Source organism: Kogia breviceps, chromosome 7 (genome assembly GCF_026419965.1).
Source record: "Kogia breviceps isolate mKogBre1 chromosome 7, mKogBre1 haplotype 1, whole genome shotgun sequence".
NCBI classification, from domain to species: Eukaryota; Metazoa; Chordata; class Mammalia; order Artiodactyla; family Physeteridae; genus Kogia; species Kogia breviceps.
Window position 1 is genome coordinate 107,276,065 of NC_081316.1, and position 69,103 is coordinate 107,345,167.

General features: G+C 54.9%; 2 protein-coding genes across 51 annotated transcripts; one reads left to right on the forward strand and one right to left on the reverse strand.

The window, feature by feature from the left end:
* Positions 1 to 516: 516 nt before the first annotated feature.
* On the forward strand, positions 517 to 45,723 carry PHLDB1 (pleckstrin homology like domain family B member 1). Of its 50 annotated transcripts, none has more exons than XM_067039037.1 (27): positions 517 to 610; positions 5,917 to 5,997; positions 6,651 to 6,774; positions 7,684 to 7,854; positions 15,118 to 15,243; positions 16,975 to 18,320; positions 20,814 to 21,095; positions 21,642 to 21,782; positions 21,903 to 22,040; positions 22,556 to 22,678; positions 24,642 to 24,770; positions 25,132 to 25,287; positions 27,575 to 27,685; positions 27,858 to 27,947; positions 30,267 to 30,440; positions 30,921 to 31,061; positions 32,454 to 32,594; positions 32,758 to 32,860; positions 33,353 to 33,397; positions 34,056 to 34,350; positions 34,444 to 34,534; positions 35,908 to 36,054; positions 37,914 to 38,030; positions 38,296 to 38,398; positions 43,233 to 43,318; positions 43,468 to 43,500; positions 44,282 to 45,723. In XM_067039037.1, the coding sequence occupies exons 2-27, from the start codon at positions 5,938 to 5,940 to the stop codon at positions 44,420 to 44,422; spliced, it is 4,614 nt and encodes a 1,537-aa protein (XP_066895138.1). In that variant the 5' UTR covers positions 517 to 610; positions 5,917 to 5,937; the 3' UTR covers positions 44,423 to 45,723. The 50 variants fall into 50 exon arrangements, with proteins under 50 accessions (XP_066895138.1, XP_066895146.1, XP_066895152.1 ...); XM_067039058.1 differs by having other exon boundaries at positions 523 to 610; positions 16,972 to 18,320; XM_067039033.1 differs by lacking the exon at positions 517 to 610 and adding an exon at positions 2,429 to 2,828 and having other exon boundaries at positions 16,972 to 18,320.
* A 227-nt stretch (positions 45,724 to 45,950) lies between these two features.
* Positions 45,951 to 49,328, reverse strand: TREH (trehalase). The gene is given in 8 exon segments (XM_059070284.2): positions 45,951 to 46,157; positions 46,404 to 46,464; positions 46,704 to 46,809; positions 47,163 to 47,189; positions 47,192 to 47,249; positions 47,518 to 47,602; positions 47,604 to 47,738; positions 49,228 to 49,328. Coding segments are annotated over 8 exon segments (726 nt in total). The 3' UTR covers positions 45,951 to 46,004.
* Between the last annotated feature and the right edge of the window lie 19,775 nt (positions 49,329 to 69,103).

Sequence of the window (69,103 nt, forward strand, 5' to 3'; positions counted from 1 at the left end):
GGGCTTGGAGTAGGATGAGGAGAAGGGGCAACAGAGAGGAGACCTGGATACCCTCAGCAGATATTTGGAGGTGATGAGAATATGTTGTAGGGCTGTGACCATGAAGTTCATTGGGAGCTCATGGAGGATTCAGGCATCTAAAGTGAAAAAAAAAGAGGTGGGGGAGGGTTTAGAGAAAAACTGTCAAAAACACCCTCTCAGAAGAGCCTTAAAGCCTAGGGTGGAAGGTAGTCTAGGAGAGTCCGAAGGGGAGGGTGAGTGGGGACAGGGGTGTGTACGTGGTGGTGGTAGTGGAGAGCCCAGCTGCAGAGAGATGAACAAAGCGGGCGCTGTGCAGGCCGGGGGGGTGGGGGTGGGGAGGTGCTGCTATGGGAAAGGGTGGGTGGGGGGATCTTGGGCTCTAGTCCCACAAGGGCGTCTCCTCTGGCTGGCCAGGCGGACGGGACGGGGGACGGGGGCGGGGACTTGCAGGGGGGGGGTAGGGAGGCGGGACCCGCTCGCTCTCCTCCTACTCAGCGGGCTCCCAGGGAAAAGCAAGAGTGTCCTTCTGAGCCTGGGGGCACGGCGGCCGAGCCAGGCGAAGGAACCGGTGTTCCACTCTTCCCCCGAGGTAAGAACGCTCTCCCCCACTACGCCTGCGGGTCCTGCTCGCTGCGCGGCTGGGACTGGATAAGAGGAAGTCCCAGGGACCTGGAGAGAGCCCTCAGATCAGCTCTGGGCTGGAAGAGCCCGGAAGAAACGGGTAGGGGAGGAGGGGGGGCCACAGGTGAGTGCGTGGGGGCGCGAGAGGCTTTGTGCGGAGTGGGCTCCGCTCCTTTCCCGAGAGCTGCTTGCTCCTGCCCTCCCGAGCCGCCGCCCGCGCCGCCGCCAGAGGGGGCCCTTGCGCGCTCCCCCCGGAGGGAACGCGGATCCTTGTCCCAAGACCCTCCTTCGGGCACCCAGACGTCTGGGCGACACTCGCGGGGTCTCGTCCGCCTGCTCCCCACACCTTCCATCTCTCGCCGACAGAAGGACTGAGAGCCCTGCACCAGGAGCTGGGGTGTTCCCCGGGGCATCTCAGCTCCAGTCCCGGGCCGGGCCGCCTTGGCGGACAGGAAAGGGCTGCGGAGTCCGGCTTGGAGGCAGTGGTGTCCGGGAGGGACTCTGGGGGGGGTTCAGGCGATGGGTGGCACATCTGAGGCTTCCCAGGCCCTCTCCAAGGCCCCGCGTCTTTAGGGGTCTGGGAGGCCAGAGGGGGGAAGCTGGGGGCAATGAGTCTCCGCTCGTGCCACGCCCGCGCGGTCCAGATTCGAATCCCTTGCGGAGTTCCCTGGTGCCGGGGCTGAGCCACGTCCTCCGGGCTCCTCTGGGATGCGGAAGCGCGGGCGCCCGGGGGCAGCGGGGGGCTGAGGCAGCTGGGTTGGCTGAGGCGCCCGCGGACGCTTCCGCCGAGACGGGCAAGAGGAGAGCCTGGGCCGGGAGACCGAGCGGTCCGACGGGGGACCCAGGGCGCCGGGGCGGGGCTGCATACTGGGCCCGTTAGCTCAGCCGTCCCGGAGGCTGACTCATCGAACCGGTCACACACAAAGCCAACGTCCCCACCATGTCAGGCATCCCACGCGCAGACACACTCGGCGCCCCACCCGGCATCACCCACGCACCCTTCCCGCAGCACACGCCACGCGGACAGCTGCGTCTCTCCGCCGTGACACGTGTGGGACCCAGCGCACACCTAGGACTCCACACACACAATCCAAGCACCCGCAGCCCTCCCAGGAAGCCCACATTCACACCTGCGGCCCCTCGCGCTCACGCCCTTTCCCGGGCCCACGCACCCCGACACACGCGGCCCCGCCGTTCACACACACCCATCACACAGTCCTCACACAGGCCGACTGTTACACACGCACCCCCCCACACACACACACAAATGCTACACACGCGGCCCCCCTCCCGCCGCCGCCCGCGGGGAGCCGGCGGTGTCTGGGGGCCGCCTGTTTCCCCCGCCGGGCAAACAAGCGGCCCCTTCTCCCCGCCCGGCCAAAGAAAGGCCGCTTGTCCGGCGTCAGCGGCGGGCGGGGCCGCCCGGGAGGCGGCCCAACACTGAGGCCTTGTCCCACCTGGCGGCCTTGGGGAGGGAGGCGAGGGGCAGCGGGGAGCCCTCCGTGCGGAAACCCAGCTCAGTCCCCCGGCCTCGGAGAGCTGCCCTTTTCCGGCACCCCACCTCCACCCCGCACACAAGTAAAATCACACCCCCGAACTACACTCTCGCCTTGTCCCGCCGCCTCCTCCAGCCCCGGATGCCCGCCTACGGTCTCTCCCCACTCCTGGGTCCCCCGGCCTGCCCTCCGGCCCCCTCTTTTACTCCAGGGCCCCGCCTCCCGCCCCCCCCCGGTCTCCCCCTCTACGGCCCTGAGTACCTTCGACTGCTCCCCCGGTCCGTCACCCGCTTTCCTTGAGGACTCCAATGCCCTCAGTCTTCCCTCCCCAGCCCTCCTTTTCCCTCATCCCTCAGTCTTCCTCTAAATCCCTTCGTCTTCCCACCCGCCCCGTCCCTCCGCAGACCCCTCGTTTTCCTTCTCCCGAAGTTCCCTGCGTCCCTGGCTTTCCCCCACGCCCTCCCCGGCCGTCGCCCGAATCCGGCGCCCCGCCCGCTGGGTTCCCAGCCTCAGTTTCCTTCCCTTCGCGGCTCCTTCCTCCGCCGGCGGCCCTTCCTCGAGGGCGGATGTGCGCCGGGCGGGCGAAGGCGGAGGCGGCGGCTCGAGAGGATCCCAACTCTGCCCCGGAGGCCTCGGGCCACAGCCATGCGACGCCCGGGGCGAGGCCTGGGCTGGCCGCCGGGGCCACAGGTGAGGCCGGAGCGGAAGCACCCGTGCGGGGGCTCTGCCGGGACCGCTTTCGCTCCGGGGCCGGCCTCGGACCTTTCTTCTGGGGCCTAATTTGGAGTCTGGACTTCCTCCAGTGCGTGTCGGTTCCAGACCTTTCCGGCCGCTCCCTGGGCCCCCACCGCCCTGGTTAAGGTGCCGAGACCCCCGAAGCGGTGACTCTGGGCGCCCCATGAGGCGCAGAGAGCTGGGGACCGGGTAGGGCTGCTGATTCCCCGTGGCCTGGATGCCCGGGCGCTCGCGCTGGGCCGAGAGGGGCCAGAGCGGGGTCACCTGCCGGCCCTCCAGACACCCAGGCCTCTGCCACCCTGAGCCCGAGGAGGAGCTTGGGCATCTCTGCTCGCGGAGCAGGAGGGCTACTGAGAGCCGAGGCTGACCGCGGCGCTTCCCCCATTCCCTCCTCCCCGAGAGCTGGACTCGCACCGCAGGGGCCTTTTTTTGGCAGCGGGCGGGGCGGGGTTTCCCAGAGCTGCCGCGGAGGCCGGGCTGGGCGAGCGGGGTGGGTAATTACAGCCCCGGGTAGTGGGCAGCCCGGTGGGACGGGAGCAGGTCGGCCGGTGGGAGGCGCCCCGGAGCAGCCCGCTTGGCACTCCCAGCCGGGGGTGGGGTGGGAGGAGAGGGCGCCCGCGCCCCCCACGCCCCCACCCCCGACCCGTTCCCCACGCCCCACCCCCCCCACCCCCCACCCCCCACCCCCCACCCCCACCCCCACCCCGTGTCTGCTCTCCCCGGCTGCTGCGCAGCCCCTGGGTCAGAGCGCCGCCCGCGTGCTGGGACGCGCTGGTCTGGTGTACCTTTCCACTTCACCTGGATTAGGTTTCGGACCTGAGGCCACAGCCCCGCGCCTCCCAATCTCTACATCTTTTCTTATCTTCTCTGTCTCTCCCTACACCTCTCTCCTTATCTCTCCTTCTTTCACTTCCTTATTCCCTTCTCCCCTCCAATCACTCTTGTTCCCCATCAGCCTCATTCCTTTATAATCTTTATCTGCACTTGAAATCCTTGGTGTAAATAAATGAGCACACCCACTGCTACCTCACAGAGTGATAATGACAACTTGACAGATGAAGAAACTGAAGCCCAGATAGGTGAAGTGACTTGTTCAAGATCATGAAGCTCATACTGTTAACTGGCATGTTTATAGTGCTTTGCACTTCACAGAGTGTCATTTCATCTAATACTGAATCTCCAGACAATCATCTTTAAACAAAAAAAAAAAACTAATAGTTTCATTGAAGTATGATGTTCATACCATTAAATTAACTTAATTTAAATGTACATTCAGTGGTTTTTAGTACATTTACATATCTGTGCAACCATCATCACAAATAAGTTTTAGAGCATTTCTATCACCACTGCCCCCAAATCTGCCCATTTATAGTCAGTCACTCCCCATTCCACCCCTAGCCCCAGGCAAGCAGTGATCCAAACAATCTTTCTTTTTTCTTTAAATCATTATTCCAGTTTTACAGAGAATGATCTGACACTCAGAGAAGTTAAGTAACTTGTCCAAGATCTCTCAGCTAATAAATAATGAAGTCAGGATTAAAATTTAAGGCTCTTGTACCGCAGTCTAAAGCTCTTTCCACTAAGTGATGATGCCTTTCCTTCACCATTATTTATCATTTTGTTCTTCTTACCCCCTCTTTTATATAAACTCTCCATCCCCAACCCACTCTCTTGCCTCTCCTCCCTCAGAGAATGCTGAGGGATTTCCCTGAGTACAGCAGTCTCTGTCCCTGGAAATTCTTCCCCCTGGCCAGATCTCCTGGGGAGGTGCCAGGCCAGCTTGAGCTTTGGTGTAGGTTAATAGCCTTTGCCTTCCCTCTTCCCAGGCAGACTTGGGGCGGGCCCCAGGCCCTGTTCCAGCCTCTCTTCCGCCAGCTTGGGTGGAAATGGTGACGGAGACGATGCAGTCCAGGTCCGGAAGGGTGGAAGCTGGGAGGGTAAAATTAGTAACTCTATGGCTAAGGCCTTTGGGCCCCACTGCCAGGGTCAGACATTACTTGGAATGCTGGCTCCTCCCCCCACTTCTTCTCCAAGTCCCTTGGAAGATGGCTGGAAGAGAAAGTGGAGGGGCACCCTGCCTTCCTATGTCTCCCTCCCTACCTTCAGTTACACTCTTTTCAACTTCCCCAGAAACTTTGTTCAGCAGCAGATGAACCTTAGCAGGTTGGCCAAGGATGGGCATGTAGACACATATTAGTACACAAAGGTCCTTCCTCAGAGTTTGCAGGTACCAAAACTGTGAGCCAGGGAGAAAGGGATGGGTGAAGGAGAGTTCAAGTTCTGGCTCTGGAATCTATCAGTATTTTACCTCTGGTTCTAAGGACCTCAACTTCCTACAGCACCAAATCAGGTGAAGATGCCCAGAGTCCTGTATTCATTCCCAGTGTTAGTCACCATGGAGGGTTTTTCTTATTTTGCTGATTCTTTGGGGTTAAGATTGCTTTCTGGGGAAGAGAGGGTGCAGGAATTGAGACAAAGAGATGGCAGGAATAGTTGCGTTTTCCCCGTGTGTCTCCTTTAAGAAAACATCCTTCTGAGACCCCTGGGAAAAGAAATAAAGGGAGAAGAAGGAGAGGGAAAGGCTGTGGGAGGGAGCTCCTGCTCAGCCCTGCCACCCACCTGGGGCCCCCTGTCTACCAGTGTCCCTGGAGGGACTTCCTTGGACCTGCTTCTCCTGCTAAGGTAGATTTCCCCCACCCTGCTTACGGCTCCAGTTGTGTGAGGGTCCTCAGCTGCCAAGGCCTGAGTCCAGAGGCATGAAAGTACAGCAGTACAGGTTGGTCCCTATAGGACTTTTGGGGTTTCCTGTGTGTGGCAAGGACCAGGACCGGTGTGGTGTGGTATTCACGCCACAGCTGAAGATCCGGCATCGCCTTCGCCCAGGAAGCTCCTGAGCTGCCTCAACTTCTCCCTCAGCAGGAGCATGCTGGAAACCACGGTGACATGGGCCTGCCCCTTCCCTGAGAACCTTGCTACAGAGCCTACTCCTTGCCCTTGTCTTCCCTGGCCTCCCCACCTCACCTGTTTTCTGCTGTGTCTGCAGGAGCTCTGGAGCCCCAGGATAATGGACACTATCAATAGGAACCAAGTGGGCCCTGGATGCAAGACCCCAGCTATGGTGCAGGTGTGTGTGGTTGGGGGTGGTACAAGCGGGCTGTTGGTGAGGATGTGCCGACTCCTCTACCTACCTGTGGTCCCAGCCCAAGGATGACAGCGCTACTACCTCTGCTCTTCTCCAGGTCCCAAGCCTATTAACAGCTAAGTCTTTAGCTGAATTAGGTTAATTGGTTCACCCAGAAAATACCCTTTGAAAGTCAGGAAGTGTTTTACAGATTGACCCTGAGCTGTATCTCTCGCCTCGATCCAGGCCCTGCCCTCTCTTGTAATTTAGTTTAAAAGTGGCAAGCAATGGCCAAGTGGATTGCCACAGACAGGTCTACAGGGACAAGTCTTGACTGGTCCCCTCTACCAGTACCCCCTCCTCTTACCAAGTACCTCCCCACTCCCCTTACTATCTCCTGTGTCTGTCCTAACAGACAAAAGGGGCAGTTAAACCAAGACTTGAGATAAATCCAGTGGGACGAGTTAGTGGCCTAGATTCAGATCTAGTTACAATTTAGTGGAATACTCCTCTGTGCAAGATTTTGCACTACACCTTCAGAGCCCTTTGGAGAGGGCAGGTGCTGGAGAGAGTGCTGGTGTGACGACGGGGACTAGGGTGGTAAGGTGCCGGCCAGGAGTCTCATGATGCTCATCCCCCACCTCCACTACCTGCAGAAAGGACCCTTGGACCTGATCGAAACAGGCAAAGGGCTGAAAGTGCAAACGGACAAACCCCATCTGGTGAGCCTGGGCAGTGGGCGGCTCAGCACAGCCATCACTCTTCTGCCGCTGGAGGAAGGTGAGTCTGGGGGGCATCTGACCTGCCACCCCTCCATCCCCATAGACATTCCTGCCCTGGGATGCTGGCATGTGCTGGGGCCCTCTTGATACCTGCTGACAGTGTTCACCTACCCCACCAGTTTGCTTCCCTTATCTCTGCCTGCCCAGACTAATTCTGGCTCCATGACTGGGATTAAAGATCAGCTTAGAAATCAGGAGATCACTGAAACAGGAGAGCACATGGCTCTTGGCAACCACTGTGGCCAAGAAGAAAGGGGGCCCCCTCCACAGCAATGCCTGGCATGGGAGAAGGTGCTGGTGGAGATGGAGAGATGGCAGTGGGGGCAGACCTCCTAGTTAGGCCCTGGCACAGCCCCTTCCACCTTGCAGCTTCTGCCCTTCCTCTCTACTCTCTAGGTTGCACTTGTTGCCTGGGTGATACTACATTCCCCACATTCTCCAAATACCGGTCCCAGGGGCTCTGCCAGGGGGAGCGGCTGTGCCTGTGGAAGCCTGGGGAGAGTTGAACTGAAGAGAGGGGCGTGAGGGAGGGCAAGGGTCGCAGGTGGCAGAAGGGAGGGAGAGAAGAAGGAGGCAGAGAGAGTTTGAGGAAAAGATGGGGGAGAATGGGGAAGGAGAAAAAGGTCTTAGGGAGGGAGCACTGGGGGGACAAAGGGAAGGTCTGCAGAAAAGTCCCACTTCCCTACTCTATCTGTGGATCCTCTGTGCCCTTCGGACCTTCATCTCTGGGTCTGAGAAGAGCTTCTACCCCTTACTGTCTCGACCAGGCTCAGGGGCCCCAAAGGGTGGCCAGTGATTCTCCCTGGAGTAGGAGGTGGCAGTAGATTTCCAGCGTGGCCCTCCTTGCCCCATCTCTGCCAGCTCAGCCTGGACTACCCCTCTGACTCAGTTTGCCTCCTGTCTTCAGGGAGGACAGTGATCGGCTCTGCAGCCAGGGACATCTCACTGCAGGGTCCAGGCCTGGCTCCAGAGCACTGCTACATCGAGAACCTGCGGGGCACCCTCACCCTCTACCCCTGCGGCAATGCCTGCACTATTGATGGGCTCCTGGTCCGGCAGCCCACCCGACTCACTCAGGGTAAGTTCTAACAGCCCCGAACCTAGGGAGCTGTTTAAAAGCTTGTGCATGACAGGTGCAGGGGAAGCCTGCTGTGTTGGTTGCCATGGTAACCGCCTGAGTGGCCGAGTTGGGGCTGGGGTGATCAGGTGCATTTTGAAACCCCTCCAGCATCCAGACTTGTCTTCAACCTGCTTTTCTCTGGTCACCCCCACCCTGCCACCGTGGGGAGAGAAGAGGGCCTGCTTCCTGCTCTCCGAGGGCATGGGGAGTGGTGCAGTGGTCGCTTATGATCATTAGGGAAGAGCAGTTGGAGCAGCAGCGAGGGGAAAAATGGCATGGTTCCAGGATGCCGAGAGGGAGTTGTTCTGAAAAGCTGTTGAAGCTGGGGAGCTGTTGAGGACAATGGCGATGGGACAAGGGCAAAATCTGAGGACACGCTCACTCCTGTTAAAACACTGTTGACAGTAGCTTTTGGGTCATGAATATGGTTACCACCCTGTTTCCCAAAGCAACAGGCCATTCCGTTGTGTAAGGGAGCTCTAAAAACTGGGCCTCCGGTTACTATGGTGACCAGGCAGGTAACGGGTTGGCCAGGTAGCACTCTGATAAACCCTGGACATCAGTGTATACAGTGAAGCACCATATTAGGGGGATGACAAAAGTGGATTTGGGTGGGGGGTAGAAGATGGAGCTCTGGACTGAGCCTGGCTCTAAGTAGGAGGACCCATATCCTGGCAGTGTTTTCTTGGGACTCTTACCTCTTACTGGCTGGAAGCTCCTTTGCAGTGGAAATCCCACTCACTCCACTGTTTCCCTCTCTCCTTCTCTTCACACCTCTCGGGGTCTCTCCCTTCAGGGCTGACCCAGGAGACCCAACCTTCCTGCCTTTGGGAGTGTCGCGGGGACAACTGACTCCAGGGAGACAGGTCTGCCAGGAGCAGCAGCAAGCAGGCCCTCATCTCCTCTAGGGCTTTTCTGACTCCAGATAAGAGGAGGAACCCCCATAAATTGAGGCTTTGGCTGTGATGCCATCTGGGTCCTGACCATACTCTTCCATCTCAAACAGAGCATCTTCCCCAAGATTTGGGTATGTGGAAGTGAGACAGTAGAACAGCAAGGAGAGGCAGAGGCAGAGTTCAAAGAAGGCTGGAGAAAGAGCCCAGCCCCAAATCCCTCACGTTCATGAGCAAGAACTTTCTTTCCCTGTGCGTTGTGAGCAGGGTGGAGGAACCTATGCTCTGTAGACCTCTCTTGCCTGGTCTTCCCAGGGCAGCATTTAGCTCCCTGAGAAGAGGGAGGGCCTGGGCCAAGATGGAATTCTTAGGCATTTCCTGTGGCCCAAGTGACCCCCAACTCTTGCCCAGCCAAAAGCCCACCCTACCAACTATGTACCCTCCCACTCTCTCCTGACCCTAAACCCCCTTCCCTTTCTCTCCCTTCCACCCCCATAGCTGCCTTGTCTAGGCTCGCCTGTCTCAGAAGCTTGGCAGCCTGGGGAGGGGTAGGCAGAGGCACAAAGGAACGGGTGTTCTTCTCCCCAGCACTACCCCTCCCCTGGGCTCCAGGAGCTGAGGGTTTCCTTGTCTCATCTCTGGAGCAAGGCACCAAGCCCAGCCCTGCCTGGCCCCACTCCGGACATTCTTGGGAGTACGTTTCCCTGGAAACTGGGTGGCTCGGGGGTGCATGTGCTATCTCTATGTGTCTGTGTAACTGGAGTGTGTTTATGTATCTCCGGATGTGTTTGTGACTCTGGGCTTGTGTATCTTTGTGTTTGTGTCTTTCCTTGTGTTTATGGATCAGAGTGTTCAAGCTGGGGCCAGGGGTGAACTCAGGGCTGATGGTAACGAAGTGTCCGTGTGTGCGCCTGTGAGGATATGAGAACTCACTGGCCACGTGCCTATCTGTGGGCATATATGCAAGAGGATCATTTTCCCTGTCTTGTTCCCCCGATCCAGGCTTGTAGGGGGGACCCTCCTCTTTGAAAAACAGAGGGCTACCCTAGAAATAACAAGGAGCCCTCTCTGACTGGGCCGGGCCTTGGATGCATCATTCTGGGCACTGGGCCCAGCCATAGGCAATTGGAGAGGCACACGTCATCACGAGCAGGGTGGCAGTGACAGGCTCTTCCAGCAGGAATATGCCTGGCCAGGGGGTGGGGGGAAGCAGGCAGAAAACAGATGCTGACCTTTAGCTAGAGCTATGGACATGGGGGCCAGGAAGATCCTGCTTTCAGTCCTATCCCCGGGTATCCTGGGACATCCCACACTGCCCTCTCTCTACAGAACAAGAGGTGGAGCTAGGAAGAGGACCAAGGAAATGAGGAGGAATATCAATCTGGGTCTAGGCTGTCCCGCCCCGAGACCACATCGCCAGACCACATGAAAGATCTGGGAGGGGACCAAGTAGGGAAGGGCCCGGAAAGCCATGAAGCTCAGGGACCAGGCTGTCTAGACAGAAGGTCCTCATCCTCTCCCAGCATTCACTGCCAGCCCTTCGTCCGAGTCTCCTTCACTCCCCAGGCGAGTCTCCTTCACTCCCCAGACGCCTCCTTGGTGGGCAGGGGCTTCTGTGAGGGCCAGCACGGGAGGCTCCCTGGAATGTGGCTGGTGAGCCAGGATTCCTGAGTTACCCAGCTGCCTCCCTCTGGGATCCAGGACACTGAGCCTCTTCCTCTTCCACCCAGCTGTCAGTTATTCCTTCTGTAAAATGGGAGTGACGCCTCCAACTGTCCTCTGTTATAAGACTGATAAAGATCTTGACTAATAAAGCTCAAAGGAAGGAGAGAAAAAGCAAATGCTCCTAGCTCCTCACTTCTTTGTGTCTGCCTCCTGCCCCATTTCTCCCTGGCGGTATCCTCTGTGTCCGTCTGGGTTTGTCCAGCTGGCCGTCACAGTTTCCAGACCGATGAATCACATTTCCTGAGGAGGTTTTTTTTTTAAAACCCTCCCCCTATTTTGCATTTCACCCTATATGGTTTTCCTTTTTCCTTCAGAAGGGGAATAAGCTATATGTGAGTATGTTAGCGCGTGTGTGTGTGTGTGTGTGTGTGTGTGTGTGTGTGTGTGTGTCTAGTATGGCTGGGTGGGTAGGAGCTCAGTGAGGGTGGAAAAATTGTTGGACTGTTTCTCTAAGGAGGTTGACTTTTGACTTCAGAGTATCTCTGGGGACTGAGTGAAAGGCTATCTGTGCCTGAGTGAGGGTATAACCAAGAGAGGGGCTGGTGCCTGAGGGGTGTTGTGTTTGAGAATAAATGTGTATGAGAGACAGGACATGTTTAACTGGGGTGTCTGTGTGACTCAGAGTATGCACAACCGAGTGGTGTCTGTATGACTGGGCAGGTGTTGGTGTGTACCTGGGAGAAAGTGTGTGGGGCTATGTGAGCTCTGAGCATACAGAAGACGTCTGAGAGAACAGTGTGTCCCTTAAGGTTCTGGTGTCCAGAGGCCAGTCCCTGGAATGAGAGGAACTTTCTGGGACCCAGGCTGGGTGGTAGGTACTTGCCTGGCCCAGAACCTCAGCCTGGTCCTGGGGGCTCCAGAGGCGGCTGGCACTGTGTTTCCAGATGGGAAGGGTGCCTCCTTGGGGTGGGAGAGCTCTTTACGGGGCTGGAGCTAGCACGACTGGTGGTTGTGGTCGGAAGGAGGTGGATTGGCTCCTGGAGCCCCAGGGAAGTGGGCTGGCTTGGAAGAGGCAGTGCCTTGGTCCAGTGTGGGTCATGGGGCGAGGTGAACTGCTGGGGGTAAGAGGGGCAAAGGAGGAGGTGTGTAGGGTGGAGATAGGGGCTGGGCTCAGTGCTGCTCACATTGCACAGAGCACCGCCTTGGCCTGCACTTGTCACGGTGGCAGACTGAGGGCCAGAGCTGGACTCAGTGACTTGGCTGGATTCCCAGGAGTTTCACTCTTCTCTCTAATATATGGAGCCATGGACTGTCAGAGCTTAACCTCTGCTGTCATCAAGCCAGCCTCCTCACTCTGTTGATAAGGAACCTGAGGCCAGAGGGTGTGACTGGCCCAAAGTGACCAGCCAGTCAGGGGCTGGGCCGGCCCCCTCCTAGGCCTCTGGTGACTTCTGGCCACAGAGGGGTCTCAGTGAGACGCCAATTCTCCTCACTTCTGCCTCCTGGCTCTTCACCCTCTGGCCTCTGTATCTACCTCTCACCTTTCCTGCTCTCTGTCATCTCCCTGGAACCTTTCCTCCCTGCCCCACTTCTACTCCTGACCTGGGCTTCGGACTTCTGAGCTGGCTCCCTCCCTGCATCACCCCCTGCCCCCCACCACCGTCCCGCCCCGCCCTCGCCATCCCTCTCCCCTCTCCTCTCCTCTCCTCTCCTCCATCACTTCCTCTTCCCCTCCTCCTCTCCTTTGTCCCTCCCTCCCGGGCTCCCTTCCCCCCGCCGCCAGTGGCCGGCCCGCCTCTACCCGGGCATTGGTGGCTGCTCGCTGCCTCACTGCTGCTCGCTCGGAGCCCGGAGCCGGCGGCGCGGGAGGTCGGCCCGCCTCTTCAAAGGCCTGGGGCGGGCCGGGGACCTGGAAGGCTCGAGCTAGCAGGGGCGAGCGGTCCGGAGGTCCGGATTCGGTGGTGAGTCCTCAGCCCCCGGCCCCGGCAGCCGGGCGGAGCAGCTCGGGCTGGGAGGGGCGTGGAGGGGGTGGGGAAGCCTGCGAGGAGGTGGGTCGCGTCCCTGGCCCCGCTTGGGAGCTTGAGGCCGTGAGGTTCGATCGTGTGTGTGAGCCCTGAACATATCTAAGTGGGGCGCCTGGGCTCGGGGCCACTCCTCAGCGGGGCAGACTTCATTTTCCCCAGCACTAGGCGGTCCCCTCCGTGGGACCTGCCTCTTGACGGGGTTGAGGGGTCCTGGTTAGGATGAGTGGAGCCTGTGTTACGGCTCAGAGGGGTCTCGGATGGAAGGAGCCAAGGCCCCTCCTCCCATCTTCCCTTCGCCCCAGCCTCCTTTTGGCCAGTTCATTCTATTTGTGTGGCCAGCAGGGCAGTGACTGTCGCTCCGAGTGTGAGGCTGTCTGCCTATATCTGTGTGTCTGTGTGTTTCTGAGTGTGTATTTGTGTGAGCCGGGATGAGAGTGTGTTTGTGTGTAGTGTTTCCCCCCTGCATCTCTCAGAGATAGTATCCACCCTCTCCTTTGCCCCGTTTGTTTTTTTCCCTCCAGATGTGCAGCTCCTCCACCCACCTGCACACAGCTGGGCCCTGAGCCCCTTTGGGGACGAGGGGTACAAACACAACTTTGCCTGGATGAGAAGGGGTTCTTGGGTTTCGTGAGTGGGCTGACCTTTGGAGGTGTGGGGCAGGAGTGGGCAGAGAGGAGGTTTCTTCCCAGAAATAGGCTTGCCAGGCCCCTGGGGGCATGGTACCGGAGTTGGGGCCATGCCTGGGGCCCCTGAGTGCAAATAGAAAGTTAATTTGGGCAGGAACTGAGCTGCGATCAGTCCCGCTGCCCTCCTGCCCGCTCTATTAATACAGATCCAGCTCTGCTGCCTGGCATCACCTATTTATAGCCCCAGAGGCAGCATAGCCACACCCCTTGTATAGAGGAGGGTGAGGGGCAGAGGAAGGGGCAGGGAACTCACAGCTATAGGGGCCAGGGCTGGGGATCTGTAGGTGCCCACAGCCTCCTTGGGTGGGCCTGGCACTGATGGGCTGGAATCCACCCAGACTCCCCACCTCCTTCCCAGTCTGGACTATGTGGTCAGGCTCCTGATCTGCCCTGCCCCCCCCTCCCTGCCTGCCCCCCATCAACCTAGGGTTGAGTGGGTCTGTCTAGACCCTGCAAACTCATCATTAATTAGCTTGTTAAATGGCTGAAAGGAGGGGGCGGGGAATGGCAGGGTTCTTTCTGAAACAGCTGTGGTTGTAATTAGGTGGACAGTGTGGCTGGCTATTATTTATTCCGGTTATGATTACTCTGTGATCAGCTCCTCTGATTGGTGGCTTGGCAGGGAAGGCTCCCTCCGTTTCTAACCATCCATCAGCCTTTAGAATTGTTGGTGCCTTCCTGAGAGGGACTGTGGGTTTGCCGAAGAAGTGGGTGGTTTTGTCTACTATGTTGTCTGCTATGGGCTTCTCAGTCTGCTAGCCCCCCATCCGTGGCAATGCCCAGGGCCCCTCAACAGGCTCCTGAGCTCCTCAGTGGGAGGCCAAGGTACCCACGTGGCCTGGGATGCCCCATGCCCTTGTGGCCTGCCTGAGCTGAACTGTCTCAGCATCCAGGAATGTAGACTTCCCTGCCAGTCTTAGCTCAGACTGGCATGAAGCTTGGGATGCCAAGTGGCACCAGACTGGGTAGAGAGGAGCCTGGGGCCAGGGGCATGGACAAATTGGAAGAGTGGGTGGTAGAGTCCACCAGGTCTCTGGCTTCTCCCAACAGAGCATCTTGTGCAGAAGCCCTCTAGCACCTGGTGTGGCCGGGAGGAGGAGTTCTGCCAGACAGGCTTAGGTGCGGGTGGGCGCACCTGTCACCGTGCACACTCCCGGTGCCCCTGGCTACATTTTCTGGCTCCCACATGCCCTGCCCCCTCCATGCACTCACACTTCCTGGGCAGGACTGGGCTTGTGTCTACTGCCTGGGAATGTGCTTGGTTGAGGCTGGGCCCACTGGCCTAGGCTTGGTTGCACTCCACGGGAGACCAGGGAGCAGGACGATGTCAGGCCAAAGAATGCTTTGACAGAGAGAAAGAGGGTAGCAGTCGCTCCGGACTGTCAGAAACGGTGGCAGCTCTCTTAAGGAAGCGAATTCTGGTCCCCGCAGGGGCATCTGACTGATCCATGGTGTTTCCCTGTCCCCTATCTCAGAGCTTTTTTGTGATCCTGGAAGTTGCTGCCTCTCAAACTGACCCTTCCACCCAAGTGGCAGATAGATGGATCATGATGGGAGGCATATGGGTGTCTGTGTTCTCTGGAGAGCCTTCTCCACTTACAGAGCACTGGCATACACTGTCTTTCTAACTCTGCAAGGTCAGTGGTTTTGTCCTCATTTTTCTGATGAGAGAACTAGACTCAAGGAGGTGAAGTGACTTTACCTGAAGATCTCACAGGTAGTATGAAGAAAATTTAGGACTAGGACTTACAAACCAGAGCTCTTTCCCCTCGGCCCTGTGCTGTGGAGCTGGGCTGGGGCTTCCGGCACGGGGGGAGTCAGGTGTGGACCAAGTGGATGTCGTTGAGTGCAGGTGGGGATGACTCTTCGGAGCCTGGGGTGAGCCTGCTGGTGCTGCGGGGTGAGGGCTGCCTCAGCTCTGCCTGCCCTTCCGAGCGTTTGGTTTCTCTGCAGGCTGCATGTTGTGCCTGGGTCAGTCCACCTTCCTCCGCTTTAACCACCCGGCTGAAGCCAAGTGGATGAAGAGCATGATTCCGGCAGGGGGCCGGGCCCCTGGACCCCCCTACAGTCCTGGCCCGGGTAGGTACCCACTTGGGGCACGTGGCTAGTTTGGTGGCACCCCATGGACAGTCCTCCTCCTTGCCCACTCCAGCCGCACTTGTAGCGTCAGGGCAGGACAATACCCATGATCTGGGCTTGCTGCCACCTGCCATGGGCCACTGGTGGAGAGTGCCAGGCAGTCTGACCACTGGAAGAGATCCAAGAAGTGCTGCTTGGCTGGAATTGGGGAATCATGTGCCTGAGGGATGGGAGGCTCTGCCGGCCTGTGTCCCACTGCCCTGGAAGGTGCCACCTCGGTGTCTGGGACCCTGACCCTCCATGTCACTGCCAGGGAGCCTCACCCTTGAGGGTGGCCTGTGGGGGCAGAAGGAAACATCCAACTGAGCTGCTGAAAGCTCTGGGGCGGAGAGCGGGGTCGGTCCCACCTGCTTGTGATCATGTCTGTGGGCCCTGCCCCACCCCCAGGCCATGCCATGCCAGCTGATGACTCAGTGGGGCAGCTGCAGTTTGTGTGTGAATTATTGATCCCCAGAGGAGAGTTGGTGATTGTCCCAGGGAGCCAGCACAGCCCCCCTCAGCCCAGCTGCCTAGGGGGCTGGGTGCAGATCAGGAGGCTGCCTATGGGCCTGCCACCCCAGACTTTGCACGGGTATTCAGATGGCTGTGGGATGACAGGTGTCAATGTGCTACTGGGACAGGTGGACATGTGTGTCAGGTGCACCTAGCGGGGTGGCATCAGTGGCTTCAATGGATCATCTGGGGATCTGAGGAAAGATGGGTGGTCCCTGGGATCACCATTATCCACGGCAACCCCTCTGCCTTTGGTCCCACACAGTCCCCATAATTTTGGACCCAGACTCAGTCTTGCAAAGCCTTTTTCTTCTTCTCCTTTCTAGGCCCTTGGAGGCTCAGAAGCTTGGGTTCCCAGTCCACTCCCTGGGTAGCTTTACCCTGCTCCCACCCTGGCCTTGTCATGCCATTCCCTCAGCTGTTTGGGGCAGTGGTTCCAGAGACTCCTGGTTGGTTGACAAGGGCTGGGGCAGGGCAAAGGCAGGCTCTTGCTGGCATGGCTTAATAGGCTAATTGGAGGCACTGAGCTGCACCTAGTTGCTGCCCAGCCTGGCTTCCAGGAACTGGCCTTTAGGGCCAGGCCCCTCCCTTGCCTCTGACTGGATAAAGTGGTGCTGCACACACCCCTCACCCAGCCCTGGAGGCTTTGTGTGTGTGTTTTCCTGGGTCTTGGCTGCTGGGGAGCCGACTTAAGGGAGGCCCTTATGTCCTATTAGACTGCGACCCCCCACCCCCAGAATTTCTGGCCCGCTCCTCAGCATGCCTCCATGCCCTTTGCAGAATGTCCAGCTGCCCTTCCTGAAGTAGAGCTTGAGGAGGTTGAGGAAACCAAGGCAGGGAGGAACTTAGTCTTAGGGTGAGTAGGCAACAATGAGGCCTAGAAGTGCCTGGCCCTGTTGCCAACTCTGTCCTAAGTCATAAAATGTTAGAGCCAGGAGAGCCCTCTTCCTTTACAGAAGGCAAAACCAAGGGCAAGTGACTTGGGGAAGTTGCACAGCAGGTTAGTGGTGGAGCTGGCACTGGGACCCAGATCAGATCTCCTGGTTGCTTCTCCAGAGCCTTTCCAGCCCTATTCTGCTGGCAGGGCATGGGAGTGCTTGCTCTTGTGCATATGCAGCTCCCTAGGGCCTAGGAGATGAAGACCAGGTCCTGAGGCCTCTTTGCGTTTTCCTTCAGCAGAATCAGAAAGCTTGGTGAACGGGAACCACACCCCACAGCCTGCAACCCAGGGACCCTCAGCCTGTGGCAGCCACAGTTCCCTGGTGAGCTCTATTGAGAAGGACCTGCAGGAGATCATGGACTCACTGGTGCTCGAGGAGCCTGGAGCTGCTGGCAAGAAGCCTGCCGCCACTTCCCCACTGTCACCGATGGCCAATGGTGGCCGCTACCTGCTGTCCCCCGCGACCAGCCCCGGCGCCATGTCTGTGGGCTCCAGCTATGAGAACACCTCTCCAGCCTTCTCTCCGCTCTCCTCACCAGCCAGCAGTGGAAGCTGTGCCAGCCACTCCCCCAGTGGGCAGGAGCCAGCCCCTTCCATGCCGCCGCTGGTGCCTGCCCGGTCCTCTAGCTACCATTTGGCCCTGCAGCCCTCACAGTCCAGACCCAGTGGTGCTCGCCCCTCTGAGAGCCCCCGGCTGGGCAGGAAGGGGGGTCACGAGAGGCCGCCCAGCCCTGGCCTCCGAGGTCTGCGGACAGACAGCCCTGCAGCCACTGTCTTGGCAGTGGCCTGCAGAGCCACTGAGAGCCCCCGGCCGGGGGGGCAGTTGCCCCTGGTGGCGATTGGCCTGAGTGAATACCCGGCTTCTGGTGCCCGTGGCCAACCCACCAGCATTCCTGGCAGCCCCAAGTTCCAGCCACCAGTCCCTGCTCCTCGAAACAAGATTGGCACGCTCCAGGACCGCCCTCCCAGCCCTTTCCGGGAGCTGCCAGGCACTGAGCGGGTGTTGACAACCAGCCCCTCCCGCCAGCTGGTGGGCCGAACATTTTCAGATGGGTCTGCTACCCGCACCCTGCAGCCCCCCGAGAGTCCCCGCCTAGGCCGGCGGGGCCTGGACAGTATGAGAGAACTGCCTCCCTTGAGCCCATCTCTGTCCCGAAGGGCCCTCTCCCCCATGCCCGCCCGGACCACCCCAGATCCCAAACTAACCAGGGAAGTGGCAGAGAGTCCCCGACCCCGGCGCTGGGCAGCCCACGGGGCTTCACCAGAGGACTTCTCCGTGACGCTGGGGGCGCGGGGCCGTAGGACACGGAGCCCCTCACCCACACTCGGGGAGTCCCTGGCACCCCGCAAGGGCAGCTTCAGTGGCAGGCTGAGCCCGGCTTATAGTCTGGGCTCTTTGACTGGGGCTTCACCCCACCAGAGCCCCCGTGCCCAGAGGAAGCTCTCCAGCGGGGACTTGCGAGTGCCTGTCACTCGGGAGCGGAAAAATAGCATCACAGAAATCAGTGACAATGAGGATGACCTCCTGGAGTACCACCGGCGGCAGCGCCAAGAGCGGCTTCGGGAGCAGGAGATGGAGAGGCTGGTGAGCGGATGCCAGGGAGGCTGCTGGCATCCATGACAGGGGCTCTGCCAGGGTGTGGGTGGGCCAGCTGGCAGGGAGGGAGGGGCCCGTGGACAGGGCCTGGGCTTCCCAAGCTTCTCCACTTCCGGGATGCACCGTAGTGACCAGTATCTCAAGGCTCTGGTGCCCTGAACAAGAACTTTCTTTGAAGTCTCTAAGGTCTTATTTCAAATTCATGCTCACTTTGCATTTATTCTATAACACAATGTTTGTTTTCATGTATAAAAGAAGTTTCACATTATGTATCTGAATACAATGAAGCTCTAGGAAAACATGCCGCATTTATGATGAAGCTTTGTACGTCTCAGTTTGAGAAGCAGGTCTTAATGATTAGAAGGCTGAAGCCCGGAGAGGGGAATGGGTTTGTGCAAGGTCACACAGCAAGTTCTGGCAGAGCTGGAATTGGATCCCACGTCTTCTGTCTTTCCAAGGCTTATTCTTTAGAAAAGCCTCTGGTCCTTCTTTCTTGCTTCTCTTTGGCCTCTATAAATGGGTGGGAGTTGCTCATCCTGGCCCATGCTGGATCGTCTGGAAATGGGGGTGGCAGGGGAGAAGAAGAGAACAGGATGGGCAGCCCCTGGCTGATCCAGGTCAGTCTGCTCTGTGTGATAGTAATTCTGTGTGCTGGTTGTGTGTGTGTGTGTGTGTGTGTGTGTGTGTGTGTGTGTGTGTGTGCGCGCGCATGCGCACATGTGTGGGTGCCTTTGGGGGCTGGGTGTGGTTCTGGGCAGCTGTCCTGGAGATGGCATCTGAGCTGGGTGGGGGCTGGGATTCCCCAGATAGAGCAGGGAGCTTGAGGGGCGCTGGCTGGTGTGTCCATGCTGGATCACATGCACAGGAAAATAGATTCTGCCCTCTTTCCCTTGCGAGCAGCAGAACGGGGTTCCTGGGGGCCCAGGGACACTGGGATTGGTTTGAGGAGGAGAATCAGAACTGAGGAGGTTTGCCTGGTAGCCCTTTCAGAAGAGGTTGGGACAGCTTTGGGTGAGGTGAGGGTGTGGGACCGCGTGTCTGTGTCGGGTCCAGGAGGGATGAGGCAGGACCCCCAGTCTTCTAAGTTACTATATCTTCTGTTTTTGCCTGGCCTAGACAAGAGTGCCTGCCCCCTGCCGGGGTCTCATCCTGGAGAGGGGGCAGTGAACCTGGCACAGGCAGAATGGTGGGGCCAGTCCCCCTCAACTCCATTCAGCCTTCCCACCCCCTCCCCTGCCCCACCCCACGTGCCTCCCCAGCCCTTACCTGCCCCACCTGCCACTTTAAATCTTGGAGACTGCCTGCCCTGCCCCTCCCACCTCCACTGGGCTGCTTATCTTGGTCCTGGGACACGGGCGGGGGCACTGGCCCAGCCTCCTGGGTGCTGAGACTCTGTTCCTGGTTTTCTTGCTATGGAGCTGGGTAAGCAGCAGGAGGGAAGCTGGGTAAGTGTCTGGGGGGTCCTGGCCAAACTGGTGAGAGACACCAGAGGTTGAGGGACCCCAGAGAGAGTCTGGGGGAAGCCCCAAGTCTGGAGTGCTATGAGTGGGAGAGGGGGCACAGACAGGGAGCATGCCTCTGCTATCCCTCCTTCACCTTCTTAGGCCCCTGGGAGGTATCTGGGTGGGCTGTGTGGGGAGGGGGCGGATGCAGCAGCTGGGCCACGGAGCACTGACACCTGGGCCCAGGCATTCAAGTGCTGGCAGCAGCCCAGCCTGCTGGGAAGGAGCTGAGGGCTGCCAGAGGGTGATGAGCTGAGATGGGGATGAGGAGGGCTGTGGCCCAGGCCTCTCGGGCGGGGTGTATACACGCTAAGCACATCTTTGTGTGAAGCTGTGTCAGCTCCCTGTGGGCCCCTGGGTCTGTGTTCCGGCCCTGCTTGTGTCGGTGCCCACCTGTCTGTGTGCTAGACTATGTTTATCCATGTGTGTGTGCCAGTGTGCGTTTGTGCATGTCAGGACTGGTGTGTTTGTGTGTAGCTGCCTGTTAATGCAGGCCCGGGATACATGTTGTGTCCTTGTGTGTCATACGGATATGTGGCGGTGTCTCTGTGGGCCCTGGTGTCTTTGGATCTACATGTATCCGTGTCAGCATGAACACCTGCGTGTTTATCTGTGTCTCATTGTGTTCTTTACTCTGTTTACCAGCGTGTGTTTCTGGGTGCGTCTGGGTGTGTCCCTGTGTGTTCACGAGGAAGCCCACCCTGGGACAGAATGAGAAGGGAGAGGAAACAGGAAGACGGGAGGGGCTGGCCGCATGGGCAGGTGGCACGACAGCCTGGGTCCTCCTGCCCGCCTCTAGGGCACCCACCCTCCTTCCCTCTGCCTCCCCAGACCTTGGGTTCTCGGCTCTCCTGACTTGATTCTGACCCCGAGCCCCTAGTGTCCTAGTCCTCTCTCCTGACGGGACACCGTGCCTGGCTCTAGCCCTCCTGGGACCCAGCCTCCTCCCCTTACGCCCTGCTCTGTCCACCCTCCCCAGGAACGCCAGCGCCTGGAGACCATCCTGAACTTATGCGCGGAGTACAGCCGGGCCGACGGGGGACCTGAGGCCGGGGAGCTGCCCAGCATCGGGGAGGCCGCCGCAGCCTTGGCTCTGGCGGGCCGGAGGCCCTCACGAGGCCTTGCAGGGGGCACTGGGGCCTCTGGGCGGAGCAACGAGGAGCCTGGAGGTGCCACCCAACGCCTGTGGGAGACTGTGGAGCGCTCGGATGAGGAGAATCTCAAGGAGGAGTGCAGTAGCACTGAGAGCACCCAGCAGGAGGTGGGACCCAGCAGGAGGTGGGACGCGGGGTGGCCTGCTGCAGGCCGAGGAGGCACGCATGTGTGGTGGATGCCAAGGTCCAGCGAGGGGGAAGTATATGAAGTTTGGGACGACATCAGGGCGTAGAAATGAGGAGGCGGGACTCCCCTGGAAGTCCACTGGTTAAGACTCCGCCCAGGGGGTGTGGGTTCCACGATCCCTGCTCAGGAACTAAGATCCTGCGTATCCAGTAGCGGGGGGGGGGGGGGGGGGGGGGGGGCAAAAAAAAAGAGGAGGCAAGGAAGAGGGGGAGGTGTTGATGAGTTTCCCAAGCTCTAAATATGCTTTATGACCTGGCTTTCCTTGGAGTCCCACCCAGGCCTGGCACTCAGTGGCGAGTCTGTCACTTTTAGCCAAGCTGTATTGCTCCCCTTGCAGGGAGGGGAGTTTCCTCCTATCTCAGTCCAGCTGCTCCTTCCGAGCACCCTGAGAAATGGGGATGCATTTTCTTAGTCTCATCCTGGAAGGCTCTAGGCTTCCCTAGCTGATGGCTCCCCTCCCCTCCAGCACGAAGATGCACCTAGGGTCAAGCTCCAGGGAGAGGTGCTGGCCCTGGAAGAGGAGCGGGCTCAGGTCCTGGGGCGAGTGGAGCAGCTCAAAGTCCGGGTGAAGGAGCTGGAGCAGCAGCTGCAGGAGTCAGCCCGGGAGGTGAGAGTGAGAGGCCCGGCTGGCCACCCCCACCCCCACCCCGGCACAGTGGTGGCCCCAGAGGGGCCTGCGTCCGGCTGCTTTGAGTGGCCTTGACGTGGACCCTGCTGTTGCCTCCAGGCTGAAATGGAGCGCGCACTGCTGCAGGGGGAGAGGGAAGCAGAGCGTGCACTGCTGCAGAAGGAGCAGAAGGCGCTGGACCAGCTGCAGGAGAAGCTGGTGACCTTGGAGACGGGCATCCAGAAGGAGAGGGACAAGGTAACCCACAGCAGGCCTGGCTCAGTGCTGGGTGCCTGTGGCCTGGGAGAAGAGGAGAGATGCCTTCTCTGGGGCCCCTAACCTCTTACCTCGTTGTTCATCCTGCAGACCGGCCAGTCTCTGCGCCCCTCCAGGGGCAGGGGGCCTTATTCTCCATGGAAAGTACCAGCTTGGAGGGCGCTGCCAGGGTCTGGGCTGGTGTCTGGGGTCTCCTCTGCCTGGGTCTCTGTTCTACATCTGGGTACCTGGGTGCCTGCCATTCTGGGCCCTTCGTGCCCCTTCTAGGAAGTGCCGAAGCCCCTTCTTGGGCGGTGAGCACAGCCCAAGGCACTGGTGCTGGAGAGTGATTCAGGTCTGGGTGTCTGCACCTGGAGGACACCCCCCTCCAAGCATGGCTCCGGTGCTCAGGATGTGGTCTTTGGGAGATGGCCCTCAGGTCTCTGCTTCCCCTGAGCCTTCAGGATCTGCAGCCTCCCATCCCAGATGGTCCCAGCTCCTGCCCCTGACCCTTTCAGATTTCGTGCCAGCCTGCTGGGGCCGCTGCATCCCACAGGGGCCGTGTCAGCCACACCCAAGATGTCCAACAACGTGCCAAAAGCTCCGAAGTGGACAGGGGCCACCTATTTCTGGACTTGACAGTATTTTTCCAAGAATTAATTTTCCTTCTGGATTTTTTGAGAGTGTCTTCCTCTTGCCCCTCAGTTTTGAAGCTCTTAAAAATTCTTTGACCCTCCCACCCTTTTTTTTGGAGCTTTGGCTCTGGCCCCCAAAACCACACTCCCAAATTCTGTGCCAAATTAACTCCATGCTTACCAACCAGGCCTGCACTAACGCCCCCTCTAATCACTGTCCTGGACTCTCTGCATGTCCCTAACTGCCAGTGCCACCCAGGCAGGGCTGAGCCGTGCCTGCTTTTGCACTAACTCCATAGGCACCCCTGTGCCCTTGGCCCCTCCCCTCTAATGTTGCCTCCTTCCATTCTTGGTGTGGGACCCCAGGGTTTTGATCAGAAAGGAATGGGCAGGGGGCACAGCTCAACTTTACTCAGTGGGGCATTGGCAGGAGGGGTACAAAATTGGGGGAGATGCTTGGCTGAGGAACCTCTCAGTCCAAAGAACTCCTCTCATTTGGAAAAGCCAGGGTGCAGCCTCCACAGACTGTTGGCAGTTTCCTGCACAGAGGAGAGGCAGACTGTCCTCCAGCCATGACCTGTCTTCCCTCCTGAGCGGAGGGATGAGGAGGTCCAGTGGTGGTGGCATGGCCTGGGGAGGGCACGGACAGGGGCTCTCTGCCACACAGTGGCTACCCTTCCTCGCTTTCCTCTGGGGTTTCCCAATTTCAGATACTCCAAACAGAGGGTGGGAAGGGGTAGGTCTCTCCCCACTCCCACCCCTGATCCATTCAGAACATAGGATATTGCAAAGGCTGATTCCAAGCATGGGGAAGTGCTTGGACCTCAGAAACTGGCCTGATCAAGTCCTCCTCTCCTGGATGAGGATGGGGGCGTGGGATGGAAGGGGGATAGAGGCAGGGTTCAGCACAAGGACTCCAGGGTGAAGCTCAGCATTTCAGCAGGAACCTGTCTAATCTCATTTCTCATTGACCTGGCATTGCCTGGAGGCATGGACTTTGCCTTCTCTCTGGGCCCAGTTATTTGAGGTGGAGGTGGTGATGGTGGTGGCCATGGTGGTGGTGGCAGTGGGGAAGGTTCCCTCAGCTTCCCTCCCCAGCGCCCAGCCCATGGCCCCATTCTGGCTTTGGAATCAGTAATCACAGTTTCTCCTCTGCCTGTCCTTCGGAGGGGTGACTCACCAGCTCCTCCCTGCATCCCCCCTTCCCACCCTCAGAGGTGTCATCTCGCCCCAGACGGAGCCATCCACCTCCTCTCTGTACCCACTCCTGGGGCTCCTGTTACCACGGCAACGGGCCGAACTAATTGCAACCCTCATCCTACTGAAGTTCAGCCTGCAATGCCAGCACCCCACCCCCACCCTGGGCAGGAGGTGGGGAGGCTAAGGGGGTTGGGTTGGGGTCCCCTCCACTGCACTGCTGTAGCTTTAACATCCTCGGCTCCCAATTCACACCCAACCCCTGGATTTAATCCCCACCAACTCTACCCTTTTCCCAGGGTTAAATTTTGGTCTCTGGGAAGCGGAAGTGGGGGAGGAACAGCAGCTAGAGGCTCCGTGTTTGTGATGTGGAACCAGCTTTGGCTTTGACTGGTTTGGAGAGAAAACAGAGGGCCTCTTCCTAGGACTTGCCCAAACCTTTCTAGTTCAAGGGACTCCAGGAGACCAACATTTCTGCCTGGGACCCACAACCCTGCCTGTGACACCATCGCCTGCACCTCCAGTCCTGTCTCACACCCCAGCTCTTTGCCTTTCCCACTCTGCACCTCTTCCTCCTTATTTCCCTTTCTCCCGTTTGCTCTCTCCTCTCCTGGTTAAACTCCTTTCATTCCCCGCCTTCTTTCTCTTCTCCACCCCCACCCCACCCCCCTTCCCTGCGCCCCGCCCCGCGCCGCCGCTGCCCCGGGCCGGAGTTGAGGAGTGTGTGTTCTGTTTCTCCCCTGTGCCCGCCCCCTCCCCCTCCGGCGACCAGGAGAGGGCGGAGCTGGCCGCGGGACGGAGGCACCTGGAGGCCCGCCAGGCGCTCTACGCCGAGCTCCAGACGCAGCTCGATAACTGCCCCGAGTCAGTGCGGGAACAGTTACAGGAGCAGCTGAGAAGGGTCAGTTTCACCAGCCCCCGCCCCCTCCCCGCCCCCGAGGGCCGCCCGCCCGGAAGAGAGGAGCGGTGGGCCGGGACCGCCTGGGCCCTGCAGTACCTGCCGGACGCCAGGGTCCGTGTTGTGGCTTGGAGGGGACAGGGAAGGATTGGGGGGGATGGAGGTTCTCCTTTCTGCTACTGCAAGCAGCGCTGCCCGGCAAAGGGGCAGAGCCGAGCGGAGGAAAGGGGGAGGGGTGGGGGCAGGTCCCTTCCTCCGTTTCCCCGGGTCCAGCCCCCAGAACTCTCACCTCTGTGACCTGGCCTTCCAGGCGCAGAGTGGTATCGTGAGCACCACCCGATCCCCTTTGTCACTGTCGTTCAAGGAGGCAGAAGCCCTGGAGACTGAGACAAAGCTCTTTGAAGACTTGGAGTTCCAGCAGCTGGAGCGGGAGAGCCGCGTGGAGGAGGAGCGCGAGCTGGCTGGCCAAGGGCTGCTCCGGAGCAAGGCCGAGCTGCTCCGGAGCATCGCCAAGAGGAAGGTGCGCCCCCCACCCCACCTCCCGGCCCCCATCCCTGCCGCGAGGCCAGCAGTGCCGGCTTGACTTCACCTTTCTGAGCCTCGGTTTCCTCATCTGTAAAACAAGAACAATAACAGGCTGTTGTGAGCGTTAAAGGAGATGATGTATGTGAAGACAGCATAGGACATGATCATAGTAAGCACTCAGTGAACAATAGCTATTGTTATTAAGCTCTGACTCCCCCCAGTCCTCCAGTGGGAAGTGAATTGGGCTCACATTCAGAGCTGGGTCCTGGCTGGGCAGGGAAGGGAGAAATGGAGATGGAGGAGGGGGCTGAAGAGGAGACTTGCTCCTGCCCTTGTAGAGCTCTCTGGTGGAAGTGCTGGGACACATACAAAGACCAGACATCTGGATATTAGAGCCTGCTAGGGGTACTAGAAAGGCATCACCTGGGTTCCAGCCTTGGCTCAGCCCTGGCTCAGCTGAGCCGTAAAACAAGGGGATTTGGTATCGCATCCTGGCTGGTTCTAGAGCTCCAGATGCTGTGATGTCTCCTCCTGATCTCATCCAGACCAGGACAGGGTATTGGGGTGGGGATGTAAAGTTGGGAGGAGGCTTGTGTTAAGCAAGGGTTAGGGAGATGTGGGGGAGGAGAAGGGGGAGGAGCCAGGCGGCCCACACACCTGTGGATGAGAGTTGCGTGTTCATGCACACATATGCATGCATGTGCACTTTGCCAGGCTGTAGTGAGTGGGTGGGAGGTGAGGGCAGTGAGATTGGGGAGGGGTGTCAAAAAGTGGGGCTTGATGGCTAGCCTGAGTTTGGTGGTAAGTGGGGAGCACTGGACTTCCCCCTGAGTCCTGATCCCTTGCTTCTCTCCCTGAGCTGCTCTGCCTTACAAATGTATCTACCTATCAGTAAAATGGTCATAAAGGCATCTGCCTCCTAAGAGAGTTAAATGAGGTAACACATGCAAAGCATTTAGCAGAGTTCTTGGGTCCTGACAGGTTCTCAGTAAATTGCAGATCTTGTGAGGATTACCACCCGGTCTGCTTCAGTCTGCTTGGGCTGACCCCAGATTTAGTACAGCTCCCTTCTTCCCTCCCTTCTCTCCTATGTCTTGCTCTTAATGGTGATAGTTTAAGGCCTCCTCTTTCAGGAAGCCCTCCTTGGATAAACCCAGCCCATTTTCCTGAGCCCCTCTCCCTCTCTCTCACTTATTATCTTTTCATTTCCTTTTAGCACATGATTGTTGAGCCAGGCATTGTGCTAAGCCCTACTGGGGATATGGAGACAAAAAGGACACTGGCCCGGCCCTTGGATCGGACAGCTTGGGCGGGGTGGTGGTGATGGAGACATATATTCACAAGTAACAGCAATACAAGGCAAATGGTGATATGGAATAATTTGAGCACAGAGCAAGGAGCAAAGGAATTGAGTGGTGATCAAGGAAGATGTTGGAGAGAAGATAGCATTGGGTCTGGTCTTGGAGGAAAAATGAGCTCTTGATGGGTGGAGAAGGCAGGACAGCATTCCTGGCAAAGAGAACCATATAAGAAAGGCCTGGGAGTGTACACCTGCATCGCTGACGTTACCATAGAGCCGGGCTGAGCGCAGCTGCGGAGGGCTCAGGGTAGGAGGGAGGGTGGAAAGTGGAGGCCCAGTTCCAGGAGCCCTTGAGTGCTGGCTGAGGGGTTTGTGCTTTATCCTATGAGTAATGAGGAGTTGCTGAAAGATTTTGAGAAGAGGACTGATTACCCTTACTCTTGGATTTTAAAAAAATTATTCAAGTAATATACATTCTAAAAAGATTAGAAAATTCAGACAAGCAAGCAAACGAAAATCAAACCTCAAAGGCCATTTTAGGAAGCTCTCTGTGGCAGTGTAGCGGTGGATGAGAAAGTTGAGAGAGTGGAAGCAGGAGGCTGGTGAAGACGTCCAGGCCAGGAAACAGAGGGCCTGGGTTGGGGTGGTGGCAGTGGGATGGAAGCACGGGGGCAGGTGGAGAACGTTTCAGCATCTCTGGGATTCCGGACACGTTGACTGGGGCGGGTGGGTGGGGAGAGAGATTTGGGAACTTGAGTTCTGGCTGGTGTGCCTGGTGGCATGGGGTCACTGGTCGAGGGAGGGGTGAGGGAGCCGACCACAGCAGCCTGCGTTTTCCTTGGGTGAGACAAGGCTGAACAGAAGGACTAGTTGATTCCCTTCACCCAAGCCCAGGGTCTCTGGGCAGCAGAGACGGCCAAGCCTCACCTTGGGCTCAGCCCCATCTCCCCAGGGTCTGACCCACTACCCCCATCTCCTCCAGGAGCGCCTGGCGGTCCTGGACAGTCAGGCTGGGCAGATCCGGTCCCAGGCTGTGCAAGAGTCGGAACGCCTAGCCCGGGATAAGAATGCCTCCCTGCAGCTGCTGCAGAAGGTAGCCCCAGTCAGGTTGGGTGGGGGATGAGGGCTGGCGAGGGGCTGGGGGAGTGGGAGGTGAGTGCAGAAGGGCTGGGGTGGAGACTGGCCAGCCAGGTGGGATCCCCCTTTACTTGGGGCCCCTTGCCCCACTCCCACTCCTTTCTGATTCTGCCGCTTTGGGCTTGCAGGAGAAGGAGAAACTGGCTATGTTGGAAAGAAGATACCACTCGCTCACAGGGGGCAGGGCTTTCCCGAAGACCACGTCGACCCTCAAAGAGGTAACGTGGTTGGTTTGGGCCCCAGCCTCAGGCCCAAGGGGTCTCCTGGGAGGCTCTGGAGCAACACATGGTGCCTTCACCCCAACAGCTGAGGTTGAATATGGGGGCATTTTCCTGAACTGGAGAAATTTGAGTAGGAATGGCTCTGAGGTCTGGGATTGGATCCTCTATGGCTACCGGCTGCTTCTCTGCAGCTGCCTTTCTGGGCCCCAGGAGCCCACTGATCTTACCATTTCGGGTGACTGAATACATCTGGGGGATTCAGGAGGCATGGGTGGGGAGGATGGCAGCTCAGAGGTTTGGTAAGGGCCAGGGCTGGGTGGACTCAGCTCAAGGGGCAGCATAGGGATCTAGGGGTCCTGATCTTGGAGCTCCCTGGGCTTCTGTCTGGAACTAGGCTACAGGCTGAGAAGTGGGCGTAGGGGCTCGTTCTTTCCTGAGTCTTTGCATGCCTGGTGTTTGAGGCCCAACCAGGACATGCTGAGTTTCCTGCCTCATTGCGCGCCTGGGGTGGGGTGGCTGGGCTGAGTGTGAGGGGTGAGGCCCCTCACACATACCCTCTCTGTAGGCTGAACTGCTCATCTCCGAGTCCTCAGAGGTGGGGCTGGGGATGGCGGCTCTGGGTCCCTTCCCAGGGTCTTCTCAGGCTGGGGCCTCCTCTGGTCCCTTAACCCCACCTGCTTCCACTCAGCTCTGCCCCAAAGCACAGGAGGTAATCACAGCTAACTGCCTGCTCTGCTGTACTCACTGCCTGTCTGCCTGCTTGCTGAGCTTCTGCGCTCAGCTCCTCCCAATGGCCCAGCTGAAGGTCGTGTGGCAGTAATCCTTTGGCCAGAGTTTGTTGTTCCATAGGTGCCTGGGCAGTCCATGCAAAATTAGAGCACAATTTGCATATACATTTGCATATATTCTGCATGCCATCCATCAGTTCTCACAACACACTGGACCTGCTAGCTCATTTTCCTTTTCTGTGATCCCTGGAGGACAGTCCCCCTCTGGAGCTAGGTCAGGATGGCCTCCCCTGGATAGGGCAGGCTTAGGATCCTGTACTTTTTGATTCTGCATGCATTTTGGATGCCTACCGTGTCCCCAACACCTAGATAAGCTCCGAATTCTAAGGATATGCTCAGAGAGTACAACAGTCCCTGTCTTCCCAACCCACAGTCTGGTGTGTTAGCATTTTTCCAAGTCCTAATCCTTGGGCAGTGGGCTGGTTTTTCTAACTGGGCTTTTAGCTACTCCCTGCTAAGGCCTCTTTCTCAGGGCCCGTCTTGCTCAGGTCCTAGTGGTGCCTCCCGTCCCTGCTCCTTCTAGCTCCTGCTCCTGCTCCAGGAGATGGGGTGTGAGGGGACCCATGGGAATGCTGTGACTGGTGCTCAGTGATGCATGTGTGTGCCTCATTGGGGATGCCCAAGGTGTTGGAGACAGAAAGACTCTCTGGGAGGTGGGTCCTGGTCCCTAGTGGACTCTTGGAAGACCTTCCTCAGGCTCCTTCACCTGCCCCTAGCCCAGGGCAAACCCAGGAATGGGCTTTCAGGGTATGCCCACGACAGGGCCCGGATGCCAAGGCAGCCTCAAGAGTGAAGGTTAAGAAAAGCCTTCAGACAGTCAGTTCTGCCTGCCCTTTTCTGCCCCCCACCCCACTACTCGGCAGCCAGCTGAGGCCACAGTGGGCAGCTGAGCTCCCCACGCACCCCTGCTCTGGATTTTGTATTGAATGGAGTGATGGCCCTTTGGCATGGAGTGTGGATGTCGGGTACCTGGTTGAATCCTGTTAACCTGTTCTCTGCCCACCCTTCCCCCTCCCACCGGGCACCCTAGGAGTATGTGAGCCTGGCAGAGGTTCTCCAGCTGTGCTCCTGCTTGGACCCCTATGCTTCTGCCACCTCCCCCAGCGCACTCGCCCAGCCCCTGCCTGACAGTGAGGTACCAGCCACCGAGTGAGCCCACCTATGCCCAAGGGCCTCCTCATGGATGCCCTCGATTGCCCCTCAGGCCTGGGTTGGGGGTCAGCAGGGTCTGTCTTCAGCAGTGAGGGAGAAGGGCAGCTGGCGTAAGGGGGCTTGGGAGTGGCTTCCTCTCTTGCCTGGGGCTTCGGGATCTTCCTTCAGCTCCTGATGGCTCAAGGATGGAAGGTCTTCTTCTGCTCTAGCGTGAGGGCATCCTGCTGAGAGGACCCTGGCTTTCCCGGGCTCTACAAGCCTACTCTGCTCTGTGTGTCCTACTCTTACCCTTCCCTTGCCCGTGGGCAGGGCCATCTCTTGGGTTCCTGTCCCATTAACCTCTTGTATTCCCTCCTGTGTCTGGCCTTCCCCCAAGTACGTGACGCTTGAGCAGCTAAAGGCCATGTGGGGCACCTCGCCTGTGCCCGCAGCACCCTCGCCAGGCCTGCCTCCCTGGGCCCCTGCCTCCCAGGACCTGGTTCCCACCACCTGCCTTCTTCCCGCGCTGCCCTCTTCTTCCTCCTTCGCTTCTATCCCGCCTTCAGCCCAGGTTGGTGGTCTGTGTGTTCCTGCCACCCGCAGCCCACTAGTGGCGTGGCTCTGTCTGTGTGTGCTTTGTCCGTGCGCAGTGGCGTCTCAGCCCTCAGCCGGCCCCCGGGGGGGAGCTCTGCCTGCCGGTGGGGGGGCTCCAGCTGGCTGGCATCGTGGTTGGCATAGCACGTGTCTGTGGTCTGGGAGTTGTGCCCTGTTTCTCTTTGCCCTTAGCATGTTCACGGCAACTGTTTTCTCACTGTGTTTTCTTCTCTTTATGCTCTCCTTTCTCCCTTCCTTCGTTCCTATTTTCCCTTCCCTTCTTGACTGTTTCCCTGATAATGGCCTTCCTCTACCCTTCCTCCAACCTTCCCCTTTCTTTGCCCTTTTCTTCCTTTTTCCTCCCCTGTCCTTTCCCCTCACTCCTTGGCCTTTCCTTGACCTTTCCTCTCCATCCTCCCCCTCCTGGCCCCTGTCCTCCTCCCCGTGCCCCGTCCAGATGGAGAAGCTGCTGCTCCCCGCTGTAGACTTAGCGCAGTGGTACCAGGAGCTGATGGCCGGGGTGGGGACCGGCCCCGCTGCAGCCTCCCCTCGTTCCTCCCCCCCGCCTCTGCCCGCCAAAGCTTCCCGTCAGCTGCAGGTAACCCCTCCTTCCCTGCCCACCCCTCTCCAGGCCCCGCTCCTCTCTGCTCTGGGGACCTCTTGCCCATCCATCAACCCCACAGTGCTGCCTTAGGTGGTGGGGGGTTAATCCAGCCGGGGCAACAGGGGCCTCTGGACCCTGAGAGGGGAGTGAGGGTCTCCTCTTGGGCAGCCATCCTGGCACTCCGGGTGTGGAGGACCAGCCTCCTGAGTCTGAGGGCGGCGTGCTTGGCTGTCCAACAGAAGGAGGCTTGGGAGCAGCAGTGCCTCGTGCTGTCCTCGGTAGCCCTCACCCCTAGAGCTTCTCACTCGGTCTTGGCCTGACGCACTCTTGAGTCTGTTGTCTCTGGAACTTGTGTGTCCTAGGAGAGTTGCCAGTATTTTGTTGTCCTGGTCTCCCCAGGGGTGGCACTTGGAGGCAGGACAGAAGGGGACAAAGGCTCTGAAGTGCTCTGAGGACACGCCCAAGACTCCTCAGAGTTGCCACTGGGGCACGGCCCTGCTCGAGCCTGCAGCAAGCTGCTGGCCACGGGGTGGGGGAAGAGTATGCGGGCAGTCTTCTTCCCAACGTGTCGCTCCACTGACCGACTGTAGGGCCTGAGTCCCCCTACCCCCCAGTGCCTCATTCTTTGAGTGAAGACATTGCACCTCTAAGACTGTGGTCTCAGCTAAAATTCCGTGTTTCCTTTGGGAGTTGTTTGTGTGACGTTTCTATTTTGTGCCCAGCTGGTTTGAGATTTTTACGTGTTTTGATTCATTTAATCATTACCACAGGCCTTTGAGGTAGATAACGATAACTCTCGTTTTACAGATCAAACACTGGGGCCCAGAGAGAAGATAAGTAATCTCTCCGAGGTCACACAACTAGGAAGTAGCAGAGGCTACGCTGAGGGCCAGGGTTCTTGACTCCAAAGACCATATTCACCAAACATTAGTGGTGTGAGGGAGCTTGGCGATTATTTAGTCTAGCCCTACCCCCTCCTTTTGCAGATAAGGAAGCCAAGGCCCAGAGTGGGGAGGTACGTGGCCCAAGGTCACAGCCCCTTGGCAGCAGAGCTGGGACCGGAGGGAGCCCCGGCCTCCAGTCAGTCTCCTGTACAGCTCTGCCCGTTGGTGTTAACTCCTCACATGGGTTGATTTACAAGGTCCTTTCTAAGTTGCAGGGTTGGACCAGGGATTGGCCCAAGGAGGAGCAGCCTGGGAAGGAGGCTTGGCAGCTGCCAATAACATCTGTCCATTGGGCTGGCCCAGGAGGCTCAGTGCTGTTGTCAGCTAGAGACAGAGGCCTCGGGAGCTGGGGCAGTACCTTGGATCACGGCCAGCCTAGATGCCTTGGGGGTGGTGGCCAGTGGGGGAGCCGGAGATACCAGACAGTGTCTCTTCCCTCCAGGTTTACCGCTCCAAGATGGATGGTGAGGCCACTAGCCCCTTGCCCCGGACCCGCAGTGGCCCCCTCCCCTCTTCCTCTGGCTCTTCCTCCTCCTCCTCCCAGCTCAGCGTGGCTACCTTGGGCCGTAGCCCCTCCCCAAAGGTCTGAGGACAGTGGGAGGGCTGTGTGCGTGGCAGGGTGGTGATGGTGGGGGATGGAGACAGCCACACTGGAGAGAGGTCACAGCCACCCATGAGAGCCTTGAGGGTGGGGGGAGGTGCCTTCTGAGCCTCGGGGGCTCCCAATGCTCCGTTTCCCTCCACAGAGCACTCTACTCGCCCAGAATGGCACAAGCAGCCTTCCTCGCAACCTGGCAGCCACGCTGCAGGACATTGAGACCAAGCGCCAGCTGGCCCTCCAGCAGAAGGGTGAGTGGCTGCAACGCCAGCCCACCTGCTCTCCTGGGGGCCCTGGACATCTGCCACGCACTCTCCACCCTACCTCATCCATGCCTACGCCTTTCCCAGGATGTTTTTCCTTTAATTGGGATCTAGGCAAGAGCAAAAAGGATTTGGATTAGATACCTAAAGAAGAGATTCCTGGTTATTTATCAAAAGACTAAGGGCAGGGGACTAAGGGTTGGCGGGGCAGGGGTCAGGGGGTGGCTGTGAGATCTTTCCTAGAGACCACAGCAAATAAGGGAAATGCTTGTTGACCTGAGTAGAGATAGACGTTATCCTGTCTGGAGGCAGGGGGTTGGACTTGATGACCTCCACAAATGCTTCCCTAAGATATTGGCTCTAGGGACCCAGGAGTCCTGGTTGCTCGTGTGTGTGCGTTTTGTTTGTTTTGAAAGTCCAAGTCAGTACCTTTCTCCCTTCTTGTCCCCTCTGTGTCTCTACCCGGGGCCCCCCTACCAGTCGAGTCGCTTCCTGCTGAGCCCCTCCCAACTGACGACCCAGCAGGTAGAGCGTTGGTCATTGAGGGCATTGCTTTGGCCAGGCAGCCCCTGCCCGGGCATCCGCATGATGTATTCTGCCCAGGCCCCCACTGCCCGCAGGCAGACTTCCAGGCTGAGTTGGGTTGGGGTGTTGGGCTGACCTCACCCCTCCAGCTGAGCTCTCTCCTGCCTCAGCTGGGCTCCGCCTCATCTGCCTTCCCTCCTTTCCTGCCACTGGCACTCCTGCTTCTGCATCGCCGCGGGGTCTGCATTGATGTGGGCGCTCATGGGGCTCCCAGCACCTATTCCTTCACCCTTCCCCAGCAGCAGAGTGGGTGCATGTGCCCTGCCCACCTATTCAGGCCATGGTTGTGAGCTGGAGCCACCTGGCCGTCGTGCTGCCGGGGCCCCACCTGGGCAGGTTCGGTGCCGCGTGTGGGCTCAGTACACAGTGGGAGCACTGAAGTCAGGCTGCATGGCTGTGGCCAGGTGTGCAAGTGACGAAGCGTCTCCAGGGCAGCTGGACCTGGAGCTGGGGGTGCTTCAGGGAAGCTGGTGGCGGGCAAGGGGGCTGCCCCGTGTTACCTTCTCCCCGCTCACCCCCTCCCTCCGTCTGCGATGCTGCCAGCGTCCTCCCTGGGGAGGTGGGGCGCCCACCATGACTCCTCCTGTCGCTCCTGCAGGGCAGCAGGTGATCGAGGAGCAGCGGCGGCGCTTGGCTGAGCTGAGGCAGCAGGCGGCGGCCGAGGCGCAGTGCCAGTGGGACGCCCTGCATGGGGCCGCGCCCTTCCCGGTCGGGCCCTCGGGCTTCCCGCCGCTCCCACATCCCTCCATCCTGCACCACCTGCCGGCGGCCGGGGAGCGAGGAGAGGAGGGCGAGCACGCCTACGACACGCTGAGCCTGGAGAGCTCAGACAGCATGGAGACCAGCATCTCCACGGGGGGCAACTCAGCCTGCTCCCCGGACACCATGTCCAGGTACCTGCTCCCCGGCCCCCACCCGACGGCCGCCGTCCTGCCCACACCAGGGCCACCGCCTCCACCGTGTGCCTCCTCCCCTTGCCTCCCCAGTGCCAGTGGCCTGGATGTGGGGAAGACGGAAGAAATGGAGAAGATGCTGAAAGAAGCTCATGCAGAGAAGAGCCGGCTCATGGAGTCAAGGGTGAGGCAGATCTGGGCCACGGGGGTTGGGCAGGGGGAAGGCGCGGGGCCCCGCCAAGGGCCTCCGCTCTTCCCCAGGCCCCTTCACCCACATTGTCCTCGCAGCAGTCCCTTGAGGAAGAGTGTTTTCAAAGCCTGTGTTCTTCAAGTGGAGGATGTGGAGGCTTGGCGAGATGACCGGTTTCACAGCTCTTAGGGAAAGGGGAGGCAGCACCCAGTGTCCAACCGTGAATTTCCCGTATGGGAGCTTCCAGTCTTTGTGTGTTCACTTTTGTGGACGTTTGGCCACCACAGAAATTTTGATTCCTGTCTACCTGAGTGCCAGGTCACTCCTCTTGGGGATGGCTAGGAACTGGGGTTGAAGTATGGGGACAGAGAGAAGGCAGATGTCCAAGCCAGAGCAGAGGTATTGGCTGCGGCAGCCTCATGTTGCCTACCGATGGGACTGGGACACAGCAGAGGGGCCAGGGGTTCATCGTGGGCACAGCCAGGCTGAGGAAACTGTGCCTGGGGGGGAGGTGAAATAGAGAATCTGCAGAAGCTCGTCTGTCTCTATCATCCGGGCACTCTGCATGTCTGGAGTTAAGAGTGGGACCCGGGGAGCAGGAGATCAACCAGAAAAGAAGGCCTCTTAGTCTTATTTACTTCAGAGGAGGGCAGATTTACAAACATCTCTTGACAAATGGAGAAAAAGGAGGTTCTGCTAAGTTTTGAGCTGGAAAGAAATGACAGATGGGAGTTAATAATATGAAGGTTGTTATCATTGATGAAGACATACAAAACATCACCCACATGCTCTGTATTTAATGATTTGTTGTAATGACTTAAAATCTTTTGATAATGGCTTTCATAAGTTCATTTTTTTCCCCATAAAATCTGAAGTTCAACTATAAATGTTTCTCATTTGGAGTTTCAGAGGGCCTTCACTTATTGATTAGGTTGTTTAGAAAATCCATGTCCTAGGAATTCAGATAAAATTATAAAAGGCCCATTTCTTATTGAGTGCTTCCTTCCTGCCAGAGTTAGTGATGGGCATTTGCTCACATGATCTCATTTAACTTTCGCTACAATCCCAGGAGTAGGCACTCTTGGCCCCATTTTACAGATGAGGCAACTGAGGCTTAGGCAGTTTGTCAGGATCCAGAGCTCATAGTGATGGTAGAGCCAGGATTTGAAGCCAGGTTGGTCTCACTTTAAGGCATTTACCCTTGTCAGTCCTTAGAGAGGGTGGGCTTGGAGAATGACGGCCCCTCATGCCAGGCTGCCCTCTGAGGTGGGTGCCTCCTGTGGCTCTGCCCAGGCCTGAGGAGGGGTGGCGGGGACTTGGGGGGGAAGAGGGCAGTGGTGGGCACTGAGCCCTGGCTTTGGGGACAGGAGCGGGAGATGGAGCTGAGGCGGCAGGCCCTGGAGGAGGAACGGAGGCGGCGGGAGCAGGTGGAACGGAGGCTGCAGGGCGAGAGCGCCCGGAGGCATCAGCTCGTGGAGAAGGAGGTCAAGATGCGGGAGAAGCAGTTCTCGCAGGTGAGTGGGTGATGGGCTTAAGGGTAGAGCTGACGAGGGGTCGGGATATCCCAGGGTACTACCCCTGTTGGGCTGTAGAGCCTGTTCTCTCCAGAAAGGATTGCACGGGCTTCCCTGGTGGCGCAGTGGTTGAGAGTCCGCCTGCCGATGCAGGGGACGCGGGCTCGTGCCCCGGTCCGGGAAGATCCCACATGCCGCGGAGCGGCTGTGCCCGTGAGCCGTGAGCCATGGCCGCTGAGCCTGCGCGTCCGGAGCCTGTGCTCCTCAACGGGAGAGGCCACAACAGTGAGAGGCCCGCATATAGCAAAACAAAACAAAACAAAACAAAACAGAAAGGATTGCACAAGCAGAATTCTAACTGCGCTGCACCTCCTTCCCGGTCCCTGATGCCCTCCTGCTCCTGGTGCTTTGTGGCTGTCCTAGCCTCACTCCACCAGACCTTTTGGCTCCAGGCCCCACCACCAGCAGCTGGTCTCACTCTGATTTTCGGTTTACATCTCCAAAAGAGAATGTACTAGTTTCTCCTTGGGACAAGAATCCATCCTTACATAAAAGCCAACCCTGGGCTTTTTCCTTATACAGGAGACTTGAGCAGAGCAGTTGAAGGGAGAGGGAGAAATTAGGTTGGGCAGGGAAATCGACTTGCGTGTCTGATCCCAGACCCTGGGCCCCTGGGAGAACCTGTGAGATTCAGACAGGTTGTCCCTTCCTCTGGGGGTTTCCATAGGCCTCCTCAGCATGGAGGTCCTTCCCAGCAGTGACTGGTGATCATAGCTCCATGATTTCCTAATGATGCTGCAACATGAATTCTAAGGGGTAGGTTGGCTCAGGAATTTAGAAATAATTAAGAAACTGTGACTTTGATCTCTGTGTTTGGAATCTTTTGCTAAATGCCTAGTTCCCCTTTCCTGTCTCTGTCTGGTCTCTTTGGGACTCTCTTCTCTAGCCCCCTGCACTGGGGCTCAGGAATGGCTGCAGGGGCCACCAGCCCCTGGAATCAGCTCATCTTTGGGGCACCTCTGGGAAGTTGAGCGTTTTGTCCCTTTTTTTTTTTTTAAATAAATTTATTTTTATTTATTTATTTTTGGCTGCATTGGGTCTTTGTTGCTGTGTGCGGGCTTTCTCTAGTTGTGGCGAGCGGGGGTTGCTCAGCAGTTGTGGCACAGGGGCTTAGCTGCTCCACAGCGTGTGGGATCCTCCTGGGCCAGGGCTCGAACCCATGTCCCTGGCATTGGCAGGCAGATTCCTAACCACTGTGCCACCAGGGAAGTCCCTGTTTCTTCTTTAAATAATTTGTGATGTTTCCTTTTCATGTCATTCTAACGTTCTTCCTCGAAATAAAGAGGAGAAAAAATTCCAGTTGACTGAGAATTCTAGTTAAGTACAGAAATTTTGAGGTGGAACAGACCTTAGAGATCCTCTAGTTCAAAGCCCTTGTTTACATATAAGGAGACAGAGGCCCAGAGAGGGACTGTGACCCAAACAAGGCCCCCACAGGAAGTCAGAGACCAGGCTTCTTATTGGGCTTTTCTTTCAAGAGCATGTTCACATCTGGTCCTTTGCTTTGTACCATTCAGCCCAGGAGGGAGAGGAGGGGCAGGGACAGGACCAGGACAGCTGTGTCTGGGAAACTGAGGTGTAGAGCCGTTCAGCAGTTTGCCCAGACCTGGGTGGAGTCAGCACAGGCGTGTCAGGTCCCTGCTTTGGCCAAAGCCCCATGAGACCAGAGTGACAGCCAGGAGGGTGGGGAGGGAGTGATGGCAGGCTTTCAGGGGTTCGGGACTGAAGCCAAGGGGCCCGGGCAAAGGAATGACAGGGGAAGAGGGGGGCCCCCTACTGATCCTACCCTCTGCTCCCAGGCACGACCCCTGACCCGCTACCTGCCGATCCGGAAGGAGGACTTTGACCTGAAGACCCACATTGAGTCCTCAGGCCACGGTGTGGATACCTGCCTGCATGTGGTGCTCAGCAGCAAGGTACAGGGCCCCGGGGCACAGGGTGGGTGTCGTGGTGGAGACCCCATGTTCAGAGGCACCTCCTGGGTCCTCGGAATAGTGGCCTCAGTTCCTGCCCTAACACCAGAGGTCTCTGTCCCAGGACCAGGTGTACTGGCCTGAAGAGATGTTGGGGACAGCCCTCCCATGAACACAGGCACAGGCGATGGCACCGACATTGCTGCTCAGGGAGTAAAAGTTTAGGGGCTGCACATTTGGGTCTTTTTTCACCCCTGCATCCCACCAGGTCTGCCGTGGCTACTTGGTCAAGATGGGTGGCAAGATTAAATCATGGAAGAAGCGCTGGTTTGTCTTCGATCGACTCAAGCGCACCCTTTCCTATTATGTGGGTGAGTTCTCCCAAGACTGCCCCAGAGCCAGGACCCCTGGGCTCTGTCACCCAAGACAGCGGGTCTTCTGGAAGCTTCCAAGTGGGGCCCAGGGGCTTGAGCTGGGTCTTGTCCTCCCCTCCCTGAAAACGTAGAGAGTATACCTGGTTCACCTCCATTGATTTGTTCACTCATTCATTTTTTCAGCAGTATTACTGAGCATCTAATAAGTGCCAGGCACTATTTTAGGCTCTGGTGATAAGCAAGGTGGCCACAGCTCTCTCTCCCTTGGAGCCTTTTGTCAGGGAGGCAGATAGTGAACGAAGAATGGTGGGAGTGCTGTAGGGGACCCCAGATGCTGTGGGCACACGGAGTCCTCTGGATCCCCCCTCGGGCAAGTTCCTGCAAAGGCACCAGCACAAGCAGCTGAGCAGTGCCCGGGACGCTCAGCGCAGCCCTGAGGACAGCCCCCTGGCCCATCCTGCTCCTTCAGCCCTCTGCACCCAGCCTCCAGCTTAGTTTCCTATCCCTGGAATTCCCTCTGGACAGTTCCCACGTGGAGCGTGGGATGCTGTATCATATCCTAGTCAGGACAGGCTAGGCTGCGCTGTGAGAGCGACCTGTCCTAAGATCCCAGTGGCTCAAAACCCGCGTTTTCCTACTTACTTCTGGTATGTGTCCATGTATGTCGTGAGTTGGCGGGGCTCCGCTCTGTGTCAGTGTTCTCTTTGCTTCAGAGCATGCCTTTCTAGAACGTTGCTGGTTGCAGTGGCAGAGGGTAAAGAAAAGCCTGATTGGGTTGGCACTGGCATTAAACGCCCCAGCTGGGGTCTGTCCCCAAGTCACTAGTGGGTCTGTTCAGCCAGTCACCCGGCCCCACCCAACCACAAAGCCGGGAGGAGCGGTCCTGCTGGGAGCCTGGAAGGAGAGGGCTGGAGGGTTTGGTGCTGGAGTCGCGCAGGCCTGGAGCACCCTGCTTCCCCCCTGACCTGGTCCCCAACCAAGTGCCATCCCTTCCGAGAAGCCCTCCCTGACCACCTGGGCCCTGCGTACGGGGAGGCTGAGACACGTGTGTCCCCCTGTTTCCACCTAGGCTGGGAAGGGACTTTGTCAGGATTGAGAGGAACAGGCCCGGGAGGACAACTCCATCTTAGCACGGTGAGGTTGAAGTGCCCCTGGGGCATCTAGGGTTACGAGAAAGGTCAGGGTTAGAGGCAGAGTGAAAGTTGAAGCTGCTGGAACAATAATAATAACGATAACACTAATGATAGCAGATCATACTTACTGAACACTTGTATGAGCCACATGCCGTGCTAAGCACTCTACGTGCCTCATCTCATTTAATCTTCACAGTGATCTTGTGAGGGAAGCACTGTTTTTACACTCATTTTACAGATGAGGAAAATCAGGCACAGAGAGGTTAAGTAACTTGCCCAAGGTCTCTCAGCTGCTAAGAGGCAGAGCTGAGACTGATCTTGGGCAATTAGACTTTAGAGCAGAGAAGAGGGAGGAAACAGAGCTGCACTCTGGGGCAGGTCCACACTTGTGAGGAAGGAGGAGAAGGAGGAGAAGGAGGCACCAGCAAAGCGAAAGGGGCAGGAGGCAGGAAGCCACATGCCAGGTGCTGGGCTGGTGCTTGGCGTGTGTGACCTTCCTTAATGTCTATGAAACAAAAGGAGACCCAATCAGATGGGGGAGGGGGAGGGCAGGGCGGAAACGGAGAAGGAAGCCAGCCAAGGGAGCAGACACGTGCAAGCAGGGGGTGTCACCAGCGACGACGGATGCTGCAGAAAGGCCAAGAGTAACGTGGACCCAGAGACCATTTGATTCAGGGGTTGGATCTTGACGAGAGAATGGTTTCCACCACGTAGCGGGGTGGGAGCCACATTGCACACGATCCATCAAGCGTAGGTGGGAGGCAAGGAAGCAGAGGCAGGAATGTGTCACTCTTCCCAGTCAAGGAAGAGATGGGAGAGAACAGAGGCTGGGGGGAAGGCCAGGCCCAGGGGCCAGGATGGGGCTGGGTCCCTGTTCCGAGGAGGAAGTGCCGGGTGGAGGCGGGCCTGTGGCTGGATCAGGGCCCTGGGTGTGCCTGGCCTGCTCCTTGAAGCTGACATCCTCCCTGCCCTTGTCTGGACCCTCCTCCCACCTACTCCATGAAACCCTTCCATTCTACAGTGTCCGGATCAGAAACCACCTCTGTGAAGCCTTTCCCGGTCCCACCTCACTGGGAGCGGTTCCTGCCCTCCGCTGTTAACTCCTGTGTTATACAGGATCCCCCTGCCATGTGGTACCAGCCCTGGGGCATGATGACGTCATGACAGATGCCACGTGTATTGTGCCAGACACTGTGCTGAACAGTCGGAGTGTGTTCTCTCACTTAACACTCGTGACTGCCAGTGACCTATAGGCGTTCTCTTGGAGTTCTAACCATGCCCAAGTCACACAGCTGATAAGTGGCTGTGTGTCTGCTTTCCTTTACCCCGAATTGTGGGCTCCTAAGAGAAGGGTCTCTGACTTCTTTGGATCCCAGTGCCTCGGACTCATTTATTCAACATTGATTGAGCACCTGCCGTGTGCTAGGACATAGCAGTCAGTGTTGGAGAGCTAGACCTACGAACAGGTAAAGAAGGGTTCAGATTCAGCACTGTGAGATCTGTACAGAGGAACATCCGTGCTGTAGGGGCACGGGAGAGCACAACGGTGCACGCCAGTGGTGACGATTGCAATGGGTCTTGAAGATGACATAGGAGTTTGCCAAGGGAATGGGCTGGAGACCATTCCAGTGTCGGCAGGAATGTACTGTTGGGGGACCGTGAGAAGCTCAGCCTGGCCGGAGAGAACTTGCGGTTGGTGCAGGGGAGGGATGTGAGGCAAGGCCAGAGGGGCGCGTTGGCACGGGCCTGTCAGGGACCTTTGCCAAGCCAAGGAGGCAGCAGCTTCCAGTGAAGGAACTGGCAGAGACGCTTGTGAGCCGAGGCAGCAGGATTCGATTTGCTTCCGGAAGCTCCCCCCTTGGCATCAGGGCCAGCGAGTGGAGGGGCAGGGCGCGGGGCAGGGGCACATTAGGAGGCTGTAGCAATGATCTGGGCCTGAAATGACACTGGGGGTGGGGGAAGGTACCAGCCATCGCAGTCTGAGTTAGTGATCTTGTGGCCTTTCCTTTGTGACTTGGGCTCAGTGCCCAGGACGTCAGTTGAGGTGCCTGCTCGGTGTCTGCCCCAAGATGGGATGGCCCGGGCCCTGTGCTTTCCCCTGCCAGCGCCCCGTCCCTGCCACCTGAGCGGTCATCTGCTCTGCGAGTTTGCCCACCTCCTTCCCGCCACCCCTACCTCCAGATGCTATGTGCTTCCTTCCATTTTTTACTGTTGGAGTTAAATAGATAAATGCATTCATATAATTCAAAACTCAAAACACATAAACAGTTTTAAATTGAGCATTACGCTCCGTCTCACTACAGGTAACCACCTCTAAATCTCTTGTGTCTCCTTCTAGAAGATCTTTAGGGGAATATAAACAAATGCAAACATGTATTCTTGCCTCTTTTCTTACACAAAAGGTAGCACCCAATACAGTCCTTGTTTTCCTGCTAACGTATCTTAGAGATCTTTCTATCTCAAATATATCTGTATCTAGATATTGATATCTGGGCATATTTTATAAATTTCTTTTTTTAAAAATTAATTACTTTTGGCTGCATTGGGTCTTCGTTGCTGCACGTGGCTCTAGTTGCACCGAGCGGGGGCTACTCGTTGCAGTACGCGGGCTTCTCATTGCGGTGGCTTCTTGTTGCGGAGCACGGGCTCTAGGCGTGTGGGCTTCGGTAGTTGTGGCTCGCAGGCTCTAGAGCTCAGGCTCAGTAGTTGTGGCGCATGGGCTTAGTTGCTCCGCGGCATCTGGGTTCTTCCTGGACCAGAGACCAGGGCTCGAACCCGCGTCCCCTGCGTTGGCAGGCGGATTATTTTTTTTTCTTAAATTTTTTTTTTTTTTTTACTTTTATTTATTTTTTGGCTGCATTGGGTCTTTGTTGCTGTGAGTGGGCTTTCTCTTGTGGTGAGCAGGGACTACTCTTCGTTGCAGTGTGCGGGCGTCTCATTGTGGTGGCTTCTCTCATTGCAAAGCGTGGGCTCCAGCTGTGTGGGTTTTAGTAGTTCCAGCACGTGGGCTCAGTAGTTGTGGCACACGGGCCCTAGAGTGCAGGCTCAGTAGTTGTGGCGCATGGGCTTAGTTGCTTCGTGGCATGTGGGATCTTCCCGGACCACTGTGCCACCAGGGAGGTCCTTAGATTTATTTCTGAATCTGTATCTATATCAGATATTTCTCTGTCATTCTATTGAACAGCTAGATGTATTCCATCATGTGGCACACTCTGATTTACTTAGCCATCTCCACTTGATGGCTACTTGGCTTGTTTCTAATCTTTCATGACTATTCGTACTGCTATGGTGAAGCTTGTAAATTTGTTATTTTGTACATGTGTAAGATAAATTTTCGTTAAGTGTAAAAATGGGCTCGAGGGGCAAACACCTTTCTAACTTTGGTAGATGCAGCCAAACCATTCCTAAGGGTTTACCAATTTATACTCCCACCTGTCAGATTTATTACACCGCCTGTTTTTCCACAGACTTACCAAAAGTGTGCTGTGTATTTTGGGTACATTTTTGCCGTTCTGATAGGTTAAAAGTGGTATCTCAGTGGAGTTCTAATTTGCATTCTCTATAATTCTGAGTGAGGCTGAACACTGACCATGTGTTCCGGGCTCCCTGCTGGGCTCTGTTTTGGAGTCCTGGGAATCACTCCATTTCCCACGTGAGGACGCTCCATGTCCACGAGCCTGGCCCTTATTCCTTTGCAGACAAGCATGAGACGAAGCTGAAAGGGGTCATCTATTTCCAGGCCATCGAGGAAGTGTACTATGACCACCTGCGCAGCGCAGCCAAGGTGAGGGGCAGAGAGACAGCCCTGGGGAAGGGGTGGGCCCAGCAGTGCTCTGTGAGCAAAGGTCTCCAGCCTGCCCTCTTCAGAGGCTTGGACCCATCTCTTGTTCTCTTTGTAAACTTTCTCTTCCTCTCTCCCTCTCCCCTTCCCAGAAGAGGTTTTTCAGCTTCACTATGGTGACTGAGGTACCCCTCCCCATATACCTGTAACCAGAACTACTGCACATTAATGCCTCCCGTACCCTTCTCGCCCCTGACCCTTGACTCTCCCCTAAGCACCCGCCCTTCCCCCAGGCCTGAGGGGGGAGCCAGGTGGGTTGCAGAGAGCAGGAAGCCCCGGTGGGCGTGAGTACGCTTGCTTGCCTCCCAATCCTGAGATGATGGTAGGATGTCTCCCTCCGTGAGGGTGGGCAGTGCAGAAGGGGTGGCTACAAGGGGAGTAGGGGGCCCTCAGAGACTAGATCTGGTCAATAGGATTGGTAAACAGGAGATGCTTGAGGCTGGGACCATCTGCCTTCATGCAGGTCAGCCTCCCTCCCGCCAAGCCTCAGATGCCCACTCCATCCCTGATCTCTGCCCTTCTGGGGTCCTGGGGCCCAGCATCCCACTTGTAGCTTTTTCCATCTGTTCCTCTTTTGCCAAGAAGAGACTCTGGTCCTCACTGGAACAGCCTTTTGAGACTGAGTCTTTCCCTTTTGTGCCTGTGGGTACCAAGGAACAGTGCCCCCACCTGGCAGCGTCTGTCCCTGCCAGGGTCCAAGGACTGCCCAGCTGAGAGGAGGGGACCGGCTCAGCTTGGGGCCCACCCGGTGGTGGGGATTGGGCTCTGGGCCTATTTAGGACTCAGCCTCGAGCTCCACGGTGTCCTGGAGTCAGAGAGAGGAAGGGCAGACGGCAAGGCAGGTGCAAGATGCTCCTGGCCTTCGGGGGTGGGCCCTAGCTTAGACCTTCCTCTCTCCCTCGCCAGAGCCCAAACCCGGCCCTCACCTTCTGTGTGAAGACCCACGACCGGCTGTACTACATGGTGGCCCCGTCCGCAGAGGCCATGCGCATCTGGATGGATGTCATCGTCACCGGGGCGGAGGGCTACACCCAGTTCATGAACTGACCGAATGGGCCTCGTGGACCCTCAGGCCGGCCCAGGACCCATGCCCAACTGCCTGCTGCTCCGCTCGCCCCCGGAGACAGTCACGCCCTGGGCCTCAGGCATCACACAAGTGCTCCCAGAGGCCCTGGAGGGCAGAGCATGAGTGGGGTTTTGTACAAGAAGTGACTTCATAATGTTCTGTAAGGAGCTCGTCCTGTGAGTTTCTGAGCTCCGGCCCCCTAAAGAACCAGCCGGGAGATAAAAGTTGGGGAGGGGGGCTTTGCTGCCTCCTGGGAGCCCAGAACTTGCAATAACCCTTCAGGGTCCTGCCCCAGGCCCAGCCAGGCTGAGGAGCTGTCACAGAGGGGCCCCTCCACTCTGACCTGGCACCTGTGCTCCCCAGCCTGTGTTCTCTTTTGTAAAGGACAAATTATGGTACCAGAAGCTGCCAAAGATCCCCTCTTGCCTCAGCCCCCTTTGCAGGGGCCTTGGGGGCTGAGCAGAGCCACATTCAGAGTGGGGTAACAGCTCAGGCGGTGTACTTCTCAAACCCCGCTCTACCCCATTGTTGTCCTGCGTCTATATTTTTTATTTGCTGAAGGGCCAGAGACCGAAAGTGTCAGCCTTGAGGTCCCAGCCCTATCACCTTTTTACAGACCCATCACCATGGTCACCACAGTGACGGCTTCATCGCCATGGTTACATACTAACTGCTGTGGCTCCGTGGCTCAGCCCACTGCTTCAGCGGTGGGCCCGTCTGAGGGTATGTGCCGTCATCTCTCCAGCCCAGGCCCTTGGGCATCTCCTGCTGGGGGGAAGGGGCTGCACACCTTCTCCCTGCCCCCTGCCTGCGCCTCCAGGCCCTGATAACACAGCCTGCCGGCTCCCCTGTCCAGCCCTCCCCCTTCCACTCGTGCCTTGCCTAGAGCCAGAAGGGGTGAAGCTGGCAACTAGAGACCAGAGGAGGAGCCATTGGATGGGAGAAGAAGCTAGAAGGGCTGTCCTTGGGGTTCTGTTATAAGGCTGAGTCTCTGACAGACAGAGGGCTGTTCAGATTCTCCCGATGGAAGTCCTGAGCAGGAGAGGAAGCAGCGGGGGGGCCCTGAGGTCTGGTTGCCCCCCCCCCGCAGCCTCGGAAGGGGGATGAAATGGACAGCAGAGGACCAGGCCTCCAGCTGTCTGTGCTCAGCCCTTTCCGCCTTAACACTGCGCCCACCTCCCTGTCCCCCTTCCCAGTCCTGGGCCGTGGTTGCTGGGTCCAGGCTGGATGTTTTTCAGTATTTGTAAGCATCTCAGCAGAACAATAAAGCATTTGGACTATGTCTTTGGGAGGCCTGGTGGTGGGGGACATGGGGTTGGGATACGTGGGGTAGGAAAGCTAGGTCTCCCCACAATGCAGCATTTCTACCTTATTAGATGTTCCAGGGACCCAGGGCCCAACTGTGACCTTCAGGTCCCTACCCTGCCCCCACTCCACTATGACCAAGGACCGGCCTGGGGGTGGGCTCTTCAGGGGTAGAGGATCAAGAGGCAGGAGAAGGCAGGGACTCATGTGGAGGTTTAATTGGCAGGAGCTGGAGCCAGATGAAGGAGTGAAGGCCCGTCACTGAGGCAGGAGGCTGAGCGGGAGGCTAAGCAGAAGGGCAGCTGCAAGGCAGTGGGGCTCCAGGAAAGCTGTGTGGGTCCCCGAGCTCAGCCGGTCACCATAGCGGTCCAGGAGCATCAGGACCACACCATTGGTCCAGCCAAACCCCTCCTGGAGAGAGGTAAGGTCAGCGGGGCAAGATCTCTGGGGAAGGCCCCCAAGTCCTTTTATGGGGTATGGGATCCCCACCTAGAGGCTCTGGCCCTGCAGAGCCCCAGGGGTACCAGGGAGCACCAGGCAGGCTCCTCCCTGGGACCCACCTCCATGGAAAAAAACTGAGGCCCGGAGAGGGGAGGTCATGGTCAGTTGCAGCGACAGCAGAGCCCCGAAGTTCCCTGGAGGATGTGGCCCGCTCACCTGAACTTCATACTCCCCTCCACCACCTGGTGGTCCGCCGTTGCTGACATCATACTGGGGACAAGAGGACGGGGTCTAAGGTCAGGCCCTATCCCAGCCCCGCAACGCCAGGCCTCTAGGGAAGCCACAAATGGGAGCCCCTTAGGGAGAAGCTGTTCTGGCCAGCAGCTCTGACCCCTGCAGTGCCCAAGAGTGGCCGCCAGGTGCCGCCACTGTCCCCAGCTGTGTGGGCCTGGGCTTTGCACAGCCTGACGAACCCTCCGTCTCACGGTGGGGAGGAGGACCCCGAGGGACTGGGCTTACATGGCTGACTTTTTGGAGTAGATGTCACAGTTGGTTCGGATCCAATTCTGGGCCAGCTGGAAAGCCACTTCCTGGGCCCTGGCTGAAGGAGACTTGACCAGACCTGGACCCCAACCCAGGCAGGACCCTGAATCTCCAGAGCCCCCATCCCAGGGGGATCAGAGGCCTGAGCCTTATTCTCCTCAAGGAGGGAAAGAGGCCTGGGCGCTAACACCTCCCTCCTGGAGCCGGGGACCAACCTGCTCCCGATCCAGGCCTGGGTGCGGAGAGAGGAGGGCCGATTCCCCTGACAGGTGGAGGTAGGTGTAAGTGTTTGCTGAATGAGAGGCTGAGAGAGCAGAGGAGCCAGAGAAGGGCCTCTGCCTCATTTGTTCACGCCTCCCCAGAACCAGGCAGGCGGACCCTCTACCCCTGTGGGCTGAGGCCCTGGGAGAGGCCCCATCCCTGCCTCCTCACCTCTGATGAGCAGGTCCTGCAGGGGGCCCAGGCATTGGGGAAGTCCCACTGCTGGCCTGTCTTCTGGTAGGTGAGGATCCGGCTGTCCTAGAAGGTTCCAGACGTTACCATGAGTGTAGGTGGGGGCTGGACAGGGAGCCAAGAGGCTGGGCCCTCCTGAAGCCAGATGTCCCCTTTGGCGGCCTTCTCTTCTTTGGCTCACAGCTGCCCCCTGGTGGCAGAAGTGGGACCCGTAGGCTAAGGCCCTGGGCGGAGTGGGGTGTGGCTGCCACTTGCCAGAGGTCACAGGTCAGAGTCAGGGAGTGAGTAGGTGGCCCTGCCCCCAGTGTAGCAGCCTGCCCTGCTGCCCCCTTGCCTCCAGGTATTTCAGAGCCTTGTCCACGTTGCCCGGGTCAGAGAAGCCGGCGCAGAGAGGAGTGTGGTAAATGGGGTAAACTTCCAGATCTTTTACGCTGAAGGCCATACTTGAACCAGCCACCTTCCTCCTTGTCTCACAGGCCAGCCTTCAGCGCGGCCTATCTTGGTTTCTGCAAATTTTAGTACCTCACAGCTTGGGAGTCCTTCTCCCAGGTGGCACTGGGTTTAGGAGTAACCAGAGCCCCTACTCAGGCCCTACAGGACTCTCTAGAAAGAACTGAGGGGGAGGCCACTTCCTCACCAGCCCCTCACCCAGTGGGAGCAACCCCGAGCCCCATCCGCTCCTCCCCTCCAACTCCCTGACAGGCTGACCTCTCTCCCACTAAAACCACTTCACGTGTGTAGAACTGGAAGGGGATGAAGAGAGAAAACACCTGATGTGGACACAGCAACCCCCACTCTGGTCCTGCTGTGCTCTCCCTTGGCCATGTCCGTCCACATCGGCCTCACTGGGGAAAGGTGCTGGGGTTTCATCCACACCTGGACCAGAACTGGGGGGTCCTGATCCTCTGGGCCTGGCTTCACAGTGGCAGCTGAGATTCGGGGGGCGCTGGGAGCCGAAGGAAATGGTCCACCCCCCAGCTAGGCACTGGGCTGAGTGGTCCAGGCTCCTGCACGCCGTCGTGCTCTTGCTGGGATGCCAGAGGCCAGCATGTGCGGACCAGCAGACCAGACTCCCCACGGCCCAGGCCTTGACCAAGGCCACATGGCTGAGTAGCCCCAGATCTGGAACCCAAGCCCAGGCTGCCTGGCTCCAAAGCCCACAGCTGCCAGGGCCTCCAGCTTCCCAGCCTCTCCTCCAGACCCCACTCCACGTGGGTCCCAGGCTCCCTGTGCTCTCTCCCCTGACTCCAGGTGAGGCCAGAGGTCCTCAGCCACCCTGAGCAGTTCTCTCTGATCTACTCAAGACACCCCTTCATTGTGCCCGGTGGGCGCTTTGTTGAGTTCTACTACTGGGGAGCGGCCGGAGGCTTCGGGGCAGGGAGCGGGGGGTGCACGGGGGGAGCCCGGGGCCCGTGGGGCGTCCCGAGTGGGGTGGTGTGATGCCTGAGCTGTCCTACCCTCAGGGACTCCTACTGGCTGATGGAGGGTCTGTTCCTCTCTGAGATGCCCCAGATGCTGAAGCGCATGCTGCAGAACCGCCTTCCTATGGTGGGCACCCCTCCCCGTGCTGCCCTGCATCCCCGTTCCTGAGACCTCCCAGGACGGGGCTCGGGAAGGGTGCCTGGAGGGAGGTGGTGCTTGGCTCCACCCCGGGGACAACATTGAGACCCTGGCCTTGGAGTTGGACTTTTGGACTAAGAACAGGAGCATCTCTGTGAGCTCCGGGGGGGAAAGAGCTACGTCCTGAATCCTGAGTTGATATTATATCCTTTACAGGGGACCCAGGTGAGGGCGTAGCCGGCCAGCCTCTCAATCTCTTGTGTGTCTGCTCTGAGTGTCAGGACTCCCCTGGGCGGGAGGGTGGGTGACTTAGTCCCACCTCTCAGTTAGTGATCTGATAGCCCCGGGCGGTCCAGCGCTGTGGGCCCCAGGGCAGCTGAGCCAGCGAGGCTCGGCCTCCTGCGTGGTCACGGCGGGTCTAGAGCCTCTCAGTGCCAGGCCCCCTCTCGTCCTCTTGCCAGGAGCACCAGTGATGTAGCCCCACCTCTCAGATGGTGATCCTGAGGGCATGGGGGCCTGTGTTCCCAGGAAAGCGGTGCCAATCTGGGCTCCGGGGGCTGTGTCATATCGGTCAGAGTGCCCCATCGTGCACCTGCCTCTCCTACTGGTACAGGCCCTGTTTGGGGCCATCCCTGGGGCAGGAGACACCCCAGAGGGCAAAGGGAACAGGCAGAACACCGCTGAGGCTGGGGATGGGGGCTGCTCTGAGGGGAGACGTGGGAGAGCTCTGTCCCGGCAGCAGGAGAGGAGGGGCCAGCAGTGGGAGGGCAGACCCTGTGACACTTGCTCCTTTGCAGCTTGGCCACCAGCCTGCACACCACAGCACTGTCCCTTCCTGCCAGGCGGGCCCCGCTCCCTGGCCAGGCCTGGAGCAAGACAAGAGTGCCTCAGGTCCCCTCCCACCACCCTGCTCAAACCACAGCCACCTGTAGATCAAAAACACCTCTTTTTAAAAACCCTCAGTTGCCTGAAAGATGTACATGGCTGGGGCTGGGGCTGAGACTCAAGGGCTGCCTGCGCACACATGGTGGGGGGACTTCTGAGCACCCACTCTCAGACTTTGCACATTTCTGCACACGACAGCAATTTTTGCAGAAAGGGCGTAGAGGATGCATCTGGGCCAGGCACCAGCCTGCAGCAGCTGCCTGTAGCCACCTCTGCCCACCCAGGATGCCCAACCTCTTGTTCTCATCTCACCCACCGTGGTGGCTTCCTCTCCCCGTGAGAACATGGGTTCCCACCACACCCAGGAGACTGGGCATCTCCCTGCCCAGCCAGGAGTTCCAGGGCCACAGCCCAGGATCAGCAAAATTCACAGGCTCCCAGGTGACCTCAACTCAAGTCGCACACCCTTTCTCCCACCCAGGCCCTGTAATTAATGGCGTTAGCAATGTTTGTAAATCTCCATGGGAGGATTTCAATCAGAACTGGCTCCCAGGAGCCCCTGATTGAAGCCATTAGGGGCTGTGGGCTCCTGGGCAGCCCCCCTGCCGTTCCAGGTAATCTGTATGTCAGTTGAAGGCTTTGCTGGCCGTTAGGGGTTGCAAACTCAAATTCCAGGACGCAGTTGTGGGACGTAGTTGAGAATAAGGAAACTAACCATGCAAGGGGGAAGATGCTTGGTGGGATCTGGGGTGACCGGGAAGCACATTCTTGTGTAACTGGGGTCTCCGCTGCAGAAGTTGGCTGATGTAAGGGAACGTGGGGTCCTTGTTTGCTAGATCTTCCAACTTTTTAACGTAGGCAGAGATCCATATTTTTACGTGAAGTATCCCAATTTTTAAGTGTCTCAATGTCCCAAATTCTGAATGTACATCTAGGAGTGATGCCTGTGTACAAGTGGGGAGTGGGGAGGAGGAGACCTGACCCCACTGCAGGGCCCCCTTCTCCCCACAGTGTCCAGCGCCCCACCCGTGAATGAGCCCTCAGCCTGGGTACTGACTCCTAGTCACGTGGTGCCCTTTACAGTGAGATACTCTGTTCATATTGAGATCCTTAATATGTAAAGATCTCTTACAAATCAAAAAGGAAAAATAATATTGTCATGCTTGGAAAAAATCTACAGGCTAACTACGGATGGTCGATAAATATAATGCTCTGTTCGTCCTTTTTCTGGATCTGGATTGGGCCTCAGCCCACAAGGACACAGCTCCCCCTGCCTCAGGGTGTCTGTGCCCCGACTTTCTTAGATGTTCTCACCCAAGTCTCACCACTTAGCTTCTCTGCCTAGCCTTTCTTAGCACATTTACAAGCAGATGTGTCACTGGTGGGAAAAATATTCAATAATACTTTTTTTTTTTTTTTTTTTTTTTTGCGGTACGCGGGCCTCTCACTGTTGTGGCCTCTCCCGTTGCGGAGCACAGGCTCCGGACGCGCAGGCTCGGCGGGCATGGCTCACGGGCCCAGCCGCTCCGCGGCATGTGGGATCTTCCCGGACCGGGGCACGAACCCGCGTCCCCTGCATCGGCAGGCGGACTCTCAACCACTGCGCCACCAGGGAAGACCTCAATAATACTTTAAAATATTTATTCAGCTTTGGTTTCGTGGTGAAGCTGTGAAATCAGCTGTGTGGGGGAAGGACTGAGAGGGGGACCCCGAGAGGCAGCCCAGCCTTCTCTTAGTCCTCAGTAAGTCAGCTCTGGCCCGCACTCACACCCTGACTCAGTAAAAGACCTGCTGGACCCCCCATCCTTAGAAGGTAGCTGGCAGGGATGGGGGTGAGTAGGAGAGGGAGGGGTCTCCTTGCCTTGACCCAAAGTATTTCTTTGAGGAAGAACTACTGGTTTCCTCCTCAATGTCTATTCTCAGGGTTAGCAATGTGACCAGCTTTTTTAAAAGTTGATTTCCCAGGATCCCCTGCAGTCAGGGTTAGCTGGGGACCCAGTTCTGACGCCTATAAGTGAAAGCCACTGGAAGAGGCTCCTGGGAAAACTCCTTAGGAGGGGAAAGACTCAGCCGGCTTTGCTCTTGGCCCTTTGCCCTTCCCCCTCCTTCTTGCCTTGAGCACAGATGAAGTGCTTGGATCTGCAGAAGCCACCTTGCAACCACAAAGCAATGAACCCAAGGCTGAAAACCACAGGCTTGAGATGGCAGAGCAGAAAGATAGAGAGACTGGCCCCTCGATGGTACCGTGAGTCACACAGCCCTGGTCTCCCCTTATATGAGAAAAACAAACCCCTTAGTTGTTTAAGCCACTAGTGTTCAGATTTCTGTCCCTGTTGGCTGAATGGAGTCTCTGGCAGGTCCTTCTTCTGAGGCCTTCTGGTCAGTACATTTTCCTTCATTCCCAGCATAGTGTCCTAATGTCCCAGCAATGTGGCAGTGATTCTTCCCACCTGGCCTAACCTCAGTCCGGCTCTGGGTGTGAGAGGCAGATCGCTCCATCTAGCTGGATCAGGTGCCTGGCTCACCGTCCTCACAGCTTTGGAAACAGACTCCACAGCCCCAGAGTCCTCATCAGCACTTGTGCCAACAGCTCCTGGCATCCTCATGGCGGTGAAGCCAGGATGGTGTGTGACTGTAGATGGAAAGTGACATTTGCAGCTCCTGGGGTGCTGGTGATGTTCTACTTCATGATCCATTACCAGGTGTTGGCTCTACAATGATCTGTTCAACTGTCATACATATTTTATGGACGTTCCTGTTTTGCACCCTAGTTCTTTATAAAATCATTTGAAATTTTCAGGGTCCGTCAACCGGCTTGGTTTGGCTCATTTGGACACGAGGGGAGGCCAGACGGCCGCAGCAGCCTGAAGAGCCAGAGCATGATGGCGCCTGCGAGGGGCAGGGCAGGGGCGGGCAGGCCCCGTGCCGTCCGTGGAATCTAACATGAGCCATTCATTCTCTTAGAATAGCTGCACACCTGCAGATCAGCAGTTTCTATTGTGGTGAGAAGTTAAAAAAAAAAACAAATGAAAGGGCAGGCAAGGAGCAAGCTCTCCTCTAACAGGCTGCACTGAGTCGCCTGCCATTGTCTGTCACGGCCCACGCACCTTCCTCAGTCTGTACTGCTCATACGTGTGGGGACTCGGGGCTCAGGCCCAAGCCCCGAGCCTGTGACCTGCAGCCCCGCTCAGCTCCCAGGACCGCGGGGCCATGCCTGCCTCTGGGGGCAGTCTCAGTCATACACGGTCTCCACGAGTACAGGCGAGTCAGGTGATCTCTTTGAGCCTCAGTGTCCTCACTTGTGAAGTTGGGACTGTTTTCTCTCCTGGAGGCTTGTTGTAAGAATTAGACGTGGTGTGTTTCAGGTACACAGAGAGTCAGCCAAGGGCAGCGGCTGCTTTGTTAGTGGGTAGAGATGCCCTAGTTGAGTCCATTCCAGCAGCTGAGGAGCTGGAGCAGGACGGGTCCCTCCACGCCTCCTCGCAGGCCTCACTCCACTTGGATGACAGCGTTCCCGAGGGCTCGGTTCAGGTACCGTCAGGGCTCCCCGGGAGGACCTCCTTGTCAGCCACTCACCACGAGGCTGTCCTTCCAGACCCTCCTGCTCTGAGATTTGTGTCTTGTATGACACAAATCTGCAGCTGGAGGGAGGGTAGCAGACGCCCAGCTGAGCGTTATTCCAAGAATAACTGGTGGTCCGACAAGCAAAGAGCAGCCTCCAGGCAACAGAAGAGGACCGTCCTGGGGGCCTCGCCACGGTCTGGGTGGAGTGAAGTGGGGCAAGAGAGGCTGCTCAGAGCCAGCCACCCACAGCAGCCTGCAGCTCAGCACGGGGCAGTGGAGACCCGGGACTGGAAAGCTTCCAGATTCCCTACAGAAGGCTGCCTGCAACACCCACAGTCCAGGTGCATGGCTTGTTAATAGCTCCATTCCTCAGACCATCTCTCTGCCCCTCCACTCCTGGGGTTTTTTGCAAGAAGGACGTGGTTTGGTCAGCCTGGAGAGGATGGGCCTGGAAGGATCTTCTGACGTCGATGATTCCAGGCTCTACCAAAGAAGACATACAGATGGCCAGTAGGCACATGAAAAAAGATGCTCAACATCACTAATTATTAGAGAAATGCAAATCAAAACTACAGTGAGGTACCACCTCACACCGGTCAGAATGGCCACCATCAAAAAGAAGTCTACAAATAACAAATGCTGGAGAGGGTGTGGAGGAAGGGGAACCCTCCTGCACTGTTGGTGAGAATGTAAGTGGGTGCAACCACTATGGAAGACAGTATGGAGGTTCCTCAGAAAACTAAAAATAGAATTACCATATGATCCAGCAATCCCACTCCTGGGCATATACCCAGACAAAACTATAATTCAAAAAGATACATGCACTCCTATATTCATAGCAGCACTATTCACAATAGCCAAAACAAGGAAACAAGCTAAATGTTCATTGACAGATGAATGGATAAAGAAGATGTGGTACATATATATAATGGAATACTACTCAGCCATAAAAAAGAACAAAATAATGCCATTTGTAGCAACATGGATGCAACTAGAGATTATCATACTAAGTGAAGTAAGTCAGAAAGAGAAAGACAAATACCAGATGATATCACTTATATGTGGAATCTAAAATATGGAACAAAGGAAACTATCTACAAAACAGAAACAGACTCACAGACATAGAGATTGGACTTGTGGTTACCAAGGGGGAGGGAGGGAGGGAGAGGGTTGAACTGGGAATTTGGGGTTGGTAGATGCAAGCTATTACATTCAGCATGGGTAAACAACAAGGTCCTACTGTACAGCACAAGGAACTATATCCAATCTCCTGGGATAAACCATAATGGAAAAGAATATTTAAAAAAGAATGTATATATGTCTATGAGTCACTTTGCAATACAGTGGAGATTGGCACAGCATTGTAAATCAACTATACTTCAATTTAAAAAAAAAGATCCAGGCTCTGCTCCACACTTGGCAAATCAGTGGAGGCTGCTCTGGACACGAGGAGGGAGGAGTCTATTCTTAGGGTTGAATCTCCAAAGAGGGGATGGGGCTGTGTCGCAACTCCTCCTTAGCACGCATTTCTGGTACCTTGTCCTTCAGGTTACAGGAAACTCAAAGTGTATTGAAAAGCTTAGAGTGTAATGGTAAGAAACATGCATATGCCTACCAACTGACTGTCTTATTTTCTTCAGATTTTGTTTTTAGAACTGAAACATAACAGGTCCCCGCTTGTATTCCTGACCCTCAGAGGCGTAGCTGCTCTCCTGAATTTGCAGTTTCCCACTCTCATGCACGCCTTCATACTTTTGCTGTATATATCTACAAACTACGTGTAGTATTGCCTTGCATGCTATTTTTTATTGTGGTAAAACACACATAACATAAAATTTCCCGTTTAATGTTTTCACCATTTTTTATTGTACTGTTCAGGGGCACTGAGTACATTCACCTTGTTGAGTAACCATCACCACTGCCAATCTCTAGAAACTTTTAATCTTCCAAAACTGAAACTCTGTGCTCATTAGTCAATAACTTCCCTAGTCCATCCTGCCCCACAACTCCTGGAAACCACCATTGTACTTTCTATCTCTCTGAATTTATGGTTCTTTGTGTAAATAGAGTCGTAGAATATTTGTCCTTTTGTGTCTGATTTATCTCATTTAGCATAGTATCATCAAGGTTCCTCTATGTCATAGAGGAATTGATTTAACAACATATTTCCTCAATGTTGTTGTCAGAACTTCTTTCCTTTTAAAGGCTGAATAATATTCCATTGCATATGTACACCATGTTTCCCTTATTCATTCATCCTTTGATGGACATTTGGGTTCTTTCCACCTTTTGGCTTTTGTGAATGATGCTGCAGTGAACGTGGGTGTGTAAGTATCCGTTCAAGTATGTGCTTTCAGTTCTTTTGGAGATGTACACAAAAGTGGAATTGCTGGATCATATGGTGCAGCTGGATTATATGGTAATTCTATGTTTAATTGTTTCAGGAACCCCTGTACTGCTCTGAATGTTTCAAAATCTTATGTACTGTATATGGAGGGTATTTGTACTGTATCATTTGGCAGCTTTTTTTTTTTTTTTTTTTGGTGCTGGTATGTTTCTGAGATTCCACCATGTTAATACATAGATCTAATCTGAGAATCTGTATCTTTTAACTTACAAGTTTTTTTTTTTTTTTTTTTTTTTTTTTTTTGGTGGTACGCGGGCCTCTCACTGCTGTGGCCTCTCCCGTTGCAGAGCACAGGCTCCGGACACGCAGGCTCAGTGGCCATGGCTCACGGGCCCAGCCACTCTGCGGCATGTGGGATCTTCCCGGACCGGGGCACGAACCTGTGTCCCCTGCATCTGCAGGCGGATTCTCAACCACTGCGCCACCAGGGAAGCACATAACTTACAAGTTTAAGTGTTATCATTGTGTGAACTTATTTTTACCATCTTATCCTGTGCTCCTTAATTTCCTCATGGTTTTTTCTTTTTAACCTTTTCTTCTGTTTCCTATATTTCCCTTGTTTCCTATATTTGTCAAATTTAGTGAGCCTCTTTTATTTATTTATTTGGCCACACTGCGTGACATGTGGGATCTCAGTTCCCCGACCAGGGATTGAACCCACGCCCCCTGTAGTGGAAGCACGGAGTCTTAACCACGGGACCGCCAGGGAAGTCCGAGCCTCTTTTATTATTTTTTCTACTTGTATTCATTCCTTCCTTCCTTCATTTGTTTTCTTGTAAATTACAGATTTCATTCCTATTATTTAGGGCTTCTCTCCCCTTCTTTTCACATGTACACCAACTCTAAAATTAATCAGAAATGTGATTATCCCCTGACGGAGGCAGGGCCTCTGGAATACTTTAACTCTGATTACCTCCTCCACCTTCCATAATTCCGTCCAGCATCACGGGTCTGCCTTAGTTTCTACACCTCTAGTTCATCACCATCACTGTTTTCCTCAGTTGGTGCTTATATCCATTTACCCACAGGTTTACAGTGTGTTTGCTCTTCATTGCTTCTTTTTAAAATCGAAGTATAGTTAAGTTATAATGTTGTGTTAGTTTCAAGGGTACACCAAAGTGATTCAGATACACACACACACACACACACACATATCTCACACCTTCTGAGTTCAATTTCCTTTCTCTTAAAATAGATGTGTTGGCAGCTCTAACACCAGTGATGTTATGGTGAACTCTTTTCAGTCTTCATCTGAAATGGTCTTTATTTCACTTTCACTTGTGTTGGATTGTCAGCAAAGGTGGCCACCAACACTTCTGTCCATCCCTGTGATGCACATGTCACTCCTTCCATCGAGATGGAGTTTATTTTCCCTTCCCTGAAATGTGGGCTGGCCTCGTGACTTGCTTTGATCAGTAGAATGTGGAAGTGACCCTGTGCCAGGTCCAGCCTTAGGTCTTTAGAAGCCTGACTGATTCCACTTTCACCCAGTTGGGTCCAGCCACCATGAAACTAAGTCCAATGGCCCCACTGGACAGAGGAAGAGGGGGCCTGGAGGATGAAAGATGACCAAGGGCAAGAGAGGCCCACCAGCCACCTGCCATTCCCATCCCTTCCGCTGAGGACCACGCGTGTGAGTGAAGCTACCTTGTTTCCTCCACTCCCAGGTGAGCCATCCCAGCCAACACCACACAGAACGTAAATGAGCCGTCCCCACTCAGCCCTGCCAAATTACAGAACTGTGAGCAAATATGCAGTGGTGTTTGCTTTAAGCCACTACATTTTGGAAAGGTTTGTTATGCAGCGATAGGTAACTGGAGCTCTCCTGAGTGGTATTTTAGGGGAGTTTGAACTCTAGGGTGAGTTAGTTTTTGTCAGCACTTTGAATGTAGAATGCCTCTGACTTCTCTCTTCTGTGGCTGCTGTTGAGAAGTCAGCTACAAATTTCCTTTGCAGGTAATCTGTCAGGTGACTTTTAAGATAATCTGTTTGTCTCCCCCACGCCCGCCCCCCCGCCTGGTACGCGGGCCTCTCACTGTTGTGGCCTCTCCCGTTGCAGACGGAGCAGGCTCCGGACGCGCAGGCTCAGCAGCCATGGCTCACAGGCCGAGCCGCTCCGCGGCATGTGGGATCTTCCTGGACATCGGCAGGAGGACTCTCAACCACTGCGCCACCAGGGAAGTCCAATCTGTTTGTCTTTACTGTTCTGCAGTTTCTCTAAAACATATCTGGTATAGGTTCCTTTTTCTTTTTCCTGCTCAGAAATTGTGCTGATACTACTTCTGCCTTCTCCTCCTTTTTACTCCTACAAATATTTTTTGAGTGCCTATTATGTGCTAAATACTATTCTAAATGTCAGGGACTAAACAGTGAACAAAAAAGAGAAAGACTCTATCCTCACAGGGAGGCTATATGCCCCATTTAAGTGAGGGGCAGAGCCTGAGAATGAAGCTAGCATGCAGAAGAGCAGAGATGAGCTTCAGGAAAAGCAAATCCTGAATGCATGGTTGAAACCTGCATCATGCCCCATCTAAAAGCAACCCTAGTCATTATATTTTCCATAATGTTAGCAATGATTGCTCCTTGTTTCTTAAGACAGTTTTAAATGGATTTTTATGTCATTTACAAGTGAGATGGTACTAACTGATATGTGTCCCAGCCCAGTCTGACATAGATGTCCATCCTCTGTGAAACTTTACATTCATACCTTCATTTAGTTTATTTTAAAATTAATTCATTTAATTTTTTGTTTCTATTTGATCTTGTTCCAAAAAAAGATTTAAGACCATTTACAAAGATGGATAAAACACAAAGTAACATAATTTAGAAGTGTTACTGTGCTTATTGAACCTGAAGAGGCATATCTTTCATTAATTTTGAAAAATTCTCAATCGTTATCTCTCAATAGTGCCTCAGCCATTCTCTCTTCTGAAATTCCTGTTAGACAAATGGTGGATCTTCTCATCTTATTCTTTGTGTCACTTAACGTGATTTTCATAATTTCTATTTCTTCTTTCTCTTGGTAATTTTCTTAGATCAGTGCTCCAGTTCACTATTTTTCTCTTCATTTGTGTTGAATCTGCTGTTTAGCCTTTTTTTTTTTTGAACTTTTACATTTCAGTTACCATTTTTTCATTTTTAGAAGTTCTATTTGGTTCTTTTTCACACATGTATATTCATAGTATTTTATTCTTTTCTTATGCTTTCAGTGCCTTACAAGCGTCCAGGCATTTTAACCATATCTATTCTACTATATCTTTAGAGTGCTCATATAACATCTGAAGTTCTTGGGAGTCTAATTTTGAGGTTAAGTCTGCTAACTCTTGCTCATAATGATGGCTTATTTCCTCCTTCCTTCCTTCCTCCCTCCCTTCCTTCCTTTCTTTCTTTCTTTCTTTCTCTCTCTTTCTTTCTTTCTTTCTTTTTTCCTTTCTCCCTTTCTCCTTTTCTTTCTTTATTTTTTTGTAACTTTGGACTGCAAGCTTATGTTCAGTAGGGCTTTATCCTTTGGAATCCCATGTGATCTGGGTTGAGAGCATGATATTCCAAAGTTATTTTGTGATTGCTTCTTTCAAGGACCCCAACAGTATCACACACTATGAAAAGTTTTTTTATGTTATTCCCTTGCTGCTGGATCACATTTAAATAATTATGATAGTAGTGTAAATTCAAGTCCCAAACAAGAAGCACAGAACTGTGTTTAGAAATTCTAAAAGGGAGAATTTCATTTTCTACCCAGAGCCCAAGCTGAGACATACTTCTTTGCAATTTTCCTGGGTTAGGGAAAAGATGCTTTGCTAGATCACCTTTTCACTGAGGCTGTAACTCTCTGAGGATTCTGGATCTAGGTGAGGATACACCTCCACCTTTCCACTTCACAGCCCTTGGGTAATATTGACTACTACCCTGCAGGATAATTTTGTTTCTGTCCCTTGGTGAATCCTCTTTTCTCATGAGATCGGGTATATATTTAAAAGGATCTTTGCATTTATATGTGGAATCTAAAAACAAAAACCAAAACCTCACTGTGAGATCATGGAAAATTTATATATTGATCTCTGCCCCCAGTTCTTGGCACATGGCTCCTAAAACCTTTGTAATTTCCTAAGTGATAGAAGCACTAGAAGCATCTTTTGTTCTATTGAAGTGCCTCTGAATGGGTTCCTGGAGGCTCCTGGATGGGGGTTGGTCATCAGAAAGACCAATCAGTGATTAGAAGCTTGGAATTTTCAGCCCCACCATCATGCGAGACAGGGGCTGGAAATGAAGTTAATAGTTGATTATTCCTACATGAGTATTCCTCCATAAAATCCCAATAGTAGGGGACTTGGAGAGCTTCCAGTTGGTGAACACACTGGGAGGTTCTTTAGCAAATTAATTAAACCCAAGAGGGGGAGGTCATTGGAACCTCATATCTATAACCAGTTGGTTGAAAGCACTTGCCTCTGAAGTGTGTGTGTATGTTTGTGTGTGTGTGTTTGTGTGTGTGTGTGTGTGTGTGCGTGTGTGTGTGGTGGGGGCAGTCTTGTGGGACTGAGCCCTTAACCTGTGGGATCTGATGAAGGGCAGTGGGCAGAATGAATGAAAGGTATAAAAAAGTACGAACTTCCAGTTATAAAATAAATAAGTCATGGGGATGTAATGTATAGCACAGTGACTATAGTTAATAATACTGTATATCTGAAAGTTGCTAAGAGTGTAGATCTTAAAAGTTCTCATCACAAGAAAAGAAATTGTAACTAAGAGTGGTGATGAGCATTAACTAGACTTATTGTGATGATCATTTCCCAATATATACATATATTGATTCATTATGTTGTATACCTGAAATTAATATAATGCTATAGGTCAGTTATATCTCAGTGGGAAAAAAACAGGATCCTTGTTACATTTTATCCAAAGCTTTAGGCATTTGTTGTGGGAGTGTTTTTGATATTTTCAGAAACAGAAGTCTAGATTTTTTTATTACTCCATTGTCTATCATTCCATTTTTTAAAAGTAATGAAAAATATTAATTTCATTTACTGATATTCTTCTTCTCTTTAAAATAACTCCTTACATGTTCATTATAGGAAATTTAGAAACATTTAAATAAACAAAATGAAAATATGCTATAATACTTCTATCCTGGCGCAATGTTTTGGCATTTGTTCTTTCAGGCTTTTTTCTAAGCAGATATCAAAATCTCATTATTTTATAATCTGCTTTGTTTTTTCATGTAACGACACATGACATGTGTTAGTTTTCTACTGCTGTGTAATAAAGCACCACAAAGTTCGTGGCTTAAAACAACACACATTATCTCATAGTTTCTGTAAGTCATAAGTTTGGACACAGCTTACCCAGGTTCTCTGTTTCAGGGGTTGGCTGGGGCTGTGGTCTCATCAGAGGCTCAACTGGAGAAACATTCCCTTCTAAGCTCCCTCAGGTTGTTGGCTTATGGTTGTAGGGTCCCCATTTTTTGCTGGTTGTCAGCCAGGTGGCACTCAGCTCCTTGAGAGCCCTGGTAGTCCTTGCCACATGGCCCTTTCACAACATGGAAGCTTCAAAACCAGCACTAGAGAGACAGTCTCCAACCCTGAGATGGCCTAGACCCTCTTTCGAAGGCTTTCAACTGGTTTGGTCAGGCCCATCCATCCACGATAACTTCCCTTTGGACTACTTCAAAATCAACTGATTTGGGACCTTAATCACATCTGTAAAATCCCTTCACCTTTGTCTCATTCTATTGGCTACAAGTGAGTCACAGGACCTACTCAAGGGGAGCGGATTATACAGGGTGGGAGCGTCAGGGGGTAGGAATCATGAGGCCCATCCTAGGGTCGGTCCACCACAATGTGTTTATCTTTCCATGTCATTATGTATTCTGCTTCCAAGTAATGTTAACAGCCTCGCCACATTCTATTATATGGATGTACCATAACTTATTCAACCAATGCTTTATCACCAGATACTTAATAAACATAAACATTTAAGTTCATTCTTTTTTTTAAAATAACAAACAATGCTAGAGAGAACGCCTTTGTACTGATATCATTATAAACAGTAGGATTATTTCCTCAGAATAAATTCCTCGACATGGAATCAGAGGGTCAAAGAATTCACAAAAGGTTAGGCTTTTGATATAAATGAACTCACCTTCTGTATAGCAGAGGACAATTCCCATGCTATAAAGTGAAGCAGCAGTGGTTAGTGGTGGTAATGTCCTTGCTGAGGTACTCGTTCTCACTTGAAAGTCAAATAATGCCCACGCTCTGGAAAGTGTGTGCTTGTGGTTGCACGACCTGCCCCGTAGAAGCTGGGGAAGGGTTTGTGTCTACGGTCTCACACTTTCATGTGTCTTGGTTGTGGGCGAAGCTGAGACTGAGAGCTCTTGGTGGCAACAGCTACAGCTGCGCCACTGTCCCCAGCACAGTTCACATCTGCCCGAGGCCCCTGGTTTGTCTGTATTCATCCAGAACGCATGTGACTTCCAGTGGTGTGAGCTGACCTGTAAGGTGCCCCAAAGAGCATTCCACCTGTTCCAGAGAGGAACCCAAATATAATAACTTCCCAGCAGGCTGGGTCCCCAGATTTTGTGGGGCCTGAAGCTTAAACAATTTGGAGTCCTTAAAGAAAAAGAATCAAATTATGAATAGAAAGCTAAGTGCAGAGCTGTTGGGGGGCCTTGGGGTAACACGTCATTGACTTGGCAGGAAATCCACCGTTGCTCACCACGACTAGGTTTGCCCTGCCTAGAGTCCAGTTTTGTTTATTTCCAAGCATCTTAAACGAGATATGTTTCTTTCTTGCCTTTTGTAGGTGTATTAAAATTTAAGAGTTGAGCAGGACTTCAATAAAATAGTCATTTGGAGCAAAATTTCTCTAGTTTAACCCTTCTCTACTCAAATCACTAACATGCATGGCAGGAATACAAAAGTTTTTCAAACCCCACTAGCCTTGTTTGCAGTGCGGAGTCTGGTGTGATGGGGAGGGTGATGGGGCAGTGGGAGGGGAGAGGGATTCTTCTAGCATTTATTGAGCCTGTACCAATCACTGTTCTAAGTGATTACATTGTCTTATTTCACCCTTTATCCTGCCATGGTGCAGACACTCCTAGGGGGCTCAGAGCAGCTCCTATTTAAAGGGAAAAGATGCCAGGACACCACAAGTTGAAGTTCAACCATGAAACTGTTAGCAAAGAAATTTTGGCATAAAACCCACTGCACCAGTCAGTCTCCCAACAGGAAACAGATGGCACATTCAAAATAGGATAATTTGAGGAGGATTTATTTACAAAAAAAAGACATGGGTGTCAGGGAACCACAAGGATAGGGCAGTAACCCAAGTTTAACAGCAGCCAAGAATTGCTATCATGCGGCTGGAAGGGAGGTTGGGGGGAATAGCTGCTGGCATCCACAGGGAGAGAGTTGTGCCTCAAGGCCACAGGGAGAGAAGACGTGGTCATTGGTTGAGGAACACAGCCAGCTCACAGAGAGGAAATAAATAACCTGACCTCAGCTCCTCTCTCTCTCTCTCTCTCTGATCTCCTGTGGGGCTCCACCAGGACACTCAAGACACAGGATGTGGACCACACAGACCAGCCTCCTGGGCCAGAGGCAATGTCAGGGGGTGAGTAGGGGGTTCTGGATGAGCAAACAAAAGGTAAATGTCACAGTCCACCCTTTTGGCCCTTAGCATCCACTCTAGACCTTTGTTCATGGGAAACACTTGTCTCTCCAACACAAGGGACTCATAAAGTCCCACCAGCTACTGTATCATCATGGATGATGCCAGCTAGTCATGCTCTAGCTGAAATCACTGGTGTTCTTCAGAAAAAGTAAGAAAAAGAAACAGTTGAGGGCTTCCCTGGTGGCGCAGTGGTTGAGAATCCGCCTGCCGATGCAGGGGACGCGGGTTCGTGCCCCGGTCCGGGAGGATCCCACATGCTGCAGAGCAGCTGGGCCCGTGAGCCGTGGCCGCTGAGCCTGTGCGTCCGGAGCCTGTGCTCCGCAATGGGAGAGGCCACAACAGTGAGAGGCCCGCGTACCGCAAAAAAAAAAAAAAAAAAGAAACAGTTGAGGTTCATCAAATGTTGCTGCTACATCCCCATCTCTATAGCTGACCCCAAGGCCAAGGTAATCTTAGCTGCCTTCTTACACCTTCCATTCTCTGTTTTCCTTAACCTCTGCTGGCACCTTTCTGGACAGGGTTCTTTACCTGCTGTGATGACTGAAATCATCTTCATTCTTGCAGATTCTGAGTCCCTGGCCACCTTATTTTGGGGGTTGCCACAGTTTTCCATTGACTAGGACTATTGGATGAAGGGGTGCTTCAGTGGTGCCCCTCATTCTAGACACTGTCCTCCCTGCCTCGATTCAGTAGCAGCCACTCCATTTCACCCCGGTAGCCAGGATCAATCACTCCACCCAGTACCTTGACCCCTTTCTTTGCCTGTTGGTTCAGTGGCATGTGGAGCCCCAGATGAGATGGGGTGGTTTCAGTCGCTGATTCATCAGAATCATGACTGTGTTCCCTGGTAATGGCTTTTCTTCTCTGGGTACCAGGCTCACCAATCTCAAGGTTGTGGGGAGACAGGAAGCAAACATTTTTCTAGTGGGTTATTAGGAATAATAATGAAAGGGGAAAAAAAAGGGGGGGAATTCCCTGGTGGTCCAGTGGTTAAGACTCCATGCTCCCAATGCAGGGGGCACGGGTTCAACCCCTGGTAGGGGAACTAAGATCCTGCATGCCACACGGTGAGGCCAAAAAAAAAAAAAGAATAGTGGAAGGGGCCATTCCCACCTCCACCCTTGGTTCTTGGACCCACTCATCTTGCCTACAGGGAAATGGCCCCATATATTGGCCACAACTTTAAGGCAAATACTGTATCTTGCAGGATGGCACCCTAATCTTGGAGGATGCTGTCTCTCAGCAGATAATTCCCCCATCTCATCAAGGCAGACTCTTCCAGGGTGCTCAATGAGACCAGGTGCAAATCATGAATCTCACTGTAATCAATAAATTAGGCTGGCAGTCAGTGCAAACCTCCCTGAAAGTCATCAGAACCATGGTCATAAAGCAACATAATTAATCATGTCAAGGAAGAAAAATGCACAACCGAAAAGTTGCAAGATATGTTTTATTCGGGGACCTTATTGAGGGCTATATCCTTTCAGATAGCTTGGAGGAACTGCCCCGAAGAAATGAGGGAGATATAGGCGTTTTTGCTGAAAAGGCAACAACAACAACAGCATGTAGTTGAACATAAAAAATATTACTGTTAATCACAGAAAACAGCCTTCTCAAGTTAATGATTTTAGTGCTTTTCTCTATATGGGAAGATGCAAGAGTCTGGGCTCATGGAAATTATTCCTTACTTATGCATCTTAACTATCTAAGGTCATGTATGGTCAGGCCATTCATGTATGGCTCTTCTCTTGCTCTCTGTACATCTCCTGCTCGACCAGTCCCTGTTTCACTCACATGACTATCCAATCCTATTAATTATAGGGCTTAATCAGTAAGTATCTACAAGCTTGCCCCCTGCCCCAGCCTCTGGTTTCCCTGGTAACTGATGAGCCAACCTTACGTCAATTCCCCTTATAAATGGTAGCCTCCCTCTCCCCCCGGGTGTTGAGGATTACAGCTATGGCCTGCCTGCCTGCCTGCCTGCCTGCCTGCCTGCCTGCCTGCCTGCCTGCCTGCCTGCCTGCCTGCCTGCCTGCCTGCCTGCCTGCCTGCCTGCCTGCCTGCCTGCCGTACACAGTAGGGTGTCACTCCAGGACTTTTGCTTCAAACGCGTAAGATCCCCTATCCAATAAACCATTGATGTCTCTGTCACTGTCTCCGGGTTCTTTCTTCGGTCTCCAAGCTGGGCAACTACAAGGCTTGCAAGCCTGCAGTGTGGAGCCCAGCAATTGGCAAGGCAGCCTGGAGGCCGAGGAAACTCCCTTGAGCACTGAGATGTCAGGAAATAGGGACGGGGAACGGAAAGTTGCGGGGACAATCCCATCCACTAGTACATGGTGCCCTGTGGCAGCTGACTACCGTGGGAGATGTCTTTCTCTTCCATTATATTGATAATATCCTGTTAAGCTCAGAGTCTAGTTTGTTTTTGTTTTTTGTGTGTGTATGGTACGCGGGCCTCTCACTGCTGCGGCCTCTCCCGTTGCGGAGCACAGGCTCCGGACGCGCAGGCTCGGCGGCCATGGCTCACGGGCCCAGCCGCTCCACAACACGTGGGATCTTCCCGGACCGGGGCACGAACCCGCGTCCCCTGCATCGGCAGGCGGACTCTCAACCACTGTGCCACCAGGGAAGCCCCAGAGTCTAGTTTTAAAGTAGCAGCCCCATACTGGTAGTTCATCTGACTGCGTGTGGGTGGCTGGCAAGGATCTGGATTATCTACAAAATACAAGCATACTCCCAACCCACCACCCCTAAACAATTACAGACACAGGCTTTAGTGATATTAGCTCAGGTTCAGGTTTGTAAGTTGGATATGGCCAGTTACCCAGAAGGGTTTGGCTGGGGCCTGTTGCAATGGCAAAATAATAAGAGTACCCTTGGGCTTCTGGTCCCAGCTATGGAAGGGGGCAGAACAATGATACAGTGTGATGGGACAACAGCTATTGCTGTCTACAACGCAGCACAACAGGTAGAAGATCTTACAAAAGGCCTACCCGAGTTGTCGAGCAATGCAGAAAACCACTATTCTGGTCTAGAACGGCTGTGTGTGACACACAGGACCCCCATGGACATCGATCACGACCAAGGGATCCACTTTATTGGCCACGAGGTTCAGGAATGGGCTGATAAAAAGGCCGAACACTGGCTTTTCCACCTGCCCTACAACCCCACTGCTGCCGGGCTAATTGAAAGGAGGAATGGACTGCTTAGCCAACAACTGAGATGGAAACTCTCAACAGGTGGACCAGAGGCTAACTCAAGCCCTACAGACTACAAATGAGCGTCCCAGTGCTTACTCTACGTTAACCTGGAGGCAACTAGTCAGCACAACCCAGGTTCAGCTGCTGACCACCGAAGAAGGGCTGTTGTCAAACATGGATCAGGACAGTAACTCCCTCTTGTCCTCGCTACAGGATCTCCCCCCAGGAGAATACATTATAAAATGGCCCTGGAACTGGCAGGTAAGTCTCCAGTAGTTTGGACTTGCTGCCCTGTGGGGACTAGGATTAGAAAGGGACTTACACCTGTCTTTTTCCTGGCCCCACCCAAGGCTACAAAGGTAATTAACCTGGGCCCCCTGCGGGAGAAAGGCACCATTACAGTAACCCTGGGGTCTGTTGTTATAGCGCCTCTGCACTTGGCACTGGCCTTGGGGACTGAGGGTGGACAGGCGGTGTGGTACTGCAGGCCAGGACGGAACCCACAGGCAGGGATGGTGTTATCTCGGGGTGCTGTTAGTGCTTGGATTTTGCTTAATGGTCCTGATCATCCCTGTATTGTGCCTGTTAAACATCTTACATTTTGTCCCTCGTCTGAGCGGAGGGAATCTGTTCATGGACTGGGTGACAGTGGCCTCATTGAGAAATGAGTCCGATTGCTGGGTCTACAGCAAGATGCCATTGTCATCTGCTTTTGGACTTCCATGAAAGACTAACCCAATAACTGCCTGGCTTCCCCTTTGTACTCTTTAGCTGCCGGTGTCTGTACTGCCTTTGTGGTATCTGGTTGCAGTCCCCCCTACATACCTGACCCCAGGAATATCGCAGGAGACGGGGAACAGCCAGGGTGTGTAGGGGTGGAGTGTACGGTCAGGCCATTCAGGGTGGCCGTTCTCTTGCTCTCTGTACATTCCCTGCTCAACCAGGCCCTGCTTCACTCACATGACTATCCAATCCTCTTAATCACAGGGCTTAATCAGTAACTACCTACATGCTTGCCCCCTGCCCCAGGTGCTGGTTTCCCTGGTAACTGACAAGCCAACATTACATCAATTCCCCTTATAAATGGTAGCCTCCTTTCTGCCCTCTGCCTCCCGTACGCAGTGGAGTGTTGCTCCAGGACCTTTTGCTTCAGATGTGTAAGAGCCCCCATCCCATAAGCCGTTGATGCCTCTGTCATTGTCTCCAGGTTCTTTCTTTGGTCTCGAGGCTGTACAACTACAAGGCTTGCAGGCCTGTGGGGTGCAGCCCAGCAGGCCAGTATCCTGTCTTTCTCCACCCTGAATTCCCTTCAGGGCACATGGTCAGGCCAGCTACAGTGGCTGATGGCTTGTGGGTGGGCAACATTCATTGTTTATTGAAATGGCAGGCAAAATATTTTTGTCTGCAGTCATTGTTCCATGGTTTGACCAAGGATCAGTGCCATGCAAAGGACACTAAACACCTCGGGCCGATTCCAGGCCTATTGGAATTGACCTTTATGACACAGGCACAGTCCTCCATTACCCGGTCATGAGGAACTCCCTGAGGCCATAGGTCTATGTAGGCAGCACTTTAAAAGGTTACAGTATCTTAGTAGAGACCCTGTGATCATCTAGCTGTGGCCACAGATCCACATGGTTCAAAACACTGGATGACATTTTAGGCTCTGTGGCTCACTGTGGTAACCGCACTTACCTCTCTCTGAAGGTTAAACACCTGTCCTTTACCACTCAGTCTCCATTATTCCCACTGAATTTAGGGAACCCAATTCTAACACCCCCACTGTCTTCTCCAGCAGCTGTGATGGAGTTCTTCAAGGATGCTCGTTTCATCTCACCAATTCATTTCTTTTTTTTTTTTTTTTTGAAGATGTTGGGGATAGGAGTTTATTTATTTATTTATTTATTTATTTTTGCTGTGTTGGGTCTTCGTTTCTGTGAGAGGACTTTCTCTAGTTGTGGCAAGTGGGGGCCACTCTTCATCGCGGTGCGCGGGCCTCTCACTATCGCGGCCTCTCTTGTTGCAGAGCACAGACTCCAGACGCGCAGGCTCAGTAGCTGTGGCTCACGGGCCTAGCTGCTCCGCGGCATGTGGGATCCTCCCAGACCAGGGCTCGAACCTGTGTCCTCTGCATTAGCAGGCAGATTCTCAACCGCTGCGCCACCGGGGAAGCCCTCACCAATTCATTTCTTAATACCTTAGTGAAGGGCGTGTCTTTTAGCCTTCACATGTGGTACAGGTAGGGAAGGCTGAGCAGGTTGCATCTAACAGATCCATTCTAATTCATTGATTTCCTGAATCCTTAGGATTCCTTTATTGATGACCTTATGCCCGGGGAAGACCTGACATTGAGACCTCATTAATTGTAGGCAGGTTGTTCTCACAATCAACTGAAGGGCTTGTAAAACACAAATTGCTGGGCCCTTTCCCCCATAGTTTATGATTCAGGAGGTCTGGGTTGGGGTTTGAGAATCTTCAGTTCTAAGAACTTCCAGGGTGCTGCTGATACTGTTAGTCCAGGGACCACACTTCAAAGTTCTTAAGAACCCCTGCTGTAGGTCATCAATAAGTCCAGGCTTTAATTAGGCAATTTAACAAACGATAAGTGCTACTCGAGTTTGTTTCAGCCAAAA

What these genes read in the sequence shown, in the direction of transcription:
- PHLDB1 (XM_067039033.1), top strand. Translation starts at nt 2,784, where the DNA reads ATGCGACGCCCGGGGCGAGGCCTGGGCTGGCCGCCGGGGCCACAG. An exon ending in TACAGGAGCAGCTGAGAAGG is followed by an intron (nt 24,771 to 25,131) that starts GTCAGTTTCACC and finishes CTGTCGTTCAAG; the next exon opens with GAGGCAGAAGCCCTGGAGAC. An exon ending in AAGCTTCCCGTCAGCTGCAG is followed by an intron (nt 31,062 to 32,453) that starts GTAACCCCTCCT and finishes TCTTCCCTCCAG; the next exon opens with GTTTACCGCTCCAAGATGGA.